The 69,458-nt window shown below is 35.4% G+C and overlaps 7 protein-coding genes across 11 annotated transcripts; 2 read left to right on the top strand and 5 right to left on the bottom strand.

The window, feature by feature from the left end:
- On the top strand, positions 25,954-31,584 carry LOC18613371 (basic helix-loop-helix protein A). 2 transcript variants are annotated; one of them, XM_018126210.1, is made up of 8 exons: positions 25,954-26,440; positions 26,573-26,827; positions 28,288-28,384; positions 28,779-28,793; positions 28,923-28,979; positions 29,103-29,658; positions 30,349-31,247; positions 31,328-31,584. In XM_018126210.1, exons 1-8 carry the CDS (start codon positions 26,337-26,339, stop codon positions 31,406-31,408), a joined length of 2,064 nt encoding a protein of 687 aa, XP_017981699.1. In that variant the 5' UTR covers positions 25,954-26,336; the 3' UTR covers positions 31,409-31,584. The 2 variants fall into 2 exon arrangements, with proteins under 2 accessions (XP_017981699.1, XP_017981704.1); XM_018126215.1 differs by lacking the exon at positions 28,779-28,793.
- On the bottom strand, positions 31,884-39,139 carry LOC18613370 (DNA repair helicase XPD). Of its 2 annotated transcripts, none has more exons than XM_007050575.2 (12): positions 38,317-39,139; positions 37,732-38,012; positions 36,833-36,915; positions 36,329-36,732; positions 35,661-35,854; positions 35,358-35,538; positions 34,009-34,133; positions 33,614-33,703; positions 33,379-33,457; positions 33,195-33,271; positions 32,669-32,777; positions 31,884-32,165 (listed from the first exon to the last, which is right to left on the bottom strand). In XM_007050575.2, exons 1-12 carry the CDS (start codon positions 38,848-38,850, stop codon positions 32,046-32,048), a joined length of 2,277 nt encoding a protein of 758 aa, XP_007050637.2. In that variant the 5' UTR covers positions 38,851-39,139; the 3' UTR covers positions 31,884-32,045. The 2 variants fall into 2 exon arrangements, with proteins under 2 accessions (XP_007050637.2, XP_017981692.1); XM_018126203.1 differs by having other exon boundaries at positions 38,334-38,838.
- LOC18613369 lies at positions 39,509-42,030 on the bottom strand. 2 transcript variants are annotated; one of them, XM_007050570.2, is made up of 7 exons: positions 41,629-42,030; positions 41,321-41,378; positions 40,926-41,231; positions 40,797-40,845; positions 40,617-40,711; positions 40,313-40,437; positions 39,509-39,738 (listed from the first exon to the last, which is right to left on the bottom strand). In XM_007050570.2, exons 1-7 carry the CDS (start codon positions 41,772-41,774, stop codon positions 39,681-39,683), a joined length of 837 nt encoding a protein of 278 aa, XP_007050632.2. In that variant the 5' UTR covers positions 41,775-42,030; the 3' UTR covers positions 39,509-39,680. The 2 variants fall into 2 exon arrangements, with proteins under 2 accessions (XP_007050632.2, XP_017971418.1); XM_018115929.1 differs by having other exon boundaries at positions 40,926-41,228.
- LOC18613368 (preprotein translocase subunit SCY2, chloroplastic) lies at positions 42,628-50,194 on the bottom strand. The gene is made up of 14 exons (XM_007050569.2): positions 50,049-50,194; positions 48,852-49,370; positions 48,619-48,707; positions 47,860-47,939; positions 47,655-47,744; positions 47,344-47,435; positions 46,274-46,357; positions 45,594-45,735; positions 45,131-45,247; positions 44,822-44,951; positions 44,046-44,169; positions 43,811-43,917; positions 43,489-43,611; positions 42,628-43,401 (listed from the first exon to the last, which is right to left on the bottom strand). Exons 1-13 carry the CDS (start codon positions 50,119-50,121, stop codon positions 43,522-43,524), a joined length of 1,737 nt encoding a protein of 578 aa, XP_007050631.2. The 5' UTR covers positions 50,122-50,194; the 3' UTR covers positions 42,628-43,401; positions 43,489-43,521.
- LOC18613367 lies at positions 51,900-54,357 on the bottom strand. Its single transcript, XM_018120506.1, has 5 exons — positions 54,161-54,357; positions 53,962-54,024; positions 52,563-52,734; positions 52,371-52,460; positions 51,900-52,266 (listed from the first exon to the last, which is right to left on the bottom strand). The coding sequence occupies exons 1-5, from the start codon at positions 54,263-54,265 to the stop codon at positions 52,124-52,126; spliced, it is 573 nt and encodes a 190-aa protein (XP_017975995.1). The 5' UTR covers positions 54,266-54,357; the 3' UTR covers positions 51,900-52,123.
- On the bottom strand, positions 55,902-58,351 carry LOC18613366 (pentatricopeptide repeat-containing protein At4g02820, mitochondrial). The gene is made up of 2 exons (XM_007050567.2): positions 57,799-58,351; positions 55,902-57,485 (listed from the first exon to the last, which is right to left on the bottom strand). Exons 1-2 carry the CDS (start codon positions 58,084-58,086, stop codon positions 56,232-56,234), a joined length of 1,542 nt encoding a protein of 513 aa, XP_007050629.2. The 5' UTR covers positions 58,087-58,351; the 3' UTR covers positions 55,902-56,231.
- On the top strand, positions 58,449-64,540 carry LOC18613365 (mitochondrial Rho GTPase 2). 2 transcript variants are annotated; one of them, XM_007050566.2, is made up of 14 exons: positions 58,449-58,753; positions 59,144-59,276; positions 59,379-59,528; positions 59,888-60,064; positions 60,150-60,401; positions 60,878-60,946; positions 61,096-61,151; positions 61,688-61,769; positions 62,407-62,618; positions 62,773-62,842; positions 63,147-63,259; positions 63,564-63,714; positions 63,810-63,996; positions 64,113-64,482. In XM_007050566.2, the coding sequence occupies exons 1-14, from the start codon at positions 58,548-58,550 to the stop codon at positions 64,178-64,180; spliced, it is 1,926 nt and encodes a 641-aa protein (XP_007050628.2). In that variant the 5' UTR covers positions 58,449-58,547; the 3' UTR covers positions 64,181-64,482. The 2 variants fall into 2 exon arrangements, with proteins under 2 accessions (XP_007050628.2, XP_017983572.1); XM_018128083.1 differs by having other exon boundaries at positions 58,548-58,753; positions 63,564-63,708; positions 64,113-64,540.

Genomic DNA, 69,458 nt, shown 5'->3' with positions numbered 1-69,458 from the left:
TATTGAAATAAGTTAAGGAAGAGAGGTAAGATTTAGATGGGGGTGAGGGATATTGTAATTCTAAACTTGTTTGATTTGATATTTACTTAAATTATTATTACTTTAATTTTTCTTTTTAGTTTGAATTTTGGTTAATTAGTTTTAGTTAATTAATTAATTTTGATTGTTTGGATAAGATTAAATTATTATAATTTTAATACTTAGTAAAATTTTAAATCAATTTTCTATAGGATTGATACCGTGCTTACTTATATACTATCTATTCGATACGTATATTTGCGTAATAAAATTTTAACTGACATCTATATATATATCTAAGGATTTTGAACTACATAAAAAAGTGACTCTCTCTCATCTCATATATCTTATCTCATAACTGTGATATCCTCTTAAAAATTCCTCTTTCTCATATACCAAAAGAAAAAATAAATTGGACATTAAATAACGACAACTCTAATCTTGTAATATTGTAAGGTTGACATTTGATAAATATTATGAATCAATTCATATCTCAAGTTATTATATGAAAAAAATAAAACAAATCATATCAAGTTCAAGTTATGACAAGCACTATATATATTGAAATTGAAACCAAAAAAAATTATCGGAGACTAAAGCTACAATAGACAAAATTATTAGAATTTAGATATTAAATGATGTAATAAGAACTCAAAATATTGTAAATATCCTCTTGGAAGAACGTCTCTCATATTTTTTTTCCCTTTCATGGTCAGAACACCTGTGAAAGTCTTTCATAAGAGAAAATCAAAAGTTTGGAGCAAATTAAGGAGAAGCCCTGATAGGCTGAGGGTTGGGGGAAAGAGGGGCACTTTGCAGGGTCCAAATTATAATTAATTAAGCCGCCTCTCATAAAAAAAAAAAAAAAGAATTCTACTAGTACTTAAGCCGTACAGTATTCGAAAAAGGAAGTGCCAGACCTCATCATTTGACATGAACAAGTAACTACTTCATTGGAGGCTTCTTGATTTTGACTTTTGTGGACACAATCATTCTAGTTTATAACATCATCCCAATGGTTAATTTGCAATAAACCATCTCAAAAAGACTAATGCAACAATTCCAAAATCTTCTACAATAACAAATTAGTTCTCACCTCACTGTTTTCGATTACCCCAAGCGCGAGTCAACACTCTACTTGTAATAATTAATCAGCCTTTTTGCCTTACCAAATTATCGAAAATTGCATTAGAAAAAATTTGATCCCTGAAAGCATCTTTTTCAACTTGTGCTGTTATAAAAATAATATTAGCAACATCTCTTACCAATTGAGCAAGGTAGACAGTGAAACCCCTTGGCCTATCAAGGACAAAAGGTAATAGTATCTCGACCAATAACAAAACAGAGCAAGAAAGTGATAGGAAAAAAAGTATATTAAATCACTAATTAGTAGAGGCAATTAACAAGTGGAGAGTCCACTAAGAAGTAAACATGGCTGCTTTTCAACTTTTAAGAGAATGTGCAGGTGCCCCAGCCATTCATCTACTATTCTCTTTTTTGGATGATTTCCTTTACTTTTTTGCTCAAGACCAGGAAGAAGATGGTGAAATTTGAACATATGATCTATATTGCCATGCCCAATAGGCCAATATTAGACAAAACAAGAATTTTTTTTTTCATGTACTCGTGGAAAAACATACCTGTCCATCTACTATTCTCTATCCGCGTGAAGGTGTAGTGCTTGTCTTTTTCAGCTTGAAAATGGGTTCGGCCTGGCCCATCGTTTGGGTACTGGAATCAAGTTGTCAAGCCTGCCCATTTTTTGGGCCAAGAGACGGATTGGGTGGCAGGCTCACCAGCTCATGCCCCATGTGATTACAACGATGAAAATAGAGCGCTTTGAATAATACCTGTCCAATCAATTTGTCTAATCTATCAGCATTTCGTTTGAGACATGGCCTAAGCCGGACCAGACCCAAAACCATCAAAAGGGCATTAAAATATTGGCCTGGGTGCATTAGAGGGCGTCAGGACAACCACCTCAATTTATGAGAACGGCTGGTGAGAACGTTAGGAGGAGATAGCAGAGGTAGCTGCATAGCACAAGTCTAGCTGAGACTCGGGCTGACCATCTAACATTCTTAGTTTAATATGCCAGAGCTCTTTTCAATGACATGACATTCATGGACGCGTCTAGGCCACGCAGTCTACTTGCAGAAACCTGTTTATAGATGGCAGCTAAGGAGTTGAATTGAGCTCTTACAGCACACAAAGTTTAAATAGCTACCATTAATTTTAGGACTTGATTCATGAGCGTTACGTAGGTTGACAATGAAAAGAAACATTAGAAATAGAAATTCTAGCGCAAGTGCAAGCTTTGATTCGAGGTTCATAGATATTTGGGATCTTAATTTGCCAAACTATTGGAAGCAAAATAAGGATCTGCACTTCTTTTTATCCAAGGGCCAGAATCTCTCTACCCTTCACTTGCGCTATTTGGCCAAACTTAAAATCACGTGTTGGAGTTTAATGCTATTCCGTACGATCCTGCCCCACTCATTGCCTCTTAATTAGTTTTCGTGATGGTTAACTTGTCCTTTTCCGCATCCAAGATTTAACTATTCCAATTAATTAACTTGATCATCGAAGCCAAGGGATCTAACTAGAACCTTCCGATGCCCCTAACCCACTTGTCTACAAATAAAACCCTAACTCATCTCCATCCTTGGTGCTCGAACTAGTAGCTTACCTCAACAAGAGGATCTGTATTCTTTTTTTATTTTGTAAAAGCTTTCGAAACCCATCTATCCTAGTTGGGGTAAGTTAAAAGCATGTGGGAAAAGCTAAAAAGTTTAAAGGAATAAGAAAAATTCTGAACTTTTTGGCAACCGTTCTCGTACATTCTTGTTAGGTGACTTTACTCTGTAGACATCTTTCTACAGCTATAGCCATCCCGTAGCATCTGCTGCTTTCTACCTGTGAATTAAACAAAACGAAACAAGAAAATCGAACGCCCAAAGATTTGCTGCGAAAAGATTGGTCACGTCCAGACACGGCATTTAATAGCTATGGTTGGTTTGCGTAAAGCCGTACATGCTAGAGACAAACTACTTCCAATAATTATGCTAGGGATTTATTCAGTCTGTGGAAGGGGGGGGGGGGGGGTTTACGTTGATTTTGTTGGAGGTAGGCACCTTTGATCGGCTTATTTGAGACTTGAGAGTTGAATTTTGCCAGTGACAGATATTTAGGCTGTTGTAACTGTAATGCCGACAGTAAGCTGGGCAGCAGACTTTGATCGGCACTCATGTTATCCTTAGTTATGAATGAAATAACCATTTACTTTTAAACAAAAAAATACATGATTATTGAAAAGAGTTATTTAATTATCACTCTTATCGCTTAAAGCTGATCCAACAACAAAATCTCACCAGGTTTCTTAGTACAGAATTATCAAATCAGAACACCGTAATGACAAACACCTAGTACGAAGACCAAGAAGGAATAGCAAAACCGTTGAATAATTCAAGGTTGGCCACTAACAAGAAGCAGATCAAAATGGAAAGCACAACAGACTTGTGAAGGCTGTCTATATATACGTTAATTCTACTCTTATTAATTCATTCTTGCTTCATATTAAGATTGAGACTTACAATCATATACAAAAATTTTATACTCACAATCTCATACTGGAAATGACTATTGAAAACTGTTGAGAAATGTTTGATTTTGTTTGTAAGTAGAGAAATCAAATTATTGAATGAGGGGCCAGAAGTTGAGAAAAATTCTTGGGGTTTTTCTCATTGAACCAGGGGCTAAAGAGCCAAATATATACAAGAGCTTAAGAGTAAAATGTGAGAGAGAAAATATAAAATAATTACAAGGTTAATTAACAAAATTGAAATTTAAACTTTTATTACTGAAATACTACGTTTCATTCGTTTGCTACCTTCCTTCTTATTTTATTTAAAATTATGCGCTTTGCTTGTTATTTTATTTCCAGGCTTGCTTCTCTTTCTTTTTGTCCAATCATTTCTCAGTCTAGTGCTCAATTCATTTCCATAGTTTCGAGCTTATTAACCTCTAAACTGTCTAATACTCCCCTCAAGAGGAAGTGTGAACATTATGAACACTTATCTTGCTCAAAAGATTATGAAATTGCCTAGGCTGTAGTGGCTTGACAAACACATCAGCCAATTCCAAGTTAGTTGAAATATATACTAGTTAATTTGATCACACCTTCAAGCACCTTTTCTCTGATGAAACGGTAGTCCATCTCTATGTGTTTAGTCCTCTCATGGAAGATCGGATTCTTACTAATATGGGTCGTTGATTAATTGTCTGAATAAAGCACTGCTGGATCATCATGTTTGACTTTAAGATTGATAATAAAGGCTTTAATGAGATAATTTCACAACTTGTTGATGCCATGGATCTATATTCAACTTTTGTTGAACTTCTAGCCATAATCGATTGTTTCTTGGACTTCCATGTTACCAAAGAACTCCCAAATAACACATTATAACTTGTGATTGATCTTTTAGAGTCAGGGCATCCTGCCCAATCACTGTCATAATAAGTCATAACCTTTAAATCTGATTCTGATTTCATAAAAATGCCTTGACCAATTGACCTTTTTAGGTATTTTAATACCTTGTGTGTTGTTGCTAGATGTTCAGGTCCATGAATTGTGATAAAACCCGGACTACATAAGATATATCTACCCTGTTAAAAGTGAGATAAAGTAGCTTACCAACCAGTTACTTGTAATTTGTTGGATTAGCAAGTTTTTCTTCATCTTGAGTCTTTGCTAATTTGTGATTATAATCAATAGGAGTGGAGACTATTTTAACGCCTAATAAACCATGTTCTTCCAAGAGATCTAATTTGTACTTACTTTTGACATATGGAAATACCTTTAGGAGACCTTGCTATTTCAAGCCCCAAGAAATATTTGACTGCTCCTAGGTCTTTGAGCTTGAAGTGAGAGCTTAAGAACTATTTGACATTAGTTGCAGCTTGTGCTGAAATGCTTCCAATTAGTATGTCATCTACATACTATAGTAGGACAATGAAATCACTATCATTTGTCTTCATAATGAACAAAGAATAGTCTGTAATAGATTGATGAAAACCATATTACAAGGTTAATGAAGTAATCTCTGCATTCCATTACCTAGAGGCCTGCTTGAGTCCATACATTGATTTATAAAGCTTGCAGACCAATTTTGTCCCTTTTATGTGCTCCCCCTAGATTTCATACCCCAATGGTATCGTCATGCACACTTTTTCATCCAGGTCTCCAATCAAAAAGTATTCTTCACATCTAATTATGTCAATTTTCAATTAAGGCTACTGCAAAAGCAAAGAATACTCTTTCAGTTATTTGCTTAGCAACTAGACTGACAGTTTCTTGATAATCAAATCCTACAATTTTAGTGTATCCCTTAGCAACTGGGCATGCTTTATACCTCTCCACTTGTCCAACAACATTTAACTTTACTTTATAAACCCATCTGCAGCCTATGACATGACAATTTGAAGGCCTAGGTACTATGCTTCATGTTCCAATATCTTGTAAAACCTGTAGCTCAGTAGCCATTGCCTCTCTCCAATGAGAATATTTGGCAACTTGATGATAAGTGTAAGGTTCAAAAGAACGTGATAAAGAAGCAGTAAATGTCCTATGTTTAGGTGATAAATTCTTAGCAAATAAGTATTGTGTGATGGGATATGCAGTGACAAAGTTTGATTATGATGACATGTCAATATTATAAGCATCTAGATACTTTGGGGTATGTTTAAATCTTGTACTTTTTTAACTTGTGGATTGACACTTGTATATATCATTAAAATTTTGAATATTTTTACTGCTAGTAAGATCACTTTCACTATTAGCTGCAATAGCTAGACTAACTATACTTGGTGAATTTTGAGAAAAATCATTTGAATTTGGAGTTGAAGATGTTTCTGAAGTTGAAATAGTTCAGGACAATGTAACTTAGCAGGTGTAGGCTTTTGGGATGGATAATTTAAGAAATTGGAATCAAAATCATGCTAATATCTGGTATACACACCAGATGTTTACTAAAAAGAATATAGTTGTAAAACATGTTGCCTAGATTGGAAAGGAAATGTTCTTTCATGAAAAACAATATTCCTTGATATTATGATTTTGTTTGCACTAAAATCATATATTTTCTAACCTTTCATGTTGCTAGGATATCCCAAGAAAGCACAATTAGTGGTTTTTTGGTCCAATTTCTTCCTATGCTGTGATAATGTGGATACAAAACATAGGCCACCAAATACTCTTAGGTGGTTATATGTAGGAGGTTTATTATGTAACAGTTCAAAAGGTGATTTTTTCTTAAGCAATTTGATTAAGACTCGATTAATGATATGCATTATAATCATGATTGCATCTCCCCTGAAATGAACAAGTTGGATTGAAACATCAAGGCCCTAGCTACTGTTAGAATATGTTGATGCCTACGTTCAACCATTCCATTTTGTTGAGGTGTCTCAACGCACGAAAGTTGATGAATAATCCCAGTATTAGCAAAAAACTCACTCAGTTTAAACTCAAATCCATTATTTAACCTGATACATTTGACAGAAAAACTGAACTGTTTTTCAACATAGTTATTAAAAGCTGGAATGATTGATAAAACATCAGATTTACTTTTCATGAGAAATACACAAGTAAAATGTGTTATAATCATCTATCACAGTTAAAAAATATCTTGGGTTTAATTGTGTGGGAGTCTTATAAGGACCCTACATATCCACATGTATCAATTCAATTGTTGTGTTTTGAACATGAACTGGAAAGAGTAATTTCCTCTGCTTAGCCAATCGACAAATCTCACAAAGTAAATCATTTGAACAATTAAAACTAGGAAATTGTTTTTGAATAACATTCATCCTTCCTAAAAGGGTGTGTCCAAGTCTAAAATGCCAAAGATCAAAACATTTGTCTACTGTATTACAAGCATTAACTGAAGGAATAAATGGCAATTTGATGAGTTTGTCAAAACAAAACTTTGCAAGATCTTTGTCATCAGATTTTTCTTGCATCAAGTATAATCCTATGAATGCCTTAGTAACCCTAATCACTGTCCATAAGAGTATGTCATGAACAATACAATGCATATCATTAAAGAGAACACAGGTTTTCTTGTCTTTGGTAAGCTTATTTATTGAAATAAGATTGAATTTGAAGCTTGGTACACATAGGTCATTTTCTAAGGCCAGTGTTGAGTTCAACTTAACTACTTCTATGTGAGAAACAATGGCTTTTCTATCATTTAGAAGCTGAACAAAACAATTTTTGACTGCTTTACCATGGGCAAAAACATCCAAGCTATAAAATATGTGATCTATGGCACCAAAATCTATAATCTAATGATTTTGTCTTGTCATATGAGCATTTTCATTCCTTTGGTAAATTATTTAATGTATTAAAACAAAAATGACCAGCATTTATACTTGTAAAGGCTAAGTTAACAAGTGAATGATTTCCTTGTTGAGTGGTTTATGAAGTATCTTTATCATCGTTGCTGCATATACCATTTTTATTCAAAAGCCTGCATCAACTTACTCATCTAATGCTTTATAATAGAGATCTAAGACATGGAGCCTATCCCTGCTGACTCATCATCTTACTCAGCTTTGCCATCATCTGATCTTGGTGCATTTTGCATTCTAATCACATGTTAGCTATAGCCTTCTCTTTCTTCAAGTTTGGTTTTGCCTTAGTGAATTTGAAGTCTTATAAAAACTCGATAAGTCTGTAACACTTATCCTTGGTGTGACCTTTTATTTCCACAGTGGTTGCAAGTGAAATCTTTTTTGATTTTCTTCTTTGCATCAGCCGAAGTCATCATAGCAAAGGATTAAATAACTGGTTGTGCTTGGATTAGTAGTAACTTGTCAAATAGGCTTGGCCCATTGGGCTGGCCCATTTTTTATTAAAAATGGAGTGGGTTGGGGTATGAAAATTCAAACTCATATTAAAATCGAGTCTAAATAGGTAGCCCATTTGACCAATGGACTATCCCAAGTTGGTGCGAGCCAACCTTGTTGGCTAGAAAAAAAAACTATTAAGCATAGGAAGCCTCCATATACTGTGACCTATTTATATTCAGCCTAATAATGAAAGTCCAAACTCAAGAAGAACTCCAAGATTTTTTACTTTTATCACTAGACATTTAGGCCTCACATTGTGACGTCAAACAATTTTTTATTCTTTAAAGAGTTAAGGATCTCTATTGATGAAAACTTGAGCAAGAGCATCAGAGGTGACAAGATGGGCCAACCTCTTTTAGGTGAAAGTTCAATTTCATGCACACAACATTTTTACTTTCAAGTTGATAAACCTTTTTTTTTTCTTAATAATCTAAAGTGAAAAAAAAAAGTTTACGAGTGCTCTGTTTTCTCATTAACTCATTGTTTTTTTGAGAAAAGTGATTTTGTTGTTGCACCTATAAAGAAAGAAAATACAAAGCAAAAATGTTAAGGAAAATATGGTCTATGAGAAAATTAGACAACCTTACAAAGGCGTGATGAGGAACATATTTGTTCCATTCCCCCTACTCTCCCCCATGCCTCTTTCTTCCTTTAATGTTGACAACAATTATCAATCTATCACAATAGGAAGTACTTTGTCAGATTTGTATAGAGCTTGAATGACTAAACAAAGCAAACCAGAACTTGTAACTTATTACCCACTAAACTCAATCACTTAAGTTCTCTCTATTGGTTTTTCATATTTTAGTAACATAACTCATGAAAAGACATATTCGCTCTCCACTAAATTAAGTATTTAATAATTCAAAAATGTGTTTTCAAGTATTTACTATTTTACCATTTAATTTTTTTATTATTCAATTTATGAATTTAATCATGGAATAATTATATTTATAAAGAGTTTGTTAGGTAGAATTGTAGAAATTAATTTATTCTTTTTTGAAAAAAAAAAAGTGGGTTGGCTCAACCGGACCCATGGGCTAAGTTAAGGTTTTGATAGCCCATGTAAAAAATGGGCTGACCTAGCCCAACCCACAATGTTTTGGGTCGAGTCAGCCCATATTGACACCTCTAATTAGCAAATTCTTTTGGGTCTCTTCCCTAAGCACAAGGCTATAGATTTTGTCTAAAGTTGGAATAAGGTCCATCAAGATAATTCGTGACCTAATGGCTGAGAAGGACTCATTTAATCCATTAAGAAACCTGAATACCATATCTTTTTTTATGTTTTTCAGAATACTTTCTAAAGCAATTTGGATCACAATTTACATACTCACAATGTGGCAAAGGCCTAGAGCTCCTTAGTTCTTCCTAGATTCCCTTTAATTCAATAAAGTAGGAGTCAACTGTCCTAGTACCCTAGCTTACATTTCCTAGAGTATATTATAAGTTGTATACCCTGGTATCATTAGGTCGAGAAAAGTTCTATTTCAAGGTATTCCATATGTCCACTATTGAGTCCATATAGAAGACAGTACTATAGGCTGAGAGATTGAATCTAGTAACCAAGCAACTATGAGATTGTTGCATTTAATCCAGGGTAAGTAAAGAGGGTTTGTGAGTGCTGGTTAGGTGATAGATCCATTAATGAAACTAGTCTTATTTGTAACTGACAATGCTAGGAGGAAAGATCTACTATAGGCAACATAGTTACTGGTATTAAGTTTGGGATTAATGAGTATTGATCTTGGGTTGTCAGTGTGATGTAAGTAATAGAGAGATTGTGGATTTGCTGTTGGTAAGACTTGGGTAATTTGTGTATTAACCTGTGTACTAGCTTGAGCTCTTGATCAAAGTTCTCAGTTGTGATTCACCGAATGATAAAGATAACAAATAATAAAGAGTTAAGATAATATTGATGATGATTTAAGAATGTGCTGAAGATGTGTAAATAAGAACCAAACAGCAAAAGCCTTTAAGGCTTTGTCAATATTCAATGAACCTTTTCTAGGTATTGAAAGCGGTACGTTGATGGCCCACTTGGACTTCTCTTTGATCTGATACCATGACAAAAAAAATGCAAAAGAAAACTACAATTCGGTTCTCATTGAATCAAGGGCTAAAGAGCCAAATATATATACAAGAACTTTAAGAATAAATTATGAGGGAGAAATGTAAAATGATTACAGGGTTAGCTAACAAAACTGAAATTTAAACTTTTGTTATTGAAACATTGCATTCCATCCGTTTGTTGCCTTCCTTCTTGTTTTATTCAAAATGGTGCGCTTTGCTTGTTATATTATTTCTAGGCTTGCTTTTCTTTCCTTCTACCCAATCACTTCTCAATTTGATGCTGAGTTCATTTTCGTAGTTTTAAGCTTATTAACCTCTAAACTGTCTAATATCAGTCATATGAAAAGAGATTAATTGTCAATTATAAATGTTCCACCATTCATGGTAAGCATTGATCACAATAATCATAGACAAGAGAGCTAGAATTCTTTGGTGTGCTCTACCATTTACATTAATCAAAGATTTTCATAGCAAATAGAAATGTACTTCATCATTTTACACCAAAAAAGAGACTAACAGACCTTAATATTCTGTATTTCCCTTTTAGTATATATAATAATTTAGAAGCGACCTCTTACAACAGCTTCACTTGTTTCATCTACTCCAAATTGTGTGCCTGCAGCATATATAAATATCCCTCATCCCCATTGCCAACTTGTTGTTATGAAAAAATATATGTATATATATAGTAGTATTCTCACTTTTTTTGTCTTAGAGAAAACAATGTACATTACGTAGTTGTAGCTAGCCAGGTGTGTAATTAATTTATTCATAATAAAGTGATGTGCAGCTACCTAATTAACTTAGCTAGCTTAATTGTTATTTTCTTAAAGTTCCTTGATTTTGGGAATATCTCCAATTTAGCCCATTCCCTTAACAACATCCAATTTGACTGTTAAAGATAATGATGTCAGCGCTGACATGGCACACAATACTAGCATGGTAAGTAAAGGTGACTTGGTAGTGCCACATCAACAACCCATCTTTTTCTTTTCCTTCTTTTCACTAAAAATTTGTACACTTTAAGGTTTGAACTAAGGACTTCAAGCACACAAAAACCCTTACCACCACACCTAAGCCCTTACTTTTGATTACTTCTTGCTTTTGTTTCTTTCGATTACTTCTTGCTTTTGTTTCTTTTCTTAGTTTCTTCCTTTTTATTTTTTTTACTTTCTTCCCCCAAAACTATGTCATTTTGGTGCTTTCTTAGACTTTCAAAAACTCTATCTATAAAAGTTTGTTTTTCTCATTTTTTCCTTTCCCCTATCCCCACCTCTTCTTTTTTTTTTTCTTTTTAGGAAGAAAAAAATGAGAAAAAGATACTCTTATAGCTAGGGTTTTTGGTTTGAACCTATCACGCTCGATACCAAATCGTGACCGATTGCGAAGGTCCAATGATATTCATATCTATTCATTTGTACAAATTCATCATCCATAACTCAAACACACGCCTTATATTCCATTCATCATAACCATGTACCAAACTATTATTTCACATATTCATAGTATAACTTTGTAACCTTTCAGCACATATGAATGTAGTGATGCCCATATCTATCAACAACAAAAAGGGGACACTGCAAACTAGACAAAAGAACAAGACAATAGAGGCCATCTGAGTGGTGTTGGTACACTTAGTGAATGCCTTTAAATACCTACCCAAGTCGCTGAAAAAGAGTCCACATCAAAGCTAAGCTTTATCTAACTCGAAATCTGAAAATAAAACATGAAATTTTAAATATAAAATAAATACTAAATACTTAGTGAGGGATAAGGAAGGAAACGAGTATTAACGAATTAGTTTGAAACCATCCTAAATATTCATATTTCAAAGACCTAAATTTCTTAAGTCGCAAATCACATGAAAAGAACCATCTTTATTGAAAACATGAAGAAGTATTGATATATAAGCAATCAAGTCTAGAAACATCATTCAACAATCTGTATACCTTGATGCTTTTCTCATTTCAAAATTTCACCACAACTCAATCCAATCACACAGGTCAATAAATATTTAAATTCCAACACATTCATATAATTGGAAGTAGTGAAAAACTTATAACATTATATATCATATAGTTTCAAGCATCATGATCAAAATTTAATACACTTGTGGAGCAACATAAGAAGCACAAGATACCAACATATCACACATGAAGGATGGCCAACCCATATAGCCAGTGCACTTTGACCTACTGACTCCAATATCACTTGTGCCATCCTCTAGCCGTAAGGCTAAAGCCATTTACCCCTTGCTAGCTAGAATGGTCCTATTGTGCACAATAGTTAGCAAAATTGCTACTATCCCAAGTCTTCAATTAAGTGCTCCACCTCCAAACATTTTCCTAAAAAGTTCCATGTCTAACATGAGCAAAAAAATTATAATCATACCACAGTTAATATTTCAGATAACAAATCGATCATAGCATCTTATACACTGTAAACATTTAATAACTTTCAAACTAGTTAATAGCACTTCTAAAATAAACATAGTTGAAGGTAAAACATACAATTCCAATAGTCATTTCCTATGCGCGTTTTTTGAAGCATTGATCATAACATCATCAACTACATTGTATGCATTTGTCAAAAAAAAATTTAAATGCATATCCCTCATCTTTTATGCTACCTTACCCAAGCCAACACCAACTAGCTTAGTTCCCTTAACTTGAACTTTAGAGCTTTAAAAGAGCCTAATAATTTAACACATAAAAATCAACTTTAAATCAACATTTTTAAACTATAACTCCAACTAATAATCCAACACCCCTAAAACCTCAACCCAAGTTGAGTCATAAAATACCAATTGAACCTATAATTGCCAATAAATAATAATAATCCCAAATATATTATAAAAAATTAGAGCTAATAATTATAATAATTATACATTAAACTACATCCTAACCTAACACTTAATCTAGAGTCCTAGTCTAATTCACAAACTCATTAAACCAACTACTTAAGTTTAAGATTTCCCTACCATGGTAGCTTGGAGATGTAATTCTACTTAAAACCCTAAATCTAGAAATAAAAAATAAAAATAAAAATCTCATGGATATAAAGATTAGATTTGATTTTTTTTACTTTATTAGAACCTTAAATCTAGAAATTTAAGCTTTTGACTTTGTTGCTTAAAAGTGACAAAAAGAATGGAAGAAGTAATCTTACTTTGAAATTTGGTTATAAATGGAAAGCAGAGAAACAAAGCTTTTTTGAAGAAATTTGTGAGTTGTCTTGCTAAGTGAAAGAAAAAATGGAAAAAGAAAGGAAAAGTTGCAAAAAATGTGAGAGAAAGCTACCTTAAGGTGACCAACCTTATGAGGAAGTAAATGAAAGAATGAAACTTCCTAAAGAAGCTCAAAAACTTTAAAGAAAAGTCTAAAGGTTTAAGTTTTATTTCCATCAAAATAATACACTTTATTATTTCCATCAAAATAATACCTTATTTTATCTCCATAAAAATACTACATTGTTTTATTTTCATTGAAATAGTACATTGTATTACTTTCATCAAAATAATACGTTGTTTTACCTTCATCAAAATATAGCATTGTATATGTTATTTTTTTTATGTAAGGTTCAGTCTTGACATAGACAAAAAAGGAAAAAGAAATTTCTTAAGGCTTCTAGAAACTTATCTGAATAAAATTTCCTTCCAAATAATATTTTTGATGTACAATATTTGATAAAAAAAAAACTCACTAAGGAATGTCTATTTTTACCCTTAGGTTCAATTATATATATATATATGAATTTTGGGGGTTTCATAGCACCTCAGCGAGTGCAAAAATTTTTGGTGAAAAGAAGGAAAAAAAGAATAACTATCACATTACCCATGACACGCTGACGTGGTAGTACCACGTCATAACCCAAATCAAGATGGAGATGTAGCACTGCCACATCACCTCAACATGGCAACCCACCCCTAGATAGTGATGTAGCACTGCTATAGTGTCACGTCACCTTAATATGTGGACGTGGCAATGTGTCACGGACTGCACTCTTTCGCTTAAGTATGCGATAATCCGTGAGGCGCTTAAGTGAACGATTCCACACAAGTCAACTAATAACTCGTCTAGATTTGAACAAACATCAACAATAGCCACAAATTAGATTAAGGCAACGCACATCAAAATAATAGGGCATACGGAATGCCATACATGCAACTACTAGAGCCATATAAAGAAAAATATTTTATTAATATGGAAATGAGTACAAAGGGACCAAGACATGCCATTGTTGGGCCATAGGTGCAGTCTTAGATGGTTTGCTACATACATACCTTTACTAGTAAGGTAGCCTAACAATCCGCTGACTGCTCACCTCCTATAAAGAGTTTACGAGATTTTACAAGCATTTTACCAATAACCATTACAATGCTTGAAATGAGAACATTCCTTTCCTAAAGGGTTTTTCCCCCTAAAAACTTAACAAATATTTCTAGAGATGTCACTATGAGCCATTACAATGTTTGAAAGGGGAAAATTTCCCTTACAAGTACAAAAAACTCACTTTCTTAGATTACTCTACCTTGTCATAATCTAATACGAGGTTGGCTTATGACATCCTCCCTCACTCAATCTGTCAAGATCCTCGTTGATTAGTTAGCTTGGAATTGTTCAATCTTTTACTAGAATGCATGAAGATCAACTTCCTTCTTCCTAGTCATCTCATCTGACCCCAAACCTGCTCATCTCACCAAGTACTCTTATGTCGGTTGTTGGCTAATTATCATTGTCTTCCTTGCCAGAATCTCCTCCACTCGATTCCGTGATGGTGGCTTAGTGCTGATGGTGACTCTTGTGGCTTGACTCCTGCTTGTATCTACTAGATCTACGTGGAGCAACTTCGAGTTGCTGACAAAAAACACGAGGTGTACCTTCATCCACTTGGGTGGATCAATCCTATAGGAAGTTTTCCCTACCTTGGCTACAACTGACACTAGACCTTCATACTTTTATATTAGTTTTTTATCTCTCTTCTTTAAGAATCGAAGTTGTTTAGGTACCAACTTCACCAGCACCAAGTCTCCTACCTTAAAGTGTTGCTCCTTTTAACCTTTATTTGCCTATTTCTTCATGCAGTTTGAGGCTTTCTCTAAATAGGGTCTAGCAATTTTAGTGTTTTGTCCCTACTCTTTAGTAAAGTTGAGCACGCGGGGACTCTTCCTGCTACACGATTCCACTGAGGTATAAAGAAGTCTAGGTTGTTGTATGGTGACAACCTTGAAAGGAGCTCCATTAGTGGTTGAGCTCTTCTGTAAATTGAAACATAGTTGTGCCACATTTAGTAGGTTGGGCCAATTCTTTTAGTTCACTTGTACAAAGTACTGCAGGGGGTTTTAACAACCCATTAAAGCGTTTTATTTGACCATCTATTTGCGAGTGATAACTGAAAGATATGTTGAGTTCTGACCTTAATAACTTGAAAAGTTCTTTCCAGAAAAAGGTTGTAAACCTTGGATCTCTATCATTGATAATGCTCTTAGGAGCACCCCAACATTTTACCACATATTTACAAAAATAATACAAGTTGTTTCTTTTACGAAGCCAAACTTCTGCACTAAAATGAACATTGTGTACTTGGAGAAACTGTCCACCACTATCAAGATCGCTGTCATATCTCCCACTTAAGGAAGTCCTATAATAAGTCCAGAGAAATACTTTCTCACGGTTTAATTAGCACTAGTAGAGGTTCAAGCCTTTTCGTCAATCTTTGTCTGTCTATATTGTCTTGTTGGCAAATGAGGCATGTCTTCGTATAATCCATCACATCCTACTGCATATGAGGTGAATAGTAATCCTATTTCAATAGTGCAACATTTTGCTTCCAACTTGGGTGTTTTGCTCGATGAGTGTCATGGCATTCCTGCATTAATTTCTGCCTAAACTCTCTTGCTCTTGGAACCAATAAGCATGGTTCTTTCGTTAGTAGAAGTCCATTTTTCACCCAAAAGTATTTTGACTTTTCACTCTCCACCAACTTCATAATGGCCATTGCTTAGGGATCTCGATGCAAGTTTTTCTTAATAAGATTACGGATATTTGTGGTCACTTTGCTAGCAGTCATTAGTGTGATTACCCTTAAAGCTGCGAATTCAACTTTCCTACTGAGGGCGTCTATCACACGGTTTGTTTTTCCAATTTGTGCTCGAAGGAGAAATCAAACTCGGCTAGGAACTCTTGCCTTCTCACATGCTTAGCTGTAAGTTTTAACTGTGTGAGGAAGTGACTTATTACTGTGTTATCAATCTTAACCATGAATTGTGATCCTAGCAAGTAGTGTCACCAGTTTTGTAAACAATGAATCATTGATAGTAGTTCTTTCTCCTATGCTATGTATCTCCTCTCAACTTCATTCAACTTTTAACTTTCAAATGCAACCAGGTGTCTTTCTTGTAACAACACTCTTCCAAGGACAAAGTCCGATGCATCCATCTGTACCTCGAAGGGCTTTGCAATATCAGGGAGTGATAACATTGGATCTTTCATCATCGCGTCTTTCAAGCTTTCAAAGGCTTATTGGTACTATGAAGTCCAACTCCACTTCTATCCCTTTTTAGCAATTTTGTCAATGCTACTGTCTTTCTTGAATATCCTTCCATAAATTTTCAATAATAATTGGCTAGCCTTAAGAACAAACGAAACTTAGTTGTATTCTTAAGGGTGGCCCACTCTTTGATAGCCTTCACCTTCTGTAAATCCATCCAGATGTAACCTTGTTTAATTATGTAGCCAAGGAATTGAATTCGGGTTTGCGCAAATGCACACTTTTTCTTTTTCACAAACAACTAGTTGTCGCGTAGCCTTTGGAAGACCTACCGCAAGTGCCATTGATACTTTGCACCACTCAGCTGGTCAAAGAGATTTACTATAAGAGGGATAGGATATTTATTCTTAACTATGACTTTATTTAGAGCCCGGTAATTCACACACAATCGTAAACTTTCATCCTACTTCTTCTGAAAGAGTACTATGGCCCTAAAAGGTGTCTTTGATGGTCAGATAAATCCAGCTTGAATCAGCTCATCTAATTCCTTAACTTTGCTAACTCTTGGGGAACCATCCTATATGGTCTTTTTGCAAGCTGCTTGACTCTTGAAAGTAATTTTATCTCGTAACCGATAGCTCGTCAATGTGGTGGACCCGAGGTAGTTGTTCTGGCATCATATCTTGAAATTCTTTCAAAACAAGTTTCACTTTTTCGAGTATTGGATTCATGTTATCTTCAACTTTGTAAATAGGCATGGCCACATAAAAGGGCTGACTTTTCTTGATCCCTTTCTAAAATTGTATAGTTGATATAATCATCTTCTCACTCTTGAGTAAGATTATAACTGATAGCACATATGGTTGTTCTCCAAAAAACATTAGACAACTCGCAGCAAAGAAAGAAATGGCTTATGCTTTTGTCATAAAATCCAAGCCTAAGAAAAAATCAAAGTCATCTATAGTGGCTATAGTTATGTTCACCTTCCTTTCCCAAGATCCAATCTTAACCTTTACATCTTTATAGTTCCCCATAATAGTTGAAGCTAGTAGGTTAACTACTTTCATCTATCTAAAGTCTTTCTCAACTTTAAGACCATATCTCTTTGCCTCTCTTGGGGTGATGAAAGTGTTTGAGGCCCTTGTGTCGAGTATGGATTTGGTTCTTTTCTTATTCAACAACACCTCTACATACATTAAACCTCGTTGGGGCTCCTTCTCTATCTTTTCTAATTGTGCTTGTAAGGAGTTGAGGAAACGAATAAAACCCATATATGCTGGCCCTTCCTCGGCTTCCTTGACTATGGTATGGGGTGGTGGTGTCTCAACATTCGTAGTGCATATCGCACTTAAAGCTGCTTCATGAGGACAATCGGTTGCTCAATGTGGTTCTTTGCATAGAAAACAATATATTAAAGGTCATGGCTTGTTTGTTCTCGGTGAAGGTGAGTTTATAGCATATGGTCTCCTATCGCCTCCTCCACTCGAAGGTCTACTAATTCTGTAAAATTTTCTCCACTATTTGAGCTAGAGCTACTAATCCTGAATGGAGGGTCCTTCCTTTTATTAGAATTTTCATTATAATCAGTAAGGCGCTCGACGTCCGTCATCATCGAAGTCACATCCTATATCTTCTATCCTCATAACTCCATCCTCGTCAATGGTTTCAGACCTTCGAGAAAATAGAACAGTCTATCTTTTTCAGTCATATCCCTAATATCTAGCATTAAAGTAGAAAAGTTCCTCACGAACTCCCACACTGATCCCTTTTGTGACAACTCTCACAACTTTGTCGTGCCATATACTCAACATTATCAAGGAAAAACTAGTTCTTTGGTTCTTACTTAAGGTCCGCCCAAATGTTGATGTGACACTCACCATCAATGAATTTGGACCACCACCATAACTTTGCGTCCTTACTAAGATATATTGAAGCCATTGTCACTTTGTCTTCCTCTGACTCTGTGCTCACAACTCAAAAATATTATTTCATATCAAAAAGGAAGTTCTCTAACTCTTTAGCATCTTTAGCCCCTTCGCATCGCTTAAGCTCTAGCACTTTAACCCTTTTACCTCGATCTCCTAAGGTTTCATTCGCATTACCTGTAGCAATAGCCAAAAGATTGTCCTAAGCTTTCAATTCTCCAATCTCGTCTTAGAGAGTGCTCAACGTATTCCTAGTCTCATCACTTAGGATATTAATTATCTCAAACAGTTTTCATTGGACTGTCTCAATTTCATCTATTCACTCGTGCAGGACCATCTGAGGTTTTAATGCGGCCACCACGGCCTTTAGCTCATCGATCCTCTGATGGTCTTTTAGTGAAATTCGCATGGTCACCATGTTTACTCTTTAGCACAGCACATCTCGATCGTGCTCTAATACAAACTATCATAGACTACGCTCTTTTACTTAAATATGCAATAGTCCGTAGGGTGCTTAAGTGGACGTTTCCACCCAAGCTAGCCAAGAACTCATTTAGATATGAACAAACATCAATAGTAGCCACAAATTGGATTAAGGCAAAGCACATCGAAATAATAAGGCATATCGAATAACATGCATGCAACCACTAGAGCCATATAAAGAAAAATGTTTTATTAATATGGAAATGAGTGCAAAGGGACTAAGACACGCCATCGTCGGGCTATAGGGGTAGCCTTAGATGGTTCGCTACATACATACTTATATTAGTAAGATAGCCCAATAATACGCCAACTGCTCACCCCCTATAAAGAGTTTACAAGATTTTATAAGTATTCTACCAATAGCCATTACAATACTTGAAATGAGGATATTCCTTTCTCAAAGGATTTTTCCTCCTAAAAACTTAATAAATATTTCTAGAGATGTCACACGAGCCATTACAATGTTTAAAAGGAGAACATTTTCCTTACAAGTACCAAAGACTCACTCTCTTAAACAACTCTACCCTGTCATAATCTAATACAAGGTTGGCTCATGACACAATGCCACATCATCAATCCGAGCCACCTTAGTTGCCACATTGGCATTGTGTGCCACGTCAGTGTTAACACCATCATCTTTAACAGTCAAATTGGATATCGTTAGGAAAAGAGATTAAATTAAAACAATTCTCAAAATCAAGATAATAAAGTATTTCGATTTGGAATACAATGACTAAATTAAACAAAATGCACGAATACAAAGACTTGGTGAGTATTTTGAACCATAATTATTAAGTTGTGCAATTAATAATTTGTTAATTTAACTTTGAAATTTCATGCTCTATTCATATAAATTGTATATATTAAATTTTAAGTTAATTGAAGATAAATATTCTAAACGTCAATAAAACTTCAACCGGGAAATAAATACTGAAATAGATAGAAGTCATATCTAAAACTTTGCTTGACAGACGATACTTAACGCATACCAAAATGTGGCTGAAAATGAAAATGATTTCATTTCTCTTTTTGTCCTGTTTGAGTTGGTGGACCATTCGTAATGATTTTCAATCTATTAAATACACCAACTGCCAAATTTAGTTTCTTTGAATATCTTATGAGGAACTTTATTTGAAAAGAAAGAATAATTAAATAATTGTAAATTATGTAGAATGAGTTGAACATTGTCAACGTTTACCTTAAAAAGATATCATAAAAAAAAAAAGATTTACCTAAAAAAGAAAAAACTTTGGAAAAATGTTTTTCCTCTTTTTATTTGATCACGGTGAAATTTTATGTAATATATATTCATTTAGATACAAATATTTAGTAATAGACAGAGGTGAAGGGAGGGGGGCTAGTAAGGACCCCATCTCCCAAAATTTTAAAAATTTATATCTTTTTGTTTTATTTTAAAATTTTAAAATTTTACTTTTTAAAAAAAATTATAATTTCACCTCCTCAAATATTAAATTTTTCATTTTCACCTTCTCAAACCTAAAATCTTAGATTCCACCACTGACAATAGAGAAGAATCAGATTCGGTTACATAATATTCAACTACCCAATAATGATTCCAAGGCAAAGAAGTCTCACAGGTGGATTTAATTTGGAGTTAGGTGGGATCCTTTCCATCATCTGATTTGAAAATTAACCAAATAATAAAAAAAAAAAAGTATGCAATAGCTGATTGCAACCCAACGATACACGTGTGTTGCATTTTTTTCTTGAAATGAGATTTTAAAAGTGGGGTAGTTCTCTTAAAATTGAACGTAAAAATGGAGGAATTAATTCGGTCGGATCGTGAAAATAGTGGGAGGACTCGTAGTTGGAATCTGCCATTCCAGCTAAAGTCAAATGTGCTCGTTTAATTAAAGGGGTATGACTTGAGGCGGCCCCTGCTTTTTGCTTATATATAGTCCCGACTTTTCCTCCACTTCAATTCCTCGGCATTCATTTTTCAGATTCCCACACGTTTCTTTTTCTTTTCTTGGTCAACCTATCTATTTCAATTTTCTTTTGAATTATATATTTATATACATATATATATATATATATATATATATATGGTCAAATTAATTTACTAATAAACTTAGNTATATATATTATATACATATATATATATATATATATATATATATGGGTCAAAATTATTTCAATAAACTTGTAACAGTAACATCAACACAACTTGAAGAGAAATGATGACAACTGAAACGGCTGGATCAACAAAAAGAAAACGCTAAGTTGGAAGAAACGTATATGCCAAATATATTTTAGCATTCAAATAATCGAGCGTAATCTTTGTATTGTACATTTATAACAAATTTAATAACCTCAACATTTTAGCTCCAATACGTACTATGCATGTTATAATCACAAAAGGCATCCTGATATAGGTAACTCTCTCAAGTTATTTTCCCTTAATTTTTATATTTGTTAGAATATTAAATGTTTTTCCACAAAAAAGTCATGTTTTGTGTACCACATGGGAAGTGTCAAGGAATACTAATTGTGGTACATATTTTAGTTCTTTAAATTTTGAAAAAGGAAAAAAAAATTAAGGACCATTGCATGTATGAATTTAATTATGAATCTCAAACGTTGACAAGATAAAAATGGTTACCAATCCAAAGATAGGAACGTGCGCTGAGGTCATCAAATCTATAAGTTAATAATTAGGCTCTATTTGATCATAGAAAACGTTAAATAAAATAAATCTGTGGAAAAAAGTAAAAAAAAAAAAAAAAGAAGAGAGAGAAATGGAATAGAGTATTTTCATCGCCTTCGATTTAAAGTCATTAGATATATCTGTTTGGTATTATGTTTAGTCTCAACAAATACAGTGCCAAACAGAGCTTAACTTGGTAGGATAAACTGTGGCGTTTTCTCATGAAAGTGTATTTTCAAATTAGTAAAAATAAAAGAAGGGGAGATATACTTTTATGGTCTCCAAAAGCAGTCGCTTTGGGATACCACCAAGTATATATTATTTTTACAAAAATTTGATTAAGAAAGTAAGACTAATTCAAATATAATAATTCTATAGGAAATAAAACATTTATTTTATGCATGTTAATTTTTTTATTTAAAAAAGAAAAAATCGAAACCTAATTTTTTGAATAAAAAAAATACATAGATTTTTAACCGATCCAATGTAATATAATAACAACAAAAATAGTTTATTTCATTAAAATAGTAAGATTAATTCAAACATAATACTAATTCTATATGAAATTAAGAAAATAATATACCTTTTCCATTTTTTGTGAACGTTAAAAGTTTTGATTGCTGAATAAAGGATGTTAGTTACATCCACTGAACTGAACGAATGTTTACAGCCCGCAGGGTTCCAAGCTCTTCGTCACTTTCATCACAATAAACACTATACAAGAATCAAAGAAGGCAAGTAGGCAACCAATCCTATGTACAAATTTCCCCGAGCCTAGGCTTAATTTGCCCAGCACGATTAAGTAACTGTACATTCAGTTTAAGCCACACCTTGTCAATATCAAAGACAATCAGTATACATACACACAATTTCCACCAATTAGATTACAGTGTCACGGGTGCACGTTTGCAATTCAAAAGATATACTTGATAGGTGGAAAAAAAATTTTATTCATAAATCAAGACCTACCTTATCTCGCATTGCACTATCTTTTTACCCATAAAGAAGAGGGACCTTTACACTAGTCCGAATTTATCTCAATCCGACTATCTCTCATAAGGTCCCACATCAATTAGGATTTAAGTATGTATGTCACTTGTCATGGGCTTACGTGTCTGTTTTTCAAGCAAAAAGACATGTCTTTTAGAGTCTACCTCTATTTTAATATCTCTCATGGAGTTCCACATCAATTAAGATTTGAGTATGCATGCTTTGATACCACTTGTCACGAGCTCATATGTCATAATATCTCTCATATGGTCCCACATCAGTTAAGATTTGAGCATGCATGTTACTTGTCACAGGCTCACATGTTCGTTTCCAACAAAAAAGATAGGTCTTTCAAAATCTACCTCGATCTTAATATCTCTCATGGTGATTCCACATCAATTAAGATTTGAATATGCATGCTTTGATACCAATTGTAATGGGCTCATATGTCACGATATCTTTCATTGGATCCTACATCAGTTGAGATTTGAGTATGCATGTCACTTGTCATGAGCTCATGTGTCTGTTTCTAACCAAAAAAACACATCTTTTAGAATCTATCTCGATCTTGATATCTCTCATGGGGGTTCTAAATCAATTAATATTGGAGTATGCATGCTTTGCTACCACTTGTCACGGGTTCATGTGTCTTTATATCTCTCAATAAGGTTCCACATTAATTAAGATTTGAGTATGCATGCTTTGGTATCACTTGTCATGGGCTTATGTGTCCATTTTCAACCCAAAAGACATGTCTGATAAGTAGAGGAAGCCCCTTATCTATAAACCCATTCTACCATAATATAGGATCCATGCAATTCTACCTTACTCAATTATGCAACACCTTCGTTATACAAGAGAGAGACTACACCTATCTTTCATGGGAGTCCCACATTAATGAAGATTTGGATCTACTCAGGTAGCATTTATCACAGACTAACGTTTGCAACTCAAAAGACACACTTGATAAGTTGAGGAAAGCTCTTATTTATAAACTCAAAACCCACCTCATATATTTACTAATGTGAGATCCATGACAATAGCATCATAATAGCATTTGTTAACAGGAAGTTAGTTCCAGAAAACAAAGACGCCCAAGACCCTTCCATAGTCTTACATGGCGTTTGGTACTTTAGTAGGAATGTGATTGCTGGAAAGATAACATTGTAGTATTTAGTATACATGAAAAAGTCCTTGAGCTATTCAAAAAATTCAAATAAGTAATTGTTCATTTATTGCATCTAATTAAACCCCTGTTATCCAATATTTACGTTAGCACCATGTGGTAAAAACTGATAAGTGGTATATTTTTGCTAATGATACTTAATCAACCGTTAATCATGAGAATTTATTTGATTTAAAAATATAAAAACTTGATTGAACATAATAAAAAATAAAAATTTTTTAAATAATTTAGAGATTTTTTTAAGTATTATACTTTTAAATTTCTTATCATTTTTTATTCAAAAAAATTGTATAGTTAATATTTTGGACCTTATCTTAACAGTTTGAGTTTTGAATAGTTAGGTATTTGAATTTTGAACTCATTTTCGATAGATTTTTGGCCTTTTTCGATGAATTTTGACTTTTTTTGATGAATTTTATAATTTTTTTCCAACAAATTTCTACTCTTTTCTTATAGATTGTTCATCCTTTTTCTACGAATTTTAGATCAATTTCCAATGAATTTTGATCCATTAGCAGCGGAAATGGTTTATTATTTTATTGTGTTATTTTTGTTTCCTTATCCATGCTCTCTGCTCCACTCTATATGGCTTCCATAATTCACACTTGCTTATAATAATGTCTCTCTTACTCTCTCGGGCAACCCCCTACAAATCCACTTCAAGTTGTTGTATCTCCCCTTCTAAGTTTCAGATTTTCAGTTGCACATCACCAAATTGCCTTTTCTGTCACCGCTTAATCGTGAGCTTGACCTCTCTAAGGCTTGACCATATCCTTGTTTTCCCAGATCCCCTTATTTGTGTGGTCTCTCATGCTTCCTTGAACATCGAATATAAACCACCTCTCTAGAGCCAATGATCAAGATACGGAAAAGCTTTGGACCCCAATTGAGTACCTCTTCTATGATTGCTATTATTATGCAAGTTAAATATTTTAAATTTAGTTTAAGAATGAAAGATTTGATCTCAATTTTTCAAACAGAAAATATATATATTTACTATTGAACCAAATATTCAAATACTCTTTTATTTAACTAAATCTTAAATTTTAAGATAAAATATTCTCACTACTCTAACTTTTAACCATAATTCCACACAGGTCCAAAGAGATCCAAAAGTATAAACATCATTAATAGAAAATGCAAAAAACTAAAATATCTTTTTTTCTTTTTCTCTTATTTTTTTCTCAAACAATGTGACCGGCCGACGGTACTCCTATTCATCAACTGTCCATCTCACTACAGGTGGGAAGCATCAGAAAGGGAGCACCTCTAGGAACATCGAGCTTGGGAGCACCAAATCGGTGCTGCCTTCCTTTTGGAGCACTAGATCGGTGCTTCCCTCTCCTAAGGAGCACAGATAAATGCTCACTCCCTTAGAGCACCAAATGTGCTCTCTCCTCTCAAGGAGTAGAGAAATTTTTTGTTTTGTAAAATAGAAAAAATTTTAAAAATAAAAAATTATAATTAATATAAGATAATTTTTAAAATTAATGAAAGGTAATATTGTCTTTTTAAGATTGCCACATCATCAATTTAATGAAAATATTAATAGTTGATTAACGGATGAATTTACGTGTTCAACGGAAGATATTCTTTTAGAGCGGATTATTTTTTAAAAAAATAAATAAATTTATGTGAAATTATAATTAAAAGTTAAGAAAGTAATAGTATTTTACTCTAAATTTTAATTTGAAAAAAAAAACAAGCCAATAAAAACAAAAACAAAATCCAAGAGACACGTGAAGAAATGGGTAAAAAAAGTTTTTTTTTTTCCTGTAATTGTTAATAGTAGAAGTTCTGGTATCTCCACACCCAATTATGAATTCCCCTTTGAAAATGAAGAATGGACAGTTCCCTTGCCCAACGCCCAGTCTTCGCCACCTACTCCAACTACACGCTCTGTCTCTCTCTTCGATGATGTAAACAGCGAAGAACGCGCGCACGTAGGCTAAGGGGCGAGACCACGCAACTAACAAAATCCACGCACACACCGTAAACTTGTCAGGTTTCATCAAACTGTCTGGTAGACCGACCAGTCAAATCTCATTTCCCAGACAATATCACAGATGGTACTCTCGCAGTTATAAACCCTAACTACTTCTACTAAATTTTGTTTTTTCTTTTTTTTTTTAATTTATATACATCAATCTCTAAGCTAACGACCCTTCAATTTTTCTTTCTTTCATCGATTTCATATTACAAAGTGGGTCATTTCTTGGGCCACTAAAACAAATCTCTCCTCAAAGTCATCTACCTTTTAAATCTTTCTGTGCCATTCTTTTCTCTCTCACCTGTTGGTCTCTTCTTCTGCTATATACCTTCTCTTCCTTCCTCGGACTTCTCCGTCTACCCTTCCTTTTTGTTCCTCCTTTTTTTTTTCTCTTTTTGCAGTTAGGGACTAAAGGGTTCTTTGATTTCAACTGAAGATGATGATAGGATGATTGATGAATCTCCTTTCCGTTTCTTTACTAATCTTAGTGGCTCCAAAGGAATTTTTTTTCCTTTGTTCTCTTTCTGACATTAATATCCTTGCTCAAATTTGAAAGCAAGTAAACATTTGAGAGATAGTAAAGTTGTGAGTAAAGTTGGAAGAATGGCTGCGCCGCCTAGTAGCAGGCTTCAGAATATGTTGCAGGAGGCGGTGCAATCAGTTCAATGGACGTACAGTCTTTTCTGGCAAATTTGTCCACAACAAGGGTAACCTTTTTCCTTTCAAATTACTAATCAATAACTACACTAATTTTTTACCTCTTAACTACAATTGATTTCGTGTGTTAGTTCTGCTTTCCTGAAAATTTTGTGATAATGATCAATTTGATTGTGTTTTAGGATCTTAATATGGTCAGACGGATACTACAATGGTGCAATTAAGACTAGAAAGACAGTACAACCTATGGAGGTTAGTGCCGAGGAGGCATCTTTGCAAAGGAGCCAGCAGCTTAGAGAGCTCTATGAGTCATTGTCTGCAGGAGAGACGAACCAGCCAGCCCGGCGACCTTGTGCAGCGCTGTCACCGGAGGACTTAACCGAGTCCGAGTGGTTCTATTTGATGTGTGTCTCCTTCTCTTTTCCTCCCGGAGTAGGGTAAGTTCTCCCACAATAGCTTTCTTCACATAGCTGGTTAGCCAATTGACTTTTGTGCTCTCCTTTCTATCATTCAGTTCACTTGTTTCCGTTAACTTTAACCTGAATTACTTATTCTAGTGAACCTCAGTGCTCGAATCTGTAAGTAAAAGTAGAAAAAAACTTATGGGTGGATGATCTATTTTGTTTTACACTCTTTGTCAGTAGGCAGAATTTTCTACGATGCCTATTCTCTTCTATTTGTCTTAAAACTCTTCTATAAACAATTTAAAGTTTCCATTCCAAGATAGTAGGGCATTTATCATATTGAGCACACAATTCAATTCTTTTTTCCTATTTGAAGAGAGCAAAGTAAATAATGGAGTAGCCCTTCTTCCTCATCATTACTGACCAGTGTAAGAACTAAGAAATGAGTCGGTCGCTGTGGGACTGTAATTGCTGGAATGTTAAGTGGGGCAATTACATACAAGAAGAGTAAATGAGACAGTTAGGATCGCTATGGCAGCTGTAATATTAAAGTGGTAGATTGAAGAATTAATTTATCTACAGCCGAGTCCACTGATATAGATGTAGTAAGTAGTGACCATTTGTTTTGTCCTGTGAAGAAGTTGATCCACGGGTCTTGGTTTTAAGGCATTGATGCAGGTTCATGTGCCTTTACAAGAGGTTAGGTGAGAGCCTTCATATCGTCGTCTTCTTCATTTTTAGACGACGTAGGAGATTCTTGTGTTTTTCTTTGCAATTTAATACTGAAAGTTAACGTGCTTGAATTTGTCTTTTGACAAATTTAAGACTGAAAACTATTCAAGGAGCTCTTGAGGAATAGAATCCGGAAACTGTTGTCAAGGGACTTGAAATGGGTAAAGTAGCAGTAATAAGTTGATTTTACATATTGGTTCACTGTCACCGAATGTTTTCTACTATGAGGATGTTACTCCGGCGGAAAGAACCAATTGCCATAACCCTTGAAACCCACCTAAGCGACCACAGTAATCATTGCTCCGAAACTTTCCAAGATAAGATTTACTATGAACTAGTAGCTTTTAGGCCTGCAATCCTTTTTTTTTTCTTTAAAGCCTCGTTTAATGTCCAAATCATCCTTATATTACTCTTCGAGGGCAGATGAGTAGGCTCGTCTCATTACCAAGAACAAGAAACTTTACGTAGCAGTAGCACTATATATTGAGTAATGGCAAGGATGCTCGACTATCACGTTGCAAAACTGTGAACCGGTGTTTTGCAGATCATGAAAAGAAGACATAACCGAATGTCTTCATTAGCTACAGGAATTTGCCTTTATTTTCTTTTTTTCTACTTTAAATTAAAGAGCTAGTACGTAACATTTCTTTTCTTTCTTCTAATCTCTAGTTAATCAATATCTACAGCATTTATCTTGTATTCAAACATATATATATTTATATTTATATACAAGAACATCAAAAATGGGTGGTGATATGCAGGTTACCAGGGAAGGCATATGCAAGGAGGCAGCATGTATGGCTTACAGGTGCAAATGAGGTTGACAGCAAAACCTTTTCAAGAGCTATTCTTGCCAAGGTATCATGACATTGCCTTTTTTCTAATTACAAGGTTATAATTTCATAAAGCCATGCTGGTCTTATATATATATATATATATATACAAGTGCGTTCAACTAGTTTTTGTATCTGAATTTGGAGCTTCCTGCTGGGATGATTTGCCTTGCTTTTTTTATCATCATCGATCAGAAGCAGGCCATGCATTTTTTTTGAGCTAATAATATACCACTTGGTCACCACCTGAAAAGAATGTACTTGAGGGTTAAACAAGAAAAGCATGAATGAACTGCAACATAGTTAATTATATCTTTCAAGAAAGCTTGTTCTTTGTTTCTTACACTTGATTTCAGTGCACTAACTGTATCACATCTTCCTGTTTGTCAACGTAAATAATACCGTACGGGTTGCAACAGAGTGCTCGCATACAGGTATACCTCCTGATTGACCCATGCAGAACAAAATTAAATGAATGCTTAATGAACACTTCTCTCTTTCATTCTTCTTGTATATTTAAGAGTAAAATTGAAGCATTTCATTTCTGTTGTTTTTTGCTGCAGACTGTGCTTTGTATTCCTCTTCTTGATGGAGTCGTTGAACTCGGCAGTACAGAAAAGGTAATTAAAAAGTTGCCTTTTTGTTTCACTTTGTACGTGTAGAAAAAACACAAGGCTTATGAATACGAAGCGACTTCTTCAGTCAATATCCTGACAGCAGATTGGAATTTAACGTTATTTCAGGTCCAAGAGGATCTAGGGATGGTCCAACATGTCAAAACCTTCTTCACTGATAGTCACAACCAAAATCCTCCCCCGCCAAAACCTGCTCTCTCCGAACACTCTACTTCCAACCCCGCCACCTCCTCGGACCACACCCGCTTCCGCTCTCCTTCCATTCCTCCCATGTACGCCGCGGCAGACCCTCCAGTAAACGCTAACCAAGAGGACGATGATGATGAAGATGAAGAAGAAGAAGAAGAAGAAGAAGAAGACGACGAAGAAGAACCCGAATCAGACTCCGCCGAAACGGGTCAAAACAGCCGCCAAGTCCCCGCACAAGACACTCAAGCAGTAGCAGCCGCAGCGGAGCCAAGCGAGCTAATGCAGTTGGAAATGTCTGAAGATATCAGGCTAGGGTCCCCAGACGACGCATCAAATAACTTGGACTCAGATTTCCATATGCTAGCCGTGAGTCAAACCGGGAACCCAGCGGACCAGCAGAGGCGAGCCGAGTCGAGTAGGAAGTGGGCAATGCTACAGGAACCAACGGGGAGTAGCCTTCAACCACCATGTTCAGGTAAAGAGAAAATGATAGTTGGACTCGTTATAAATTTTTTTTTTTTAACGCACTGTCAGCCAATAAGAAGAAATCTAGTGCAAAATCTTGGTTGAAACATAGATGGCCGATAATAAATTGATTCCCTAGAATGGTTTCTAAATTGTGGGACCAAATTGATCATCTCACTCGCTTGATGAGGGTGTGCATTGGATGCGCCTGTCCAAGCACATGGCCTTCACTCTCCCGCGGAAAATGAAAAAATTTACCCATGTGGGGACTTTGGTCTCAGTTGGGGGGACAAATCAGATAGCTTTTTGTGAGCAAGAGCGTGGGAAATCTGTGATCCTAGGGATGGAGTTGTGTATGTGAGTTGAGGCTTTCAGCAGAAACGGCGTCAGCGTCAGGCTGTAATAAAATCTTTTTCTCAGCGAATTAGAAAAGCCTGGAGTGGGGTCTGGCGCATTTTCTTGCAACCTGCCCAATCGCTTTGACAAAGCGAATTTCAGCTAACCCATAGAAGATCCGGTCCTTGTGGTTGACAAAAAGCCCCTCATTGACCCCAAAAATCTACTGCATTCCCCATTAATATTAACATTGTCATAGGGATATGAAAGATGGCACGTAAATCAACCCTAGATTAATTTGTTCTTCTTCTTTTAGTTTAGTCTAATCAATTACCATTTTGCTTTGATTTTGGATATCCTGCAGGGCCCCTTCCATTGGATGAACTGTCTCAAGAAGACACCCACTATTCTCAGACTGTCTCCACCATCCTCCAAAACCAACCCTCTCGTTGGGCCGACTCATCGTCAACAGGGTACCCCACCTACTCCGCCCACTCAGCATTTGCCAAGTGGACAACCCGTTCGGACCACCACGTCCACGTGGCAGTCGAAGGCACGTCCCAGTGGCTCCTCAAGTACATTCTATTTAGCGTGCCATTCCTCCATAGCAAATACCGCGACGAGAACTCCCCAAAGTCACGTGACTCCGACGCCGCCGCTCGGTTCCGCAAGGGAACCCCTCAGGACGAGCTCAGCGCCAACCACGTGCTCGCAGAACGGCGACGACGCGAGAAGCTCAATGAGCGGTTCATTATATTAAGATCCTTGGTTCCGTTCGTTACTAAAATGGATAAAGCTTCCATACTCGGGGACACCATAGAGTACGTGAAACAGTTGCGTAAAAAGATTCAAGAACTGGAGACACATAACAGGCAAATGGAAGCTGATAAACAACGATCGAGATCAGAGGATTCACCGCAGAGAACGAGCAGTTTCAAAGATCAGAGAAGTGGGGTGACGGTATCAGAGCGGGCGCGATCGGTGGGCCCGGGGACAGGGTCGGACAAAAGGAAGATGAGGATAGTGGAAGGGAGCGGCGGTGGAGCGAAGCCGAGGACCGTGGAGTTGTCGCAGGCGATGGAAGAGACGTCGGTGGAGGTGTCAATAATAGAAAGCGACGCGTTGTTGGAGTTGCAATGCGCGTATAAGGAAGGGCTGTTGCTTGATATAATGCAGATGTTGAGGGAACAGCTCCGGATAGAGATAACGGCGGTTCAGTCTTCTTTGAATAATGGGGTGTTTGCAGCGGAGTTGAGAGCCAAGGTGAATGACTTTTTACTGCAAATTGGCTTGTTAATTAATTTAATTAACAAAGACTGACGGTTATGTTTTGTGAATGGCAGGTGAAGGATAATGTCAACGGGAAGAAGGTGAGCATAACGGAGGTGAAGAGGGCAATAAATCAAATAATACCTCAATGCTAAGTTTTTGAATGTAGATTATTTAACCGAAAACTGACTTTTTAGTTAACAGTGTACAATTTTTTGTTTTCGAGGAGGGTGATGCGGTCATTTCTTAACTGTAATAACCTCTAATGTAACATAAAATGAAATGAAATGAAATGAACGGAGACATGATGTACCAATTCCAAGTTGCTCTCTCTTTTCGCTTTCCAACGACAGATGTGCAATCATACCGTCTAATTCATTACCGTTGTACTCTCCTTGTCGAGATCATTCATGTTCATCGTTCGTTTTCACTGAGAAACCAGAAAACTTGCCGGTTGCCATAGGTTTACACGGACTACTAGTAACTCATCATTACAATTAAATACCTTTTCATTTTGTTTTTACTCATTTGGTCATACTATTGCATACCATTCAAAGGTTCCGCAGACAAGTGTCGCTCATTCCCCCCCCGCGCCCCCATAAAAAGAAAAAGAAAAGCTTAATAAAGCAGTTGGACAAAAAGCAACTAACGAGCAATCACCCTTGCAACTAGTTAAATTTTAAAGCCTATATATGCCATGAATCCGCTAAAAAAATGACAAAATTTCAGGGCTTTAATATAAAACATGGATATACAGAATAGACTCAAAATTTGTTCATGCCAGAAACATCCTTAATACAACATTTCATGCACGCTTCCATCACCCATCTTCTCCAAATCCTCTTGTGACAGTAAGGTCTTCCTATCACTGCCACCGGTCTTGTCATAAGGTTGAGCCATTTTTCTAAGGAACTGCACCAGAAAAAGAACACCCAAGATTACACCCACATTGTGAAATGTCTAGCTCCTTAATTTCTAATATGGTATTTCCTATAGTTGAATATTTAGAATATGTCATAGTCAATCTCATCATATACAAAGTAAACCCTAAACAAGATTTCAACCTTTTTCTAGGGTGCAAACACGTTCACCTTGTAACTTTTCTTTTCTTTTTTTTGTCTCAAGCCACCTATTAAAGACACATAAGCAGTTGGACATGCCTGCATTGCACTTATAATCTCACCACCTCAGCGATTCAAAGAAAAATTATTGTTTTAAAGGAATTAAAATTACTTCAAATGTCTAAAACTACTCCATTTCATTATTCAATTCTTAATTTAGCTCATCATATATGAACTACATCAAAGCAAACCTCAATACGTAAGCCGTTTATATTAAAACTATGCTATAGTCTATAAGACATTTTTATCTCTCCAAAGTGCTAACAATATCAAAAAAACAAAAAAAGGACACACCTCTCTTGCTATATGCAGTGCCATGTCAGTGCTCAAATTCAGGTTTGCATCTCGTAAGTGAGACAGTATCCAACTTGGCAATTTTGAGCGCTTATCATGTCGGCTGTACCTGCATTAATTTAAATCAACTACTGTGAGTTGAGCAGGAAAGAAATAAAAATTTTCATGCCAAGACGTTATCAACCCAAAAAGAAAGACATAAAATCACCATGAGCAGTCTAAAATGGGTCAAACTTTCATCTGACAGAACCCTATAAGCTTTATTATTGGCTTCTTACTAGCTAAAAACATGACGAATACCAAATTATTCCTAAAAAAGAAATAGATTCAGCAAAAAACCAACACACTCCCAGGCTCTTTTACATAGCCCTCACTGAAAAGTAATTAAAAGAATAATAGCTTTTAAAAGGTTATAAACTTTAGGAGGGTACAAGGAGGCAGAAAAATCAACAGCCATAAAATAAAGACACAATAAAAATTCTAAGTTTCAATATAAAATGAAAAAAGAGAGTCAATAGATATATACCTTTTATCAGCAAATATCATCATCCCATAATCAGCCTTTGAACGGATAACTCGACCGACACATTGAGCAGCTTGCCTCTGCTTAATGAAATCAAATTATTCAGTTGTCTCAGAGAAGACTTCATAACTATATGATCAAGTAAATCCAAGTTTCTTTTAGGACAAAGATCGATGTATAATCATACCAAGGCATCAAAAGTAAGAAAATCTCCTTCCTTTATCTGGAATGTATCTCGTAAGTACTCCAACCTTGCCAGCAATATTCTGCAAGCAGACCCAGGTTTATTGACATGCAGGCATAGAAAATATAACAAATGATAACTTAATTTGTAAAGCTGTTGTATCTATAGATCACCTATGCCTACAAGTGAAAAAAGAAAACTGGAAACCACAAAGGCATAATCATATGATGAAACTCACTTGCTCAACGTATACTGGAAAGGAACACCAAACATGATTACCAGTCTGCCATAATGTCGATCAAAATCTATACCTTCAGCAACCTTTCCCCTGTAACATACATAAGCATTCAAGGTGATTTCATTAGAATGTGATAATCTCTTTATACTAAACAAACTACCAGTATCACAACAAAATACTTCACCAAGACTACTGTTATTGGTTTTTGGCAAAAAAAACAAAGACAACATTTTGGTTATAGGCCAAAAAAAAAAAACACTGTTTCAGGTTATTACCAAAGACAGTAATAAAAGTCCAGAACATAATATGGCTGTAAGCCTACTACCCTGTCTAACTGACAGAGGGATATGATCCAAGTGCCTGCCCTATTAAAAAGGATTTATCATCAATAGTACCTGGCAACAGAAAAAAAAACTGCACCTCTTCCACAATCACAAGCCCTGCGATAATTGTCAAGAGCCAATGTGGTTTCTACAACATCTTGCGTCTCAATGAAGACAAGCTTATGTTGCATTATCTCCTACAAGGGATAGATCAATAAATATTTCCCCAATTTAAAAATAATCAAGACAATTGAGTTCTTGTAAATTGAGAAAAATTGAAAACACAAATGAGATTAAAAGAGTAAGAAAGGAAGGAAAATCAACACAATAATTTTATAGAGGTTCGGCCTCGTTGCGTACTTGTTCTCCTTTAGATTCACTAAGGAATTTAAATCCATTATTGAAATAAAGTTTAATATAATGTTTTTTGTGGATTAACCACAACCTTTTAATATAATGCCTTTTATGGTTAAAGCGTAACCACTCTACCTTCTACCTTGGTTAACATATAACCACTCAATTTCAACCTTTTTAATTGGTTAAGGTATAACTACTCAAGTTAATAGAGTAGGAAATGAAAAGTGCAGTTGGGATGCCTCTTAAAGGCTAAACAACAAATTGAGTACAATGTTTGGTGAGAAAGGAAATAAGCAATAAAGGCACTGTAGATGGTACAATTGAAGACTTAACTGTAAGAAGAAAAGTACAAAGAGTGTTTAATGATTTGAGCTAAAATCTTCTCTTGGAGTTATGTTTCAAAGTCTTCCAACCTTTAAAAATGCTATGGGAGCTTGAATTTATGATTGTTGAAGCTTCAGAGGTAGTTGGGGGTGCATTTAATGTGAAAATAGCCATTTAGCACACTATTCCAGACTCTAATGGCACGTTTGGTTTGTGGAATAGATAGAAATAGAATAGAATAGTTATTACATGATAATAGAATGAGGTGAGAATATAATAGAATAAGTATTACATAGTTTGATATGATGAATGGAATAGAGTAGGAATAATTATTATGACTTATTACAGTGTTTGGTTGGTAACAACAACTTTGAAATAAGAAAAGAATAAAAAATAAAAAGATAAAAATACCCTTTATTATATGTATAATTATTTATTTTTATTTTATTTTTTAAATATTAATAATTTATAATTAATTAAAATATTAATAATTAATCAGAAAAAGGATATACATCTACTTCCAGCAAAAAGATAACATTATTCTCAAGAAAGTTAATCTGCCCTATACATAGAAGCAAGGTGTTTTTTAAGTGATGGAGATCAGAAAAAAGGGAAAAGGCAAGAAAGAAGGATGGAGATCAGGAAAAAGGGGTTTTTTCACTTGATGGAGAGACCAGAAAAAAATGACCAGCACAAGTTCTTTCTACAATTGATAACAAGAGAGCCCACAAGATCCTCACCTTCAAAATTCCACTATCATTCCAAGTGTTGATAATTCCATCCATGTAGGAATAACTGACAAAAAAACATACAATTCCATCAGGGACGACAGAGACCATCTCCAGCAAGAGCTTGCCATAATTCCTCACAACACCAGGATCGCTTCTCATATCAAATTTGGTACTGACAGGAAGTTGATCACTGCAAGAACAAATCAAATGGTAATTGACATAAAACAACTTTATTTATAAGGCCTTAATCTCTTACAGGTTACAAACTTGTAAGCTGTCACAACTCAAGGGAAAAGATTACAATCTGTCGACCTTCCACGTGTGAGAACCATTGGACATATGCAATCTCTTGTCAGGGACATTGTAAAGCTATGACTAACAACTGGATGGAAATTAAGAAGGCGTGGATACAGATCAATCGGGCTAAGCGTGCCAGATGTAATAACAACTGATTGGAATCGGTCAAACACAGGCTTTATGGCAAGAGAAGCATCATGACAGCTAAGCTGGAATGCAAAATCATGCAGAAAGATTACTATATGAAAAGACAAAATAAAAGGATTATATGTTTATGACATGTGAGTAAAAGGGAAAAATGAGTAGGATTCATTGCAATGCAACCACTGCCCAAAAACCATAAATTATATCTCAAACTGAATAAATACAATGAATATCAACATGGAAGACAAAGCATCTACATGACCACCTCTGACTGATAGATATCATGATATCGCAGATCATATACACAAATAAACTAAAAAGGACAAACTAGCAGCTTCATTTTCTTTCCCCACAAAACAATACAAAGTGAAGCTTTCCAATAGAGTGTCTCTAAAAAAAATAGAGGTTCTGAAAATATTATCACTGGGACATGTTAATGGTAGGGAGAAAATCCTTATGTCATTTCCAGAGTTATGGAAGTTTGCCAACATATTGAAACATCGGTGGTTCAGAAAAGAACAAAACAAACAAAGACCAACCTGCAAGACAGGATCTGGAATATGTGGCATCCTTTCATCAAAAGGTTCAATAATAATTGAAAACCCACGGGCATAAGTGCCTATAAGAGTGGCAAAGTCACATATTGTTTGGATGTGTAAGAACTCATCTGTGTCAGTTATTTCTAGAGTCAACATGAGTGAATGCAGACGGTCGTAACAAAACTTCAATGTTTTCTGGTCAATTCCAGCATGACTACTAATAGAGGCAACAAAGCCAACTGGGCTTTCTTTCTCAACATTGTCAGTTTCCAGTCGCCCTCTCAGATACTGAACCAATCTACGTAGAACATGCAAAAAGTGCTCAGCTCGACGGATATTTCCAGGCACAGCTTCCTTTAGAATATCATCAGGCAAGGCAGGATTTGAAAGCCAGGTGTCAGTGACTGCATACGAGAAGAGAGTAAAATTGATGAACTGGGACTATCATCAAACCAAAGCAATAGTTATCAAAACATTCGCAAAAAAGGATTCTATTCCACATACTAGGTAGGTTTCCTCTCAGTGCCAAACCCTCTACAAGTCGGTTGTATTCAGAACGCAGTCTGCTTGCATCAGTGGCCTTGAACCTTCCTACCATGATATACAATTTAGATAAACATATAAAAAATTTCAGCTTCAGAAATTAAGGGATGATATACTCCTCAAGAATTAATCCAATGATTACTCCTAACGAATTACAGAGACCAGACTTGAGGCATTCAAATATTAGGACCATGAAAAAGACCAACTGCATAAGTGGGTTTTGGGCCCAGCTTATGAAAGAGATTTTTTCTACTACAAAAGCAGAAGCAAGGTGTTTGGCTCTCAAAACTTGCAAATTTTTAGCTTAGGCAACAAGCCCATTTTGGCTTTTAGACAAAGCTATAAATCAAAGTTTCTCCAAAGGGTGGCAATGCATAATGACAAAAATTTAATAAGATTCTTTTATATTATCATTTTCCCTTCAAAATTCACAAAATTATACAGAGAATTATATTTTTCATTTGGCTCAATTTTTTTCTCTTGATTTCATTTATATTTATATGTCCAATTATTTTATGTAGTTTTTTAAAACTTACATCCGATGTAATAAAATTGAGTCTTTTCTTTTTTCATTTATTAAAAATGAATTAAAATATTATCAAATAGTTCGCTAAATCAGACAGCACTTTTGCATTACATGTGCTAAAAGCTATTTTAGTTTCTCTTTACAGTACTTTTAGAACAGTTATGTAGTTGAACAGCATTTCGTATAGAAGTTTCAGCTGGACCAAACAGCCCTTTTAAGTCCCAATACCTTAAACTTCACTAGTTCTAGGCCACTACCTTTCAGTTTCACTCTCTACATTGAATCAAAATGGTACATTTTCCAGATGCAGTGAAAACTTATCCAAAGTACATACCTATCAATCTCTTGACTTATCCGATTAAGATTCCTGGTAGCTCCTTCAAGTGTCTGTCTTCTAACACTAACACTAAGTGCTTCGATACACACATTGTCAATATTATGTGCCTCATCAAACACCACAACAGACTCCTTCTGCATTTCCTTGGATATAATCCCAGCCACTTTTGGATCAAGCAAATACTGATAGCTATAAACAACCACATTTGCAAACTGTACCATATGTCTCGCCAAAAAGTACGGACACCACCCTTTCTCCTTCCCAAACGCCCTCAAGTCCTAAAAAAACCCAGTGTCAAAAACACAGATTCTAAAGTGTAACATCAATTATAATCTAACTAGTCTATATAAATGGAAAACCATGCATTTTCTTTTATCTAAAAAAATTCTACTTTTTATTTTTAATTCTTCAAAAATATTGTTTTTTTTTTTTTATATCCTTTGTGCGTTTTGCTTGCTACTTTTGGGAGCAACAACCAAATGGTCACCTAAATAAACTTCAAATCCAGTTCACAATTGAAACTCGAAACTAATATCATACACGTATCCAATAATTTTTTTTAAAGAAGAAAACTCTGACTACCTGAAGGGTATACACACCGGGTGGTAACACGGCCGCAGAAGCGGCCTTCTCATAATTCTCAAAAAACTGACATGTAGGCACATTGGGATTCTCCGCCGCCATGGCTCGAACCCAACTCGCCGTGAGCTTCCTACAGCCGGCATCCACCGAATCCCGATTCTCGGCCGCTAAAACCGTCGGGTTCACGCACAAATTCTTCCTCGAAGAAAGCCCGATGGCAAGAATCCTAGCTTGAGGACCCAAATGCTTAATCTGGTAATTGTGCAAAAGCTTCAATTCGGCCAAGGTTTTTTCCATCTCGTGGACAGTGCGGGTACAGTAAATGAGCTTGATGGGGCTTTGGGGTTTGGAGAGAGAGTAGCTGGTGATGAGAGAGAGTAAGGCGATGGTTTTGCCGGTGCCCGTAGGCATTTCGAGAAGGCAATGACCTTTGGCGTCTAGGGCTCGCTTCAGTTCGATCATGTAAGAGTATTGTTCAGGGTAGATGTGGTCATAGGGGAAGTAGACTGTGACGTCTTCGATTTGGAACTTCATGGTTTTTCTGGGTTTTGTTTTGTTTAAATCGCTATATATGTATTTATACTGGATTCAGACGGGAGTGTTTTAAGGTTTTGAGGTTTGAGAAAGAAGAATGGAGAGATAGCAGAGAGAGTTCATTCAGTTTGTCTTGGTGCTCGTTGATCTTGGCAATGACCTTTTGTTGTCTCTTGCTTGAGTTGCTTCTTCACTTCCCAGTTCCCAGAAAAGAAAAGGAGAATGGACCCTATAGTGGGCTCGACCCAAGGCGTGTGCAATGTATATTCATAAACCTCAGCCTTGGGCCCTTGGCCGTTTGGCTTTCCAGTCAGATAACCTTAGAAACCAATGGCGACTTTTTGGAGTTTTTTTTTTTTATACTTTTCTAATGAAAAATAAGTTTTTTTTTATAATTTTAAAAGGCAAAAATAGAAGCAACCTTGCACTCTTCCTACGTGAACCAGCGTCACTTCACACAAACGTTTCAAAGCTTGTCTTTCTATGTTTTAACTTTGTGAGCTTGTGCCAAAGAAAAAAAGAAAGAAATTTTTGTTATCCGACGTCTTCAAGCCAATTAATGCCTAATTCTTGAGAAAATAAATTCAATTCCATTACACAGTAATTCACAAGTTGAAGATAATGCAGAATGCAGGTTAGCAGCTGAAGTTGAGTGCTGTAATCGGTGGCCACTTATAACCACAGCCACCAAACTTGTAGCTTTGTTTATCAATATGTACGAGCTCTTACATCTATGCATATGAAAAGTTATACTAAAAAACCTCCTAAGGAAACAGAACAAGGTAATAAGGCAAGAAGACAAATCTTTCATCATGGGAAGATGAACTTTCTCATCCTTCTTCGGGTGTCTTGAATGCTATGCCCTTAATTGCATGCCGACATTGAAACCTATAAAGAATGAAATACGCATAAGCAAGGTTGTGACAACCTCAATTGCATACACTCTGAAATGCTCCAGGATAATTTGATTGAATACTGAACCCTATGTAACACTGGCTTCCAAGCTATACAAGCTCCAACTAGCTAATCAGCTGCCAAATTTTCATTTGTAAATGCATTAAAACAACATTGATAAAACCAGTGATACACACTAAACAATTTCCGAGGGCAAAGGGTAGTCCAGATGTTCTAGTAAGTGGCCAATAATCATATGTAGGAATAACATTCTGCTAATGGAACTAGAAAAGTATAACCTGAATATATAGCTGGAGAGTTGAGAAAGACTATGTTTACAATGTCCTTAGTTCAGATCAATAAGTCAAAACCTTGTTATGAAGACCGGACTATCTGGAGTTTGCCACCTTAACATATTATTAAACTTTCCCCTGTTTATATGTTTTACAACAAGGTTTAGTACCTAGAAGGGGGATATGATAAAAGGTTTCCTCTGAGCTACATCACTTACAGCAACTATGATATGGTGTAAATAAGTTAGGTGAAAACAAGATATCAATAACCATACCAAATGAAATCACTTGAAGAAGAATTTATCAAACCAGTTGATCTGCTGGACAGCGAACCATGACCGGAAGCATCTATTTCCAAACCTTGGGTTCTGCATCTAAATCGTAGTCTGAAAGGCACAATCTGGGACGGAAAAACGCATTAAAAATTAAAGCTTAAAAAAATGGAAATAAACATGCATATCTCCACCATTAGTGTGTAAACAATTTGTTAAATTGTAGTTTATTAAGATTCTTAAATGATCACAGGATGTAAATAAAATGGTCCAATCATGAAAGGCTCCTGTGTAGCTTCATCTTTACCCTTTTGCTGTATCTGAAGTCACGCTTTGGAAGAAAATGCAAAGGCAGATTAAATGAGGTGGGAGCTTTAACCATTAGAAACAACTTCGTAGGGCCTAAAAAACAAAGATAACAGACAACCATCAACTTGACTTCCACGGACTGACTTGCATTAACAACAACAATGCTTCAAGTAACTACCTGGACAGGAACTGGAACCTGCACCTCTTGAAATCAAAGCCCTAATAGCCTGTAAAACAGAATTACTCTTTACATGTCCCAAAAAATGTGCAATGTTACAAGGAAGTAGAGATAGCAATCCTTAGATACCTTTTTTGAAAGCCCTTCTGCTGTTTTGCCTTTTATGAAATCAGCTTCAACAGAAGGAGCAGCATTTGAATGTGAAAAATACATCTGATAAACATGCTGAGGTCGAATTGGACTTGTCCCAAGGACCAAAATAACCTCCTGGATGTTAGGGATTTCGCTTATCATCAATTGCAATGCAGTTTGAAGACATGAAACTGAATTCATAAACTTTTCCATCCTTCTAATCCCTTGTTTACACTCTCTCATTCTGCCAACGTGCATTCTTCGCAAAGATGCCTTTACCTCAGTTTTTGCAAGATCCATCTCCTAAAACCAACAATTCTTAGGGTGCAAAAACAAAAAGACTAGACAAAATAAAACAAAGGCAAATAATTGACTCAACAAAGCTAACATACCAACTCTTTATATTCAGCATGCATCGACTCGAATTCAAGACTGATATCCTGCAAAATGCTGGATATAAAGTAATTGGTTTTATTATTTCTGTCCCCTTAAGCCAAATATTTCATTAAAATGACTATATTATCAAGAAAAATAAACCTTCAGTGCCCAAAGCAGATTAATTTCCAGGCAAACGATGAAGAAACTTGGAACGAGCAATTCAATCAAATTCGTAGAGAAAGATCAAGAAAATTTTGAGTTTCTTTTTTTTTTTTATTTCCGATTTGTGAGTAAAGGAAGGAAGCAGTAAGAGAGAACATACGAAGGGATTTGCTGGTGCATGTAGAGAACGAAACCAATGGCGTCCTTGACGAGGTGGAAGATGACAGAGCCGTCCAAGAACTCAGCAGTCGTCTCAATCTCCGTGACCTCCATCTCTGAGCTTCCTTCTCCTTCCGTCAACGCCATTTTCTTCGAAGTAGAAAGGGTGTTGGTACTGTTTGTTGATTGGATGGGGGGTTTAATTTGAATTGAAGTTTTGGGCGGGATGAGAACTAACCGGAGCGGAACGGAATACGAATAAAGATTAATAAAATGCCCCACCGCAAGTGCTTTTTATCAAGAGAGGAATTAGGAAGGTCCGACGGTTTCCACCGGACAAAGGACCAAGAGGAAACGAAGATCGAGACTTCAAACAAATGTGCTATGTAAAATTACTACTAAAGGAAAAATGTTATCTAGCTGAAAATGACACTTATGTTTAGCTTATTATTTAATGTTATTTGAGTGAAATTATGTCTTTAATTCTTATATATTCCGTATAAATGATAAATTTAATTTATATATAATAATTTGGAAAAATTAGGTGCATAAACTTTTCAAATTTAATTTATATATCAATCCAATCATTAATAATTTTAAAATTTTTTTGTTATCTGATTTATATTTGATTATATTGACATATCATTAAATTTAATAATATAATATTAAATATGATACTATAAAATTAAATTTGATAACCTGGCGTAATAACTATATTTTTTTACAATAATTATTACATCATTTATCAACATATTCAATATCACGTTAATACAATTAATGCCTATAATAACATAAATAACGAAAAAAAATTTAACAATTAAACTGACATTATCAATTTAGAAAAATATAAGAATTCAATTTTTATAAATTATTATATAAAGATTAAATCTCCCACTTTAAATATGAAAACTAATTATATAATTTTACTTTAAATAAGTTAATTCAACTCCTATATAGCTTAAAAGCGTGCAAAAATCACTTGTTAAAATCGTGATGCATATGCAGCTTCCAATACCAGTAATCAATTATCAAAATATTTTGTGAAACTCTTTCCACATGCCAAAAGAAACGCAAAGGCGTGGCCAGTTAGCTACACTGGCCTACTGGTAACATCATTCTTAATCTTTACAGGTTAGAAGAATCATAGGCCTTGAGATGCAGGATTTGGTTGGCCATCTACACCACCAATCTGTCTATGGATGATCCAAGCCACAATATTACAAAAGTTCGTACAAACTATGTAGTGTGTAGTGTAAATGAACATAAATTCATACTCTCTCGTACAGTTATTAGCCCTGTGTGTATATGATGAATCAAACAAAATTACAGCCGTTTGGCTCTCAACCATAACCATGTCTACTCAACCGGGACTCCCACATTTTACATCAAATTGCCTTGCCTTACAACTTACATCAACCTGCGGCTCAAATCTATAGAAATCTGCATATTCCATGTCCCTTCCCCATTTCTACGGGGAACCATGCTGCACCTGTTGTATATCTACTAAGCATATTATAACAACTCTAAAATGTAAAATTCACTTCTCAGACACTAGCGAAGCCATGTCCAAATCCAGAAATGAAGATTTGGAAGAACTGGAACCTGTTTGCGAGTTATGTTGATTAACTAAATAACCGAGTCAGGCTTTCCATCTTTTACTTCCAATAGCAGCAGCTCAACTAACTTCTATGAATGAAATTGTGTTCTTATGTGGAACCAAGTATTTAACTCAAGGTACCACTTAACAAATCAATACCAATATCTTGAGGAAGCTCTGTGCACCATAGGAATAGATTTTCCCAATCATTAGCCAGTAAGAAGCAGGCATAACATTTTAAGGTGAAAATAAAATAAAGAATACCTGGAAGGCCGAGAAGAGCCTCTTGTTGAAATGTTACACACCATATCGCCTTAGAGCTTTGCTTAAACTTGGCATGACATTGTATGCTTGGTAGGACCTTCTTAGCTCAATTATGGAACCCACCTAATGAAAATGATGGGGGGATGCATTAGACAAAATGCAGAACAGACGGTACACTCATAATCACTCAAAAAGAATGGTATTTCATAGAAATTTACTGTAATTGCTGTAATGGTTTGGCACCCTAACAAATGTTCTAAACAATGTTAACAAACTGAGAGCCTCGGTGCATCTACAAACAAGGCCTTAGAAATGCACTTACAATTATTAAAATTGATGTAAACCCAATTGCAAATCCCTCATTGATACGCCGCAAATAATGATCAAGTATGGTTGATGTAGTTGCCAAAATACTTAACAGTAGCCCTCCTGCAGATGTGTTCAAAAGAAAAGCCAAAAAGCCCACAAGAAATGGGAAGTGGTTTCAACATATAGCCCTGACACTGGCATAAGCTTTCGAACTAAATACTGTAATTATTTCTCAGGGAGAAACATACCCCAAAAGCGGGTTGATGCCTGAATCTTTGAGAGATATTCGATAGTAGCCTTCCCAGGCTTTATATTTGGTATCCTGGCACCCATCTTATTCAGGTAATCTGCAATTTCCTTCGGCAAGTTGGCCTACACAGGAGTTTCCACACAAATTACAAATAGAAAGAATAAGCAATGAGTACTAGCATGACTTAATAGGTCCAAAGTTATATAATTCTTTCAGACAAACACATTTCATGGCTTAATTAGTACATTTCAAAGTTTAGTGCAATTGTATACATATAGAACAAATTGAATAAGACAGTGGACCAAAGCTTAAAGTTCAAGCCCTGCAAGTATCAACCACTTCTGTTCTTTGTGGTAAGTACTCAAGCTTCAGGTTATCCCTACACTTCCATTGTCCATTATAAGAAAATACAGACAACACTTTGACAAGCTTTTTAATGCATTTTCATGCATCACTTGGTTCTCCATTCTTGTATTCGGCTATAAGGTGGGGAATGTTATGTTTTATATTCCAACTGTATATCTTTTCAAAATATTTCTCATCAAAAGTCCATCAGACCAGCTAATACTGAAGATTTAAAGAAATAATAAAGCAAAATGAAGTATAAAATACTAAAGAGAATCAAGCTTTATTTTCTTTTGACATTCAGATACCCAATTAACAAAGCAATAGCCAGAAGGAAGATATCATGGCAAGAGAAGCAATAGCAGAGCAGGTGACAATAAGCACATTATCATCAGAAACTTAGAATCATCAAGGCTCAAAAATACTCACAATATCAAATATATTGAACAGAAAAACAAAAAACGCATATATTGAATAGTAAACCCATGGCTCTGCACCAACAGATGTTCCAGGGTCCAATATCTCCTTAACATGCTCCCAAAAAGGCGAACCAAGGATACTGCCAAGAATGCTCTGTGTTAGATAATTGCAGGGTTCAACAATAGAAGACTTAGGTGAGTGCATGGGACAATGAAAAAACCCAGCCTATTCTAATGCATCAAAGGGATATTACCCTGAAGATGCAAATAGAACAAAGGATTCAAAAAAAGTATTTAAATCACTTCTGGGCACAATCACCTTGCAAGAATACTTGGAAATGCTAAGAGATAAGTGGTGGTGAGAACAGGCTGCATTCCTGATGGATTAATATTGAAAGGGATATAGGGCTCTACTTCAGTAATTGGGGAATCTTCCCTGTTCAAAACACATAATTACGAAAAAGTGAATGAAAAACAATTGCATGACCATTTATTATCAGTTAATGAATGAATAGCCAAAGTTACAATCTCCTGGAATAAATTCAACTATAGTCACTGTTCACACAATTAGTCATCGTTCAGATTAGCCATGGTATATAAGATTACTAATATACCAAGCTCCTAAGGGACTATCTGGTTTTCACAACTAACCACAGAAATCCTCTTTTTCCTTGGCGTGCAAACTAAATCAACCAAGAAGAATTGAATTGAAAGCGTCTCTCTCTCTCTCTCTCTCTCTCCAGAGAATGCATCTAATGTCTAGGCAGTAACACTGGCTTTACCTTGCAGCAGATGCTAGTTTGAATCCATAGTACTGCAGCTTTATTTTCCTACAACCCTCAGTTACAACTACTGCCCACATTGTGACGACAGTAAAAACACCCAGTACAGCAAGCATGTATGGCCACCAACTCACAGCACTACCTGCAACCACTTGAAAACAGTGTTATACACTGAAAATAAAAAATATGTTACTAAAAACCAAGAATAATTGCAACAAATTCTGAGGGTACATGCTTTGTTGATGTAAAAATCTACAGAAAATCAAGAATAATTGGCAGTTTCTACATTATAGCAGAGCAATAATCATTAAAAGGCTGATCGATAGATAAATTTCACACCACCGTCCTCACCTTCCTCTAACCCACATATAGGATTATTTTCTTGAAAATATTTACAGAATGTAAGAACTGATCTCAAAAGGACCCACTCTTACACTGAAATTAAATGTTGGTACAGCACAAACAGGCTGCCCACCTAGTCAAACCTTAATTTATTATTTAACAAATGTTCAAAATATTTTTATTTAGTGCAATTCAGAATTTTGCAAGGAAAAAAAATCCAATAATCATTTCTTATATTAAAACATTGATATATATTTCGAACTAAAGAATTACAATTGCGACAAAAACTCCACCTCACTTAAACAGTAGTACAACCTCACTCAGCACACATGACATACCTGAGAGCTGAGTCAACATCTTGTATAGTGTATCAGTGTATCCGGTTAATATTCCAATACATATAATTAGAGACGAACCTTGACCTGGAACATGCACAAGCAGTCAATTAAGAATACTACCAATGCTCAAACTTTGAACTAAGATGTAACTTCATCACTTTCAACATCTAAGAAGATGGGCATCTATAAATAATCACTCCAACCCATTTTCAATAATTTTCCTTGACTTTGGACAAGCCAAAGGCCAAAACTAGACCTTCAGAAGCTGAAACTTTTGATGAATCTCTTCTGTTTATGATATGATCTACAACTTCTAAAAACAAAACTCATTTTTTAGTGATGATAAATTGTTGATTTCAATGGTTTACAGGAGCCACAAAGTTTTTTTGCCAACAATTTGTTGCCTTGATATGGAGTGATCAACAAAAGGGTAATAGAGGCCTCACAAAAACTTGACAAATACATGAAAAATTTATAATCTTTAAAATGACATTTACTTGGAGTTCAACACAGATGTTAAAAGATGAACTATTAATGACCCATGTTACCCTTATCCGCAGAAAAGAATGTCTTATCCTTCGTGCTGATAATGACATAAAACAAATGTCTCCAGTGCTAAGGTGCACAAATTTTTTAGAGTCAATCCGACTATCCTATGGCAGCCATTATATATATTTGCCAAAGTATAGTAGGTGAAAATTATATAATATTCAGAAAACATGGAGATCGAATTGAGAATATGTATTTGCAGCTTGTATCTTAACAATTATGAAAATTTTTTATAGAAGCATATTTCCCCTATCTCAAGGTGAATATATTACATACAATGAGAAGATTACCACTATCTTCCATCATTTCCTCTCATCCAGATAAGTCCTTCTCATATCCTATAAACCTTTTTGCTTCAAGCACTATTTCCAGCGCTGTCTTTTAAAATTAATTCAAGAGAAAATGAACCACTAGCTGTTCATTAAATTTGGCTAGTTGTTGTTATTATCATAAAAAGAAAAAATTGTCCATATATATTAGCAACAATAAGGAATAAGGAGAAAACATATTAAGAGTGATACCGAATCCAGATTCTGATATCGTATCACAGATCCATGTCATAGTCATTGCACCACAAACCAATAGAAAAGCAGTCACCATCACATGCTTGACCCTGCAAGAACCATAGACTGTAATCAACAAATAAAGGCTCAGATAGAGCATGCAGATGAAAAGAACACGCATGGAGCACTGGTGCAAAAATGGTTTTGACATTGACTTCACATGTAAATTATTCCAGGAAAGGCTGAATGTGTCTCATATCCTGCCAATTTCTTGCAAGAAACTACAAAACCAGAACATTGTTGACATCATGTTCAAATTGCTAATGTACCTGTAACTGGCTGCATAGATTGAATATGGAAGAGAATAACAAGCAACTATAATAGCTTCCAATATTGCAAAGCCAAGTGAAATCCACCATCTACAATAAAAATTGCATGCTTTATAACTTCCAAGAAGTTTTATCAGGAATAATACAAGTAAAAATTATGTAGCAAGGGCTCGTCTCACTGCTTGAGATGAAAAACTAGACACACATATAACTCTTAATCTTCTCGTGGCCATCCAATCCTTCCTTTCGCAACTTCACTAAGGACGGAACAACATGACAGAGCACCTGTTTTCAACCAGTTCATGAGAATCCACAGTATGAAGATATTCAACAATCAACACCACAAGGTGAAAAAGAGAGGGAAAAGAATTAAGGATGCACCAACAGTAACAAAAGAAAGTTGCGCCAAAAGAAAGACTCTCTTCGGTATCTTTCTCTTGGCAGAAAAAGCATGTCTGCTTTTTGTTCTTTTTGAAGCTAAGTTAACAAATATCTCTATAGAGATCACAGGCATTAGTCACCAAGATTAAATGAATAAGAAAACATTACAACCATTCTTAAAGACATAATAGAAGAACAAAAAATAGCACTAATTATGAAGATTTTTTTTTGTCCTGCACATTTATCCTATCACAAGGTAGTAGTTACACCAATTATTAGAAAGAACTTCACAAACCCTAAAATACCACTAAACTCAGTACACATACCAAAAGATGAATAACTTGGCACATCATGTGAGCTTCATATTAAAAATAATAACCTTTAGCCAATTGTACAACCATTCCATCTTATAAGAACAAAGCAAGGCCCCTCAACATCTATCTACTGCTTCAACAGTTCAATGTATAAATTGGAGGGCACCAAAATTGAATTCACAGCAAGAAAGGACAAAAATCAAGTATCAAGTTACACAATCAAGTAAATAAATAAATAAATAAAATATAGCCAAAGAAGAGTTACAAACCTGCATAATTATGGATGCAATTATCTGAGGGCTGATACCAAGCTGAAAAAAGGACAGTTTAAGCTCCGCAGAAAAGTCGCCCAGCTCATCTACCAAAAGCAAAATGAATGGCCATACATTTGTTAACTTCTGCAAAATTATTTATACTGACAAGAAAAAAAGACAGACAAAACTGCAAATAGCTTAAATGGCATAAGAATACATGCAAGTTTTGAATAGATTACATAACTTACCAACAGATCCTGAAACAAAGCTAAGGTAATCTTGAGGTATCAACCTTCTATCAAATCCAGGGAGAGGAATAAAATATCCAACACGACTAATTACTAGCAGTACAGCTGTCACAAATAGCCTACGTCGAATCTCACTCTTAAAGAATGATTCCGCAGCATTGTTCAGGACAGAACTCAGGCGTACAAAGTTTAGAAACCTATTTCTAAAATATTTTGGTCTAACATGCAGAGTGTCGATGTTATTAACACCATTAAAATTTGAAACATCTGACCCCTCGTCCGATCTTGAAGGAACAACTTCAAGATTTAGAGACTCGGGGGTGGACTTGACACTCATATAGTCACTTCGAAGCTGGTCTGAAGAATTGGTCAACCATTTTCTGTTTGTTCTCGACTGTAAAAATTTATTTGGCAGCAAGAAATGGCTTCTACTAGGGTTTACCAATTTTATCTTGAGAGTATGGTGGGGTTTGGCATAGAGTGAATGATAAAATCGTAGGTCCGGAGCCACATGTCCACCTGCATAACAAATCACAGTTAGTGCACTGAATCGCTACATTAATACATAAAAGTTAACATTGCATCATTCCTCTTAGTTAGTTAAAATGTATGAGATACTGCCTGAAAATAATTCGAGAAGAGTTGGCTTAAGAAAATAACTATAAGCTGCAAATAACTTTCTGCTCAAACAAGCACCGAGTAAAGTTTCAATTCCCTTCCACCAAAAGTATACAGTGGCTTGCATTCAACTTCTACATCACCTCTCCCACCCACCCATTTTTGAACTAGCTTTTACGATTTTATCTAGAAAAATGAAGCACAGTTAAAACAAAGAGAAAGAATCCATTTTTAGAAGCCTTGAGTTTCTCTAAACCTGAACCTAAAAGCATTTCTACTCAAAGCCACAACAGAAACAAGTAATAGCTCCAATTTACCAGAACGGCATTTATCAATCAAAATGAAAAAGCACGATATAAGCATGTAAACTAAGAATCCTTTCAAAAAAATTCCAAATTTCAATAAACTGGACATAAAATCACTAAAAATCATGCGCACATAAAAATTAAACTGAAATATCCAACTGATAGAAACTCTGAAAATTTGAACCGGTAGTTAACTCTTTTCTTTCTTTTTTTTTTTTTTGCTCACTCCTTCTTCTTTTAGGTTTTCTAAAGAACCAAACAGTGGAAGACTGACCTGGAACATTAAGAGGTTTTGTTCCAAAGTGGGGAGGGTGGTAGCGATGAGAGCTGAGCAGAGTTGCTTCCATTGTCGACCGAAAGAGGGAGGCAAATGACCGTATTTCGAGTATCGGAAAATGTTAATACCAGTAATCTCTAAGGGCGTGGATCTTCTACTTTGTTGCCTATTTTAGAACCTCAATATAGCCTTTCCTTTTCTTATCTTTTTTTTCCAATTGGATTACATTCCGTCAGTCCACTACGTGTCATCATTTTATTGGACCAGAATAATAAGACCACGTTTGGTGGAAAATATGCTCGCGTTCCTAATTTTATTTTTACTCCTTTGCATAAATAACAAAAGAAAGAAATGACAAATTAGATAAAAATAACCATTGAGAAAGTCAGAGAAAATTAATAAATTATACGTTAGGGATAAAGTAACCTCCCAAGCTAAATTAATAAATTATATATAATAAGTTTAATATTTAATTTGAAAGCATGAATATGGGTTTGAAATTCAAGTTAAATTTCATTGCATAATGAGGAATAACAAGGAAAAGAATTTTCTTAGTTGCACTCAAACAAAACTTAACGACCCAATAAGGGAATTTTACTGTTTGAGATATATAGTTCGTGTTTAATCACAATAATAAAATCACTATATATTATACACCAACAATGGAGTTTTTAAATTTGTTTTATACACATGCTTGTCCACATGTCTATTTAATTCTAAATAAAAAAAAATTGAAAATTACTATAATTTGAGACTTATCTGTAATAGGTAGACTAACTGAATTAATAGTATCAATCAGAAGCATTGGTTATAAACTTTGCTCAACTTAGCTAAACAAGCCAGTACGGAAATGGCGATTTAAAGCATCTTTGTGTAGGAATTTTCCGTAGATAATTAAGCCACAAGGCCCACAACTTGTTTCACTCGCAGCTTTCTTCCACGCTAGTTATTATTCTAATACAAAACAATAAAAAAAAATGGAAATATCCTTAAACAGCACATTCCAATCTAACTTCACAAATTAAAGGGCCTGTCTCAATAGCTTCTGTTTTTTTTTTTTTTTGTATCATCAATTATTTCTCTTTTTGTCCGACATGTTTGATGGTCTTTGCCTCTTTCTATCTCAAGTTCTCTAAGGAATGCACGATGAGAGAAGGTCATTAAGAAATTTGGTGGAGAAAACATGAAAGCTCAAGTGTAAAGTATTGCCAAATCTGCTTGAGGTTCAACCTTTAGGCTTTAGGGCATTTTCTGTTTGTTTCATCAAGTTTTGAGCGCTCTCTCTTTGTTTTAATAAATGGGTATTTTACTTGTGAAGAAAATGGGTTGGTTCTAGGACAAAAGTTATCACCTAGCATTGTCCCCAACCAGCGACTTGTGGATAAAAGTGGAGAGAACAGAAAAGTGAGAAAAGATTATAAGGATGTCCATGGATAACATATTTGTTATTTTTGAGATATTTTATGTCAAATTTTATCATTTGATAAGGTATTTGAATTCTATTAATACTTTATTAAATTTTGAAATTGTTACCTACATATCTTAAACACTATCTTCTAAATATATGAAAAAATTTATCAAATAAAAATTAATATATATAAAATTAAATTTTAATATTAGTAATTATTATTGATAATCGAGTTCGACAGTAATTACCCTAAGATGATTACTCGAGTATCCTTACCTTGCTTATTAGAGTTGAGTAATGTAAGACATCCATTCACGTATGTACAATGAGAAAAAAGTGTAAAATGGTAAAAGTAATAAATAAATTTTTTGAGTGCCATGTGTCATTTGATAATTGGAGGACAAAAAAGTAATGGATGTCTCCAATTTTTTAGAAGTGCAGAGCATCTTATCCCAAAATTCTAAGACTAAGAAATGAATGGAGTATTTTTATTTAAATAAATTACGATAATCAATCACATGGATGATTTGTGCGGTCATTATTTATGATACATTACTCGATCATTAGCAGTCAGTAGCACAATCATAAACCTAATGCTTTAGCTTTTATGAATTTTGGGGGGGTAACGGATAAAATAAAGTTGGCCTTTGGAAGTTTTGAGAGCCTAGTAAGTCCATTCCTTGGGAAGAAATATCTCCGGCGAAGTATTTTCATTCTGGGAAATAACACAACGTTTAGTTGATACATCCTTCCCATTTTTATTATTCAGTGAATTCAAGTCTCCACGTCTTGTGTTATTTTTGGGATCTGCATGCAAATATATACCGTTTTAGCAACAAAAGTCAAGATTTAAAAAAACAAATTAATTATTATGTGGAAACAAAAACCAAAGCTTGTAGTTAGAGGTATACCTCGCCGGGGAGAAATTTGCAGGCCTAATTCATGAACGTTCAAGTTGAGAGCTTGAACAACCCGGGAAGGGAGGAGAACCGGAGAGCAAGCTGCACCAAACAATGAAACGTTTTAACATAATCGATAATCACAATTCACAAATCTATTTTGAAGCTCTATAATTTATGTTATACTGGTCTGGAAATGTTTACCTGGTTTTCTGCTTGACTGAAAGTTGTTGCCAGCCCTTTGAGGAAGGAAAACACCAGTCCCGCATGACTTCTGGCCAGAATCTAGGAAAAAAGCCTGCATTCCAGGTCCTCCTGATGCCCAGTTGCTCCAATTTCTTGGTTTGTGATGTCGTCTTGAGCTAGCCTTCGAGTGCTTATGAAATATATGCATGTTAAAAGGAAAAGAAATCAGAATCTCAGTGAGTCAAGACCATTGGTTATCCAAGAAAATCAATGTGATGATGAATTGATCAGAAATACTAATAAAATATTACCAGAGAAATAAAAAAACAGCTCCTTCGAAATAAACTACATATTACCAGAAAAAAAAAATGGCCAAGGCCAATGACATAAATGGCCCCAAATATGTTTTAATTTTATTTACCATCCTTACAAATTCGCTTTATATAACCACTCATTCAATTCGGTACATAATTATATTCAGTTACAATACATCAGAGGAAAGTGCTAGTTATAATTTTTTTAAATAATTATCATTTGTGAAATAAATTGCAAAATTAACCATAACATAAAAAATTTGATTTTTTTGCATTTGTAAAAACTTTGATAAATGAACAAATTTAATGTTTATGTCTTCCTATGCACTTCGTCACAATTTTTGTTTATATTAGGACCATATGCATGTAAATGAATAAATTCGAAACAAATTTAAAAGATTGTGAATAAAAAAAATCAAATTGTTTTAAGCGACATATGAGAAAAAAAAAACATCATAAAGAAAATTACAGCTAATGATGTAATTTAATTGTCTTTTTTGTGGATATAAAAAGAAGAATACGGTCAATATTACTCATATTTCCTAATTAGGAGTCATTGCTAGTTGGAAATTAACTTAAGGGAAGCTCAGACCAAATTTTGCTGTATAAAAAAGAAGAAGAATACAATCAATAGTACTGGTATTTCCTAATTAGGAGTAATTACTAGTTGAAAAAAAGGGTAGATGAAACCAAATTCTACTATAAAAGAAAATAAATTACTACAAATTTCCCAATGGATCCCATTTCCCATATGACCACTGAGAAAGGCCAGGACTGAATGGATAGTATCCTGTAAATTATCTCTCCAGTCAACAGATGCTTGTTTTTCATCCCATAATTTCCGGTCTTGAAAATTTTTATGATTTTCTTCCCAGATCCCAACATTCCCATTCACTTGTTTCAGAATTGGCAGCATCATAACAATCCAAAAATATCTCAGAAGAATACCAACTTTATTTCCCAAGAATATCCCAGAGCCGAAAGAAGAAAAAACACAGAAGAGGAGAGAAAGTTTTGCAGTCTCCATCAACGACGATCAAGATTCTTTCATATATCTAGATATATATTGGTTTAAAAAGGAAATGAATAGAAGAGATGAGTACCGATGAAAAGGGCTCAGTAGGTAACTTTGGACGATGGCGATGAGAATGATACTTCATATCATCCTGTAATTAACAGAAAATTACAATAAATGCACATAAACTTTCTAATGAATCAATCAGCAGACTGTTTAAGTGAAACGACACTGAAGAAAGAAGATTTAGCTGTAAAGACATCGATGAATAGAGCAAGATTCAAGACCCTATTCTTTTTGGTGTCCCATACTGCCTCATCGAGAACGTGAGAAGGCAGCCACGACATTGCTTCTTCAAAGCCAACCTCAATATCTTCGACAACAGCAGCCATTGTCTGAATTTTCAGAGAGAGAGAGTTTCTTTCTTGATTCTTTGGGAGAGGAAGGCCAGAGAGGCTTTTGAGCTCCAACTTCGAACCTGCAACTTAACTAAATTTTTACGTTGGAAAAGATTGAGAGAGAAAACGACGGATATATAGGAGCCGAGTGAGGCCAGATGAAGAGTTGCGTCTAATTCACTTTCAGGACGGAGCGCGTACAATCCAGTTTCGGATTAGAAAATCCTGAAACGAACTCGTTTCTCATTCATTCTATCGTGCGTGCAAATTAGCCTTGATTTGCGACTATAATTACGCATCAAACCACGTAACTTTCCACTTTGCCAAAATTTAGCAAAATTCCATGTTGCATGTTTATGTAAACTGTAAGAGGTAACATAATGTTAATTCACAAGTTAAGTCGAAGGGGTAAAAAAATAAGAGGGTAAAATTATCAATTGGTCATAATTTATAACCACAAAATCTAAACCTTGAATAGTTTTGTAATTTTTGAAAGTTTGAACAGTTATTGTTTCAAATTTGAATGTAGGTCGGCAGTTTACATTATGATCCCTTTCAAACCATTGACCACCAGTTTTAATTTGAAATCTGCCCATATTGACCATCCGCTAAATAAATGTGCTGAGATCTAGTATTTGTGAGCTTAAAAATGATTGTAATTTAAATACTAAATCAGAATAAATATTTCCATACTAGAGAGAAAAAGGGCATTTCAGTATTTTTGATATCATGCCAATCAGTTCAGTGGTATCAATGGACGTGGATTGGGTTGGGTTCGGTGAACCCCTCTTCCAATTTTGTTGTAGCAGTTAATAGTGCATGAACACCTTTTCTTTTCCAGTCTTCCAGTTCTACAGTTTGTTTAATTAATGGCGATTTAAAACAAAAAAATTAATGCGATTAAGCTCCAGATGGATAGACTAAGATTGATGACCATAGGCATCTCTGTAAAGCCATGCAAATATGCAGCAGCTTCTGCCTGTTCTTAACTACCGCACCAACTCTGACATTTTCACCCAAATCTTGAAAATGTTTGGTTTAGGAAAGTAGGTCCCCCCCAGCTAACAAAACTATTCAAGCCTTCATCATAAAGGGTAAACCTTAAACAAATGGGATGATGTTGGTGAACTACTGACTGCTGGTTTGGCTGGATTTTTGAGGACGTGTAAACCAGTTATTTAGTTACATTCAGCTACCAAATTCACCTCAAATTTGATGTCAACATTTATTGTCGACCTGCTTGTTGGCAGATGACTTCTGGTTCTGTCTCAAGGTAATGTCAAACTTACTAAATCTGTCAATAATAAGATATAGTTTAATCAAGTCATCCAATTATCCAAAGCTTTAGCACTTGTCAGAGTGGTCATGTGATGTTCTTTTATTGGGTTGGCAAAGTCAGGTGAGATTTCGTGCTTCTGCTTTTATAGGTAACAACTGCTAGTATGCTAATGTTCTTAGCACAAAGTAAAAGTAAACCATCCGCTTTCTTGACAAAACTTCTGCTGGCAGTAAACAATTAGATATGTCTGAGTAAAACACGGAATATGTACTCATGCAATCACAACACACACACGCACACATACATACAAAAGAGTAAATCATGGACTCCAAGGTGATGTTATTCAATTCAGCTCGAAAAAGGGTGCCGTTCTTCATTGCTTTCTTTGTACTGTACATAGCAGGTAGTAGCAATTAACAGAGAACTTCCATGTTAACAATAGCAGTTAATAGACTGAATATGAAAGATGGAAATTCTGGCTGAATTTTTTTTTCTTTGGCCAAGGAAATTCAGACAGAATGATCCATCATTTCTGCAATTGTTTCAGCATGATAACATTCCGTCCATTCACAACAGAAACAATCAAATTAAGCGTGCTGAAAGTCACTGCTAGTACTCAACTGTAGCCGTCAAAACAACTCTTCATTTATCTCAAAGTAATTTCACTCTGTCCTGCACTCATCACAGACTACTTGAAACTTCACTGACACACATTTTGCTAGTTAAGTTTATGAGTTCATGCGTTTCCTCATCCAGTGGTACATTATCCTTCCGCATCCTCTCAGCAACTATAAGTGGCATTTTACCTGCTTTTGCATAAGCTCGTAGAAGTGAATTATACACCTTCGTACTGACATGGCCAGCGTTCCGAAGAATAACTAACAACTTCTCCACCCCTTCAGTATTGCCTAGCTCCTCAAGTTTCTTAAATACTTCTCCAACCAACCTGTCATTGGGATTCCATTTTCTCACACTACCAACAGCTCGCTCAAAACAATCCAATACTTTTTCAATTCGCTGATTCTTTAAATAACCCCATGTAAGCAGTTCCCAAGTAGTGTAACAAGGGGAGATACCCTTCTGCACTATTCGCTCATAAAAGTCTTCAGCAATTTCCATCCGTTCTTGATTGATGTAAGCTGCAAGGAGTATGTTTGGAACTCTAGCATCAGCACTTCCAGAAACAGACTCCCACTCATTGTAGAGTATCTCAGCTTCTTCAAAATCCCCAAGTTTCACAAGTGAAGATATCATACATGTATACTCAGCATCATTCATTTTGCGGAAGCATGATTTCATCTTCTTCCAGATTCGTTGAACCCCATCCTTATCCCCCATGTTTGTATGCAAACTGAGAAGGGAGGAATAGGCAACTCGATTTTTCCGAGAAGCCTTCTTCTCCATATCCTTCAAAGTAGATGTTGCCTTCTCAAATTCTTTTCCTCTTATATAAAGAGTGGTCAATGCACTACATGTCATCCAGTCAGGATCTATTTTCGCCTTCTTTAGGTCATGAAGGATTTCTTCTGCAGTTTCGATTTTATTTTGGGAGGCACAAACAGATAGCAATAAATTATAAGTAACGATATCTGGCGAAGTATTTTTCTTTAATTCCTGAACTATTCCAGGAACCTTTTCTAGTTGCCCTTCTGAGATGTATAGAGATAGCATGTGGTTGAAAGGAAGCGGACACTTCACAAAACCACATTCTGACATTTTCTCCATCAGAGTCTCCGCTTTAGCGAACAACTTGTTCTGGACATACGTGTGGAGGAGAGCTGTACATGTGGCTTGACCTCTCATCTGGTCAGGAAGGTCTTCAAAGAATTTTTCCGCACTAGCTAAACCGCGGACCTTTGCAATTAAGTCCAAGTGAACGGCATAGTCACCAGGTAACAGCTTGATATCTTGCTGCAATCTCATCCATTCACATATCTACAAGAAAATAAACCACGGTGGCATATGGTCAATTCTCGAACATAAACATTTCCAAGCAGTTCTAGGTACCCAGTTTCAACAGGCAACAATTATTCTATAAATAGTACTCATCTCACAATAGGGGCAAAGATCTCATAGTAAAATATAATTTTACTAAACAATCTGTTCAAGATTAACCAGAATGCGAGCAGCATTTTACAATTTTTAAGCCTATTTCCCAACCGAAACTAAAATTAGTTCACAATTCCAAGGATATAAGCGTCAACAAATGAGACAAGAAGATAAAAGGAGGGGGTAATAAGCATTAGACCTCGAGGGCGTGCTTATATCGCTTGAGCTTGCGAAGCTCTCGAACGACTCTATTGAGCTCGTACTTACGTACCGTACGGCCTTCCTCCTGCCATTTCCGAATTGTAACCACAGCGCTGCGTTTTGGATACACGAGGCCTATAAGCCTCCATCCCAGCGTGTCTCGGCTGCCACCTCCGCTTTTTACAGCGCCTTCGGTAGTTGCTATAGCTTTCTCCGCCGCCGACGTCGCTTGCCCCGAGAAGAAACGTGCGGCGGAGAGGGACGCGCGAACGTAGCGAATCAACATTGCCTGAGTTCTATTTGATTTGGCAAGCAAGCGATCAGGGAATAGGGTTTAGGGGAAGTAAGAATTAGGGAAGCCAGATTAGAAAAAGAATAAGGCTTTCAATCCAGATCTTTTTCTTGTCGGCCTGATCCATAACCCAGTAAGGTCAGTGGCTCAAGTGGCTTTTATTTGGGCTCAAAACTCAAAATGTACCCAAATCGACAAGAGCCAATAGCCCGTCAACAAAGGCGAGTACACACACTTTTGGTAGGCGCAAGAAACAGCCCCCCAACTTCCTCCCCAGGCCAATGAATTGAACTCTTCTTCGTTAACAATCGCCATTAGCCCACCACTTTTCCTACTGTCTGATTTCGTACCTCCAACGCGCCAACCAAAAAAGAGAATAAATAAATAAATAAAAATCCCTTTCTCTCTCTCTCTCTCTCTCTCTTTGCTTCTCAGTTGCAACAGCAACATTCCAAATGCCAGGTAGATCAGCCGCCGGTGTCCGAACCGGCGTGAGAGTCGTCGTAGCTGGGGACCGTGGCACGGGTAAATCGAGCCTCATCTCAGCTGCAGCTTCCGATTCTTTCCCCGAATATGTCCCGGCGGTTCTTCCTCCTACTCGCCTCCCCTCTGACTTCTACCCCGATGGCGTCCCTGTCACTATTGTTGACAGCTCCTCCAGGTATACTAGTTTGGAACTTTTCCCAGTTTTCTATGAACGTGAATGTTAATAATGGTTGTTTTGATCCGGCCGTACCAAATATTTACGGTAACTTTTTAAATAGATGGTCTGTTTTGGGATTGTGGTCAACATTTTAGAACCTATAATCTAGTTTTTTTCAAAAGGAAAAAAGTACCTTTAGATGAAAAAGCAAACTATTTTTTTCACGAATTAAAAAAAAATTGTTTGAGAAACTAAATGCATGATTTTATTTTTGTAACAAACAATAATGTACGAATTGCTATCTTATTTAAGTAGCAAATGCTAAAGCAAGTAGTAAAAGCAACGTAAGCGTTTTCTGATGAGTTTTAAATGTATGCTGATTTTTTCTGCATTGCTATTTACCTTTAGCATGGAGAGCAGAGTAAGGCTTATTGATGAGTTGAAGCGAGCTGATGCTGTGGTATTAACATATGCTTGTGATCAACCTATGACACTCAGTCGACTGAGTACTTTTTGGCTTCCTGAGCTTCGTAAATTAGAGGTTTGCTGTCGACATAGTTTACTGACATAAGATGCATACTTTTTCATGTTTACTCATAAAACGACACTAATTTCATTATGTTTATATGTTATATCTGAATAGGTTAAGGCACCAGTTATTGTTGTTGGGTGCAAACTAGATTTACGAGATGAGCGTCAGCCCATGAACTTGGAACAAGTCATGGCACCAATCATGCAACAGTTCAGGGAGATTGAGACTTGTATAGAATGTTCCTCTGCTACACTAATTCAGGTTTTTTTTTCGTTATTACTATTGTTTAATTTAACATAACAACTTACTGAATATTCTCATTTTATTTTCGCCAACACGCTACCCCATCTGTCTTTATGACATTGTGGCATTAGCATTTAGCAGTTCACTTTTTAATCAGTGGCTCTAGACTCTAGAGGGGTGCTGAGAGACAACCTTCCAGTCTTCTTTTGTGTTGAAAACTATTTCCTATTATATTATCTTTTGACCAATTGATAAATGTTGAACCCATTTATGTTGTCCTTATGTTTGTTAAATTCATTTACTATTTGTGTATTTGAGTAGCTACAGATATTCGGTAGGTCGAAATCTAAGGTTTTTTCTACTTTTATTGTCTATAGGTTCCTGATGTGTTCTATTATGCTCAAAAGGCAGTTCTACACCCAACAGCACCACTATTTGATCAAGAGAAACAAAGTTTGAAGCCACGATGTATCAGGGCATTAAAACGGATATTTATGCTTTGTGATCATGACATGGATGGAGCCCTTAGTGATGCAGAGTTGAATGAGTTTCAGGTTTGTTTTTCTTTTTGTTTCTCCTTTTCTAACCATCTCTCTTATGGAATTGGAAAAGTTTGACATGTTGAGCAATGATAAACAGGTTAAATGTTTTAATGCTCCATTACAACCTGCTGAGATAGTGGGTGTAAAGAGGGTGGTGCAAGAGAGGATAAGAGGAGGAGTCAGTGACCTTGGTCTTACTCTTGAAGGTTTCCTCTTTCTTCATGCTCTTTTTATAGAAAAAGGGCGTCTTGAGACAACTTGGGCTGTCTTGAGAAAGTTTGGATATGATGATGATTTAAAGCTTAGGGATGATATTCTTCCAACTCCAACCAAGCATGCCCCTGATCAGGTAGCACATAATTTGGCCTTAGACATACTATTATTTAGTCCAAATTGGCGTTAAGGTTTATTGGCTTGCTTCTCCTTGCATTTATATTGGTGAAGTTCCTAAGCACTTGATTAAGTATTCGGTAATTGTTGTTTGGGTTTTTTTATGGTTGTTAATAATGATTGGAAGATTGCTCTTTATCTGACTTGTGAGTGCTTGTTCCAAGACAAGATTTAGCCTAGTGATTTACTCTAATTGTATTCAGCATATATGTGATGCATCATCAATATCAATATCAAGGAATTATAGAGCTTTATGTTGCACATATCCCTAATACTGAAGTTTTACCTAGTTTGCAGCATTTTTTAACAAATACCCTCCCTTCCCCCTAGCAGATTTATTTGACTGTTGAATTCTTCTGCGTCCTATAATTTTACCTTTCATAATAACTTCCCTAACTGGGGATTGCGATATACTTACTTCTAGATATCTTGTAGAGTGTGGAGCTGACAAATGAAGCTGTAGACTTTTTGCGTGGGATCTTCCGATTGTATGACATTGATAATGTATGTGTTAATCTCCCGAATCCTTTTCACTTGTACAGAAATAAGAAGAAAAAAATGTTAAATCGCTAGTTCTTTATCATATTTAGAGTGTCTATAATGCTAACTTATGCACAATCACTGAATTTCTGCTTTGGTTTTGAGCTTACCAGGATGGATCCTTGCAAGCTTCTGAGATTGATGATATCTTCGTAACTGCTCCGGAAAGGTGAATGGAGTTAGTAGATGTGTCTTCTTTTATTTGTAGACTCATAAGATTTAACAGTGTTCTCTTAGCACATTTCTGTTGCTCCAATTATCAAACAGTTACAGCACTTCAAGATTTGCGTTGATTGATTCCAATTAGCTTCTGCAAATGTTGGAGATGGAACAGCTAATGCTGAGGTTGCAAAAGAATTTAACCTGAACCAAATTGATTAACCTTGGTTTCGTTCATTGTTTAGATTACATTTGTTAATGTATTATTTCTAGTATTTAATGTTATAGAAATTACTGTGAAGCATGTGTTTATGTGTGCATAACACACACACAAGAGCATGCATGTATAAATAATCCTACTGATTGCTTTTAATCTTTTCCTGCAAAAACCCTTAGCTCCTAATGGTGTTATTAATGATCCTTGTTATGTCGTATGGCAAATTAACTTTTAGACTTAGCCCCCATTGCTGTTTTTCCATTTCCCCCCTGATTCTATTTGATTTTCCAGAATATATTCTTATGAACATATGTGTTCTCTGTATTCAGTCCATGGAGTATGGGCCCTTATGTAGATGCTGCAGAGAGAACAGCTCTTGGAAATTTGACTCTTAATGGGTTTCTATCTGAGGTTTGTCGTGCTTACTACTCCTTCCTTGATTTTTACTTGTGGTATAGCACATGATGACATTTTTAGTGGCTATCTGGGTGAATTTTATCTATATCTTAAATTTTATTCGTCATGGACCTGGACAACACAGGGTCTTAAGGACCTTACCCATACCAGTATCGTTTAAGGATTTCGCAAGTTTTATGTGCATTTTCTAATTTGCATAAGTAATTATATTTCCAATTAGAATTGACTGCTAGGATGCTGTTCAGCAGAAGTCCCACTTATTTATAGTACATCTGACTAAAATGGCCAATATTTATTGGTTTACATTCTTATATTCTTTCACAGAATTATCTCTCTATGAAAGGGCCTATTTTACCACTTTACTACTTTGATGTCAATATCACTGTTTTGATTACATGTGGGCACAATATCATTTTCTACTCTCTGACTATTTTGGGTTCATCTGTTTCTCTCTTCTCTTGGTTCTCTTAGCTTGCGACTTAATCCACAGTTCCAACACTGACATGATTTATTTCTTGTATTTCTTGTTAAATAGAATAGACAGATTTTCTTTGTCCTGTCGGATATTAATTGGTATTTGAACATTTTCAATTTTGTTTAACTTTAACTCTCATCATATATGTGGTTGCAGTGGGCCTTGATGACATATCTGGATCCATCATGTAGTTTGGCTAATTTGATTTGCATTGGATATGGTGGAGATCCAACTTCAGCCCTTTATGTTACTAGGAGAAGATCTGCAGATCGTAAGAAGCAACGGACAGAAAGAAATGTATTTCACTGCTTTGTTTTTGGTCCTAAAAGATCTGGGAAGTCTGCTTTGTTGAATTCATTTTTAGGAAGGTGTTGACTCCAGACCTATGTGATCGGTCGATGTTGATCTTGCTAGTTTCATCTGCAGCTTCTTTTGTTCATCTAGTAAAATTATACTATTGTTTTGTCTTCTCAGAGTCTAGATTCTGTGACATCATTTATGAGTGTGGAATTTGAACTGCAGGCCTTTCTCGAGCAACTATACTCCGACAAATGGTATATGTTATGCAACGAATGTTGTTGAAGAGATTGGAGTGAGTAATAGCTATAGATATAATATATGTCCTGGTATTTTCATGCAACTCACTTTGTAACCTCTTTTCTTTTCTGCAACCCCATGTTTCCCCTGTGAGATCATTGACCATGATTATGGTGAGTAAAACTCTTGTTCAATAAGAAAAGGTGACTGCATATGTCCTTGTGAAAATAAACAAAAAGTTTTCTTTTTTTTTGTTTATCTATTTTCTGTTTCTTGTGTGTTGAAAACATAGCTGTTCATGTCTAATGAGAAGTTGTGGTTTTGATGTGGCAATCTTTTTGACTCTATTGTCTTTGTAGGGTACTCAGAAGACACTTATTTTGCAAGAGATACCAGAAGATGGAGTTAAGAAATTCCTGTCGAGTAAGGAATGTTTGGCTGCCTGTGATGTAGCTGTATTTATGTATGACAGGTAATGTTAAACAATATTCTATTTGTCCAAAGTAGCAACATGAGAATAACATGGTGAATATGCCAAAAGCTTACTCATAGACAAGTGGTTATGAACCTCTTTCAATTAGCTTGTTACTGGGTTTTAATGTTCTTTATTACTCAGCCTACTTTCCCCTTTTGCCTAATTCTGTATTGTACTCTATCTACAAACCTGCGGATATCTGGAATCGAGGAATAATTAGCACCTCAAAGGGCTGTCGCAATTTATTGATTTGGCAGTACATGGTCACTTATCTTACATGGCGTTGTATTCCTATTGCCAGTTCAGATGAATATTCATGGAAAAGATCAAGAGAACTGCTTCTGGATGTTGCTAGGCAGGGTGAGGAAAGTGGTTATAGAGTGCCTTGCCTTCTCATTGCAGCAAAGGATGACTTGGATCCATATCCAATGGCACTACAAAACTCGGCAAGAGTATAAATGATTTCATTGGCTGCTTTGTTTGTCCAAATCCTACAAAGCTATGATGATAGATGAGATATGCTGTTAATTTCAATTTTCTTGTTCAGGTTACTCAGCAGTTGGGAATGGAAGCTCCAATACCATTAGGTGTGAAATTAAGAGATTCCAAAACTGTATTTTCTAGAATCATAAATGCAGCAGAACACCCTCACCTGAGCATTCCTGAAACTGAGAAAGGGAAGAAAAGGAAGAAATATCGCCGGCTTGTTAATAGCTCACTTATGTTTGTTTCAGGTTAGTTGTATCTCACTTCCCCATCCAGCTCTTTCCTTCCAATGGAAATGAAATTTGTGTAGTACTTGCTTTCATATTTTACTTGTTCTTGACTGGGTTCCATGTTCAAATTACAGTTGGGGCTGCTGTTGCTGTTGTTGGACTGGCAGCTTATCGTGCCTATGCTGCAAGGAAGAATACTTGAAAGATGATCAGTTTGTTCATCAAGAACTATTGCTTTTTTTGCTGCATTTTGCTACTCAAATAAATGGTCGGTACATGTATCCTTGTTTGGTTTTTCTACCTAAAACCTGTATATAACTTTTTGCAATTATTTCCAGCAAGGCTGGAGGTAATCTTTTTGACTTTCGCATCGTGGACCCAATAATTTCACTTTTCTTGCTTTATTTATTTTTTGTTCCATGTATACTGAAATATATGTAAACCGCATGCCAATTATCTGTCACGAAAGTATAAGATCTGTGAACCTTGAAACATAGTGTTATTGTACATGTTGGCTTGTGGTTGAGGCATAGCCATTATGGTAGCAACGCCTCTCCCAAAATTGAGATTCCAAGTTCAAATTCGCTCCAAACTCAAGTCTTTAATGGGCTTGGATGAGGCTGGTAGGCAACTCTTGTTTGGAAGGGGCAATGTTTGCTGCTTGTTTCCTTGTTGCATGCATGATCTGTTGGTTACTGTTGACACTTTGTTATGGTTACACTAAATTAACACTTTAGAAGAAATGAACTGAAAAAGGTTGGACTTGAACTGAAATAGTAGGATACCGGTTTCAGTTTATTCTTGTCATCCTTGTTTATGGTAGAATACATGGGTAATGAGGTTTACCAAAGAAGTGATAATAGATACTACTCCCGCCCCATCATCTTCTTGTCATTTTCTTTAATGTCTCAAATATATTCTCTTTTTTTTATATTGCTAAATCATTTGCATGTTTTTTTTTTTTTTACTTTTTGACAATTAAAATCATGCTACATAAATTTTATTAAAAAAATTAAAATTTTAACATAAAATATATTAAAATTTCAATATATATATTTTTAAATTTCTTGAAAGTGAAAAAAAAACAAGCAAAATGAAACTGAAGGGGTATTTTATTCTTGTATGACATTGGCGACGTCTGCGGGTGAGGAAAATATTTCCCGTTAAAGCCCGAGGAAGGGATGATTTTGACCTTTGAAACGTTATTCTGTTAATTTAAACTAATTTTGTTTATTTATGCACTAATATTTTTGTGGTGTTAAACATAAGTTGAGGGACCACGTTTACCGAGACGAATTTGGACTGCCAAATGTGGCTTGGGAATAGACTAGGTCAATAGTGTTGTTGGATTTCTGGGCTGAGAGAAGCCCAAGCCCGAGTAAATGGATTGAGCTCCATTCAGCTTTAGCTGGGTCGACTTGTTTAACAATATTCAGAGTCACCATGAATCAGGATGTGGGGGGCGGGGAGGAAGAAGGGAGAAGGAAAAAAAAATATTATAATTTTCTTAATTTTTAATTTTAATTATTTTTGTGAAAATTATAGAATTATCTTAAATAAGTTATTCAAGATTTTACTTAATTAATAGAATAAAAAAAAATCAAGCACAATCACAATATCACAAGAATTTATGTGGTTCGGTCTTTTGATGACTTATGTTCACGAGCACAGCAATTGAAAAAGATTCACTAAGAGAAAAAAAGAAGTTTACACTAACAGTTTCAAACTCATAACCCTTATTCCACGTATACCTAAATCACTCTTTTTAAGTCTAGATGATAATTATTTTTTAACCTTATGATCAAGTACAATAATCTTATCTTAATACACTTAGGATATATTATTCTAGTCTAACTAGATTTAAAGACTATTTTAACAAGGTATACTAATTTAATTAAAATTAAACTATCTTAATCAAATTACAATTCAAGACTATCCTAATAAATCTCCACCTTAGCCTCGAATTCACCTAGCTTCACCTTACGAACCAATCTCTATCGACATCATCATTGCCTCAAAGGGACTCAAGCACTACGAACACCGATCAAGTCCAAGCAATGCTTGAACTTTATCCTAGAAACTGACTCAGTCAACATATTTATTGGATTTTCAACTCTAGCTATGTTCATAACTATAATCTCACATCTAGAAATAATCTCTCGAATGAAGTTACATTTAACTTGGATGTGTTTGGTTTTCTCATGAAACATTTGATTTTTAGTGAAGTGTATTACATTTTGACTATCACAAAACACAAGTATATATGCTTGTCCAAAACCTAGTTCACTAGCCAAGCCTCGAAACTATAAAGCCTTCTTCACTGCCTTGGTCACAGCCATATATTTAGCTTCAATTGTAGACAAAGCAACTACTACTTTTCAACTGATTGCAGACCTTGAGAGAGTGAACATATACCCCATTCGATATTTCTACTATCTAGACCACTAGTAAAATTTGAATTGGAGAAGCTAACCACATTACAACTAATGTTTGCACCTTTTTCACACATTAAGCCAACATTAATAGTACCTTTAGGTGTTTTCACTAGCTCCCATGTTTGATCCCAATGTAGAGACTTAATCTTCTTAAAAGACTCGGCATATGTAATTGCCTCACGATAAAAGTAAGGCTCATCAATCTTTACTTCCACAGATAAAACATAAGAATCAAAATCACCGTCGATACAAGTAATGCTTCGTTGAGATACCAATTCTTATACCTCTTGCAGTTCATTCTAGATTACACTATCACCCTGCACTGTCTCGAGAGCATTGATTTCAAACTCCACTTGCTTGTTAACTTCCTAGTCTAATGTGTTTACAATTCTAGACTTTATCCCACGAAGTAATGTAAACTTGTCAAAGGTAACATCTCGACTCACCATAAACTTAGGGGACTTACAATCAGTACACCACAACCGATAACCCTTCACCCCATATGCATAGCCTAGGAATATGCACTATGTCGCCCTCAACTCAAGTTTACCATCACTCACATGAACATGAACAGGACAACCAAATACTCTCAATAGAGAGTAATTAGTAGGCTTACCAAACCAAACTTTCTCGGGAGTCTTAAATTCAATTGCAATTGATGGCGACCGATTTACCAAGTAGCAAACCATATTGATAGCTTCTGTCCATAATACTTTGGTTGGGCCAACATTAGAGAACATGTATTTTGCTCTTTCCAGAAGTGTTATCTTCAACCATTTTGCAACATCGTTTTAATGTGGAGACAACAGTACAATGTCTAATGATTTTCTCATTTTTGCAAAACAAACCAAACTCACCTTTGCAAAATTCCAAACCTTTGTTTGTTTGAAAGCTCTCGATCATTTTCTTAGTTTGCTTCTCGATTAATGCCTTCCAATGCAAAAAGGTGGTCAACACTTCACTCATAGCCATCAGAAAATACGTCCACACCTTGAAAAATTATCAATAAAAGTCCACATGTATAATAATTCACCTTTTGATGCCACCAAAGAAGGACCCGACAAATCTGAATGGATGTAGTTTACTGTACTCTTAGTTCGATGAGTTATAATGTTAAATTTCACTGTATATTGCTTAGAGAAATCTAGTTTCCTAATCTTTTGACTACATAGTAAACTACGCATACTCTATTTTCTAATCATTCTCTCGATTATATGACCCAATCTCGTATACCATAAACGTGTTACATCATCATCAGGATCATTGGATGAGACTACGAAAACAGTTTCAATGACCGTGTTTCCTACTAGATGATAAAGGTCACTGGATAATTTGTCCTTATGATAATTCAAGCTCCTTTAAATACATTCAAGACATCATCTTGGCCACTATATTTGTTGCTCTTTTTATCTAACAAACTCAAGGATATCAAATTCTTTTTCATGTCAGGAGCATATTTCACTTCAAGTGTCCTTACCATACCATCAAACATCTCAATTCGAATTGTGCCAATCCCAACAACTGAGAAAAAGAAATCATCTCCTAATTATATAGTGCCTATATCAATAAATTGTTAAGTTGTAAACCAATCACGCTTAGGACATATATGGCAGCAACAAGTTGAATTCAAGATCCATGTATCCATCAGGTTACCAATAGTAATTGCTAGAATACTATCAACTTTCTCAAAAGTATCAAAGTAATCTCCAACCACGTTTGTAGTATTATCAGATTTGTTGATCTTTTCATCATCCTTGAATTTGGTACAATCTTAACAAAAGTGTCCTCTCTGACCACAATTTCAGCAAATTTTCCCTTTTGCTCTAGATTTACCTTTTCTATCTAAGCCTTTTTCTCTATCTTTTTCTTTATTCACAATCAGGTCTTCTGCTTGATTTTTATTCTGGATACCACCAACTTTCTTCTTTAATTCATTGGAATTTAAAAATGCCTTTACATTTTCGAAAGTGAGAGTGTCTCGGCCATATAACATAGTATCCACAAAGTTTTTATACAAATGAGGTAAAGAACATAGAAAAATTAAGGCTTAGTCTTCATTCTCAATTTTAACATCGATATTCTTTAAATAAAAAATAACTCTATTAAATTAGTCAATTCGAGTATTAACGAGGGTACCTTCACACATCTTGAGAGTATACAATCATTGCTTCATATAAAGCTGATTTGTCAAGGATTTGATCATATAAATACTCTCGAGTTTAAGCCACACTACAGTAGTAAATTCTTCATTCATGACTTCTCTTAACACCTCATCAGACAAAGCTAGGAGCATAGCACTATGTGCTTTTTCCATAAGGTCATCTTTCTTATCATTAGATAAATTCGAGGGAAGATGATCTTTTCCCTTCAGTGTCTTCAACAGTCCTTATTGCACTAGCAATGCATGCATCTTAACACTCCACAAGCTGAAATCATTTCTTCCATTAAACTTTTCAATCTTATACTTGGCCAACAAAGTTACTATCACGAGATTAAAATTAACTCAAGACCTTGAAGTTCTGATACCAGTTTGTTGTAAAAATTACAGAATTATCTCTAAAGAGTTGCCCAAGATCTTACCCAATTAATAGAATAAAAAAAAATCAAGCACACCCACAAGAATACAAGAATTTACGTGGTTCGGTCTTTTAATAATGGTTCAGTCTTTTAATGACTTAAGTCCATGGGCACAGCAGTAGAGAAAGATTCACTAAGAGAAAAATCAAGAGATTATAAGAACAGTCTCAAACTCACATCTCTTATCCCACGTACACCCAAATTACTCTTTCTAAATCTAGGTGATGACTTTTCTTTAACCTCATAGGATCCTTTTATATAGGCTAAGTACAATAATTTTATCCTAATACAATTAGGATATGTTATTCTAGTCTAACTGGATATAAATACTATCTTAACAAGATATACTAGTTTAATTAAAATTAAACTATCCTAATCAAATTATAATTCAAGACTATCCTAACAATTACTAATAAAATTAATTTGACATAACGCCTCAGTTAACTTAAAAAAGTTATTAACATTTTG

The sequence above is a fragment of the Theobroma cacao genome, chromosome 1 (assembly GCF_000208745.1).
Source record: "Theobroma cacao cultivar B97-61/B2 chromosome 1, Criollo_cocoa_genome_V2, whole genome shotgun sequence".
NCBI classification, from domain to species: Eukaryota; Viridiplantae; Streptophyta; class Magnoliopsida; order Malvales; family Malvaceae; genus Theobroma; species Theobroma cacao.
Note: the sequence above shows the minus strand (reverse complement) of the source record. Positions and strands in the feature narration are given on the sequence as shown.

Coding starts and splice junctions, on each gene's coding strand:
- LOC18613371 (XM_018126210.1), top strand. CDS start 26,337: ATGGCTGCGCCGCCTAGTAGCAGGCTTCAGAATATGTTGCAGGAGGCG. Junction 26,441..26,572: donor CAAATTTGTCCACAACAAGG/GTAACCTTTTTC, acceptor ATTGTGTTTTAG/GATCTTAATATGGTCAGACG. Junction 28,980..29,102: donor AACTCGGCAGTACAGAAAAG/GTAATTAAAAAG, acceptor ACGTTATTTCAG/GTCCAAGAGGATCTAGGGAT.
- LOC18613370 (XM_007050575.2), bottom strand. CDS start 38,850: ATGAAGTTCCAAATCGAAGACGTCACAGTCTACTTCCCCTATGACCAC. Junction 38,013..38,316: donor CCGGTGTGTATACCCTTCAG/GTAGTCAGAGTT, acceptor GGGTTTTTTTAG/GACTTGAGGGCGTTTGGGAA. Junction 36,916..37,731: donor ATAAGTCAAGAGATTGATAG/GTATGTACTTTG, acceptor CATGGTAGGAAG/GTTCAAGGCCACTGATGCAA.
- LOC18613369 (XM_007050570.2), bottom strand. CDS start 41,774: ATGGCGTTGACGGAAGGAGAAGGAAGCTCAGAGATGGAGGTCACGGAG. Junction 40,846..40,925: donor CAGAAGGGCTTTCAAAAAAG/GTATCTAAGGAT, acceptor TCTGTTTTACAG/GCTATTAGGGCTTTGATTTC. Junction 39,739..40,312: donor TCTTCAAGTGATTTCATTTG/GTATGGTTATTG, acceptor CATTCTTTATAG/GTTTCAATGTCGGCATGCAA.
- LOC18613368 (XM_007050569.2), bottom strand. CDS start 50,121: ATGGAAGCAACTCTGCTCAGCTCTCATCGCTACCACCCTCCCCACTTT. Junction 47,436..47,654: donor ATCTATGCAGCCAGTTACAG/GTACATTAGCAA, acceptor TGGTTCTTGCAG/GGTCAAGCATGTGATGGTGA. Junction 46,358..47,343: donor GATATCAGAATCTGGATTCG/GTATCACTCTTA, acceptor TGCATGTTCCAG/GTCAAGGTTCGTCTCTAATT.
- LOC18613367 (XM_018120506.1), bottom strand. CDS start 54,265: ATGGCTGCTGTTGTCGAAGATATTGAGGTTGGCTTTGAAGAAGCAATG. Junction 54,025..54,160: donor GGGACACCAAAAAGAATAGG/GTCTTGAATCTT, acceptor TGTTAATTACAG/GATGATATGAAGTATCATTC. Junction 52,461..52,562: donor TCAGTCAAGCAGAAAACCAG/GTAAACATTTCC, acceptor TGTTTGGTGCAG/CTTGCTCTCCGGTTCTCCTC.
- LOC18613366 (XM_007050567.2), bottom strand. CDS start 58,086: ATGTTGATTCGCTACGTTCGCGCGTCCCTCTCCGCCGCACGTTTCTTC. Junction 57,486..57,798: donor GATATAAGCACGCCCTCGAG/GTCTAATGCTTA, acceptor ATTTTCTTGTAG/ATATGTGAATGGATGAGATT.
- LOC18613365 (XM_007050566.2), top strand. CDS start 58,548: ATGCCAGGTAGATCAGCCGCCGGTGTCCGAACCGGCGTGAGAGTCGTC. Junction 61,770..62,406: donor TTAATGGGTTTCTATCTGAG/GTTTGTCGTGCT, acceptor ATGTGGTTGCAG/TGGGCCTTGATGACATATCT. Junction 62,843..63,146: donor ATGTTGTTGAAGAGATTGGA/GTGAGTAATAGC, acceptor TTGTCTTTGTAG/GGTACTCAGAAGACACTTAT.